Below are 72,089 nucleotides of genomic sequence, written 5' to 3'. Positions count from 1 at the left end.
TTCCAAGGAAAGAAGAACCTGGTGGGCTACAGTCCATGGGATCACAAAGAGTCGGACACAACTGAGTGACTAACATATCATACTTTATGAAATGAAAACCAACAGCATGAATATGTTTTCATCAAGCAGGTAACACACTCACATATTTATGTTTTTAAAAGCTAAAGGATAGAGTACACAATCACTGTGGAAAAGGGTATGGAGATTCCTTTAAAAATTAAGACCAGAACTACCATATCACCCAGCTAGTTTTCTAGGTATTTATCCAAAGGACAAGAAAACATAGATGAGAAAATATATTTTCACTAAAGCATTATTTAAAGTAGCCAAGATATGGAAACAATTGAAATGACCCACAGTGGATAAATGGATGAAGATGTGGGGGGATGTGTGTATGTGTGTGTGCGTGTATATTTATATATATATATATACATATATATATATATATGTGGTATATATATATATGTGGTATATATATATTTATATAACTATATTATATATTGAATTACATATTTATAATTTAATCAAATATATTAAATACCTACTATATATAAATATATTATATAAATATATTATATATTGAATTACATATTTATAATTAAATTTATATATATATATATATACCACATCTACATCTATAATGGAAGACTTGTGTTGTTCAGTTCCTCAGTCATATCCAACTCCGAGACCCCATGGACTGAAGCATGCCAGGCTTCCCTGTTCTTCACTACCTCTCAGAGTTTGCTCAAACTCATGTCCATTAAATCAATGATGCATTTAATCATCTCATCCTTTGTTGCCCCCTTCTCCTCCTGCCCTCAATCTTTCCCAGAATTAGGATCTTTTCCAATGAGTTGGTTCTTTGCATCAGGTGACCAAAGTATTGGAGCTTCAGCTTCAGCATCAGTCCTTTCATTGAATAATGGAATACTAATGAGCCATAAAAAAGAATGAAATCCTGTCATCTGCAACAACATAGATGGATCTTGAGTGAAATAAATCTGTTAAAGGAAGACCAATACCACATGATTTTACTCATATGTGGAATCTAAAAATAAAAACAATAAAAAATAAAACAAAAACAACCTAATAGATATAGAAACCAGATTAGTGTTTACCAGAGTGAAAGGGGAGGAGTGGTGGAAATGGGTGAAGGTCAACTACATGGTAATGGATGGTAACTAGACTTATGGTGGTGATCACTCTTTAGTATATACAGATGTTGACTGCAATGCTATACACCTGAAAATTGTATAATAAAAAAAAAGAATATAGTATATCAAGTTCTAGGTTTATAGTGTTTCACAAGTGAAAAAGCCAAAAGTATTATTATCAGAGGAATTCCAAAAACCTGTGAAAGTCTACCAGAGAAGGCAATGGCAACCCACGTGGTATTCTTGCCTGGAAAATCCCATGGAGGGAGGAGCCTGGTAGGCTGCAGTCCATGGGATTGCTAACAGTTGGACACGACTGAGGGACATCACTTTCACTTTTCACTTTCATGCATTGGAGAAAGAAACGGCAACCACTCCAGTGTTCTTGCCTGGAGAATCCCAGGGACGGGGGAGCCTGGTGGGCTGCAGTCTATGCGGTCACACAGTTGGACACGACTGCAGTGACTTAGCAGCAGCAGCGTGACAGTCTACATGATCAGATTGTATTTTAATAAGTACTACATCACTTTAATATAATGCCATTCATCTCAAATCACTTCATTATACCCAAAAATATTTAGCGCTACTTCATCCCAGTCAGTCAGTTACGGGGGCGGGGGGACGGCTGGTTGGCAGGGGAAGGGAGTGGGCCAGAAATTGCAAAGTGGGACTAAAGAACAATGTGTGTCAAAGAAAGGCTATTTAGAATTCAAACTGCTGGTGAAATTGGAGTTGGCAGTTATAATTGTGGGTGGAATTTCTATGAAAAGAATATAATTATCCAAACTGGATTTAACCAGCACACTAGAGCACTTCAAAATAAATATATTTTTAATACCGTCAGTAAACACCTTCTTTGTCGCATTTCTCAGTGGAAAGATAGCTGTTCCTGGGGAAGACTGAATTCCTGGGTTTTGCTTTAGGTCTGGCTCAGTGGGAAAAGTTCCACCTGCTGAACTGCCAATCTCCTTCCTGTGGAGATCTGTGGTCAAGCTAAGAAAATCATTATTAGGTATTTGATGGTCCTTATTAGCAGTTGATATCTCAGAAATCTGTATTCATATACTTTTCATTAGATAAGTCAAAAGTTTTTTAAGTTCAAAACTATATCAAAGACACAACTAAGGAGCAGTGATGTCAATTGGCCTGGGTTGGGGGTAGCCTGGGAATCAGTTTTCCTCTTGGATCTCATTCAATAAAATATCCCTCCAATTACAAGAAACAGATTAGAATTTCTTCCAGTCACGGCAGCTGGGGCAGAACACTCAAAGGCAGAGTGTTGAGGAACACTGAAATCTAAACAACCGAGTGCCAAGCAGATGTCAGCCATTCCTCACAACACTACATGAAGCAGACAGGTACCATTCCTTAGAGCATTTTGAATGAAACAAAGCTTTCCTCCAGATGTAATTGTTATTTAAACCTGTCGACTGAGCACTTTCATATACAAACTGAAAATGTAGTAATTTAGTAATATGGACTCCAATACCCTAAAGCCACATTTTTATATAAGAGCCTAATATTTAATAAGTAAATTCATAGTCCCTGCTCTGCCCACTATATGGTATTATTATTATTATGAGACTAATTTCCCTCATTTGTTAAATGGAAATATTAATAATAGAAGCCATTCAGTAGGGTTGTTGTGAGCATCAAGCAAATTAACTTCAAACAACACTGGTCTCATGGGAAACACATTATACATTTGCTTTATTATTACCTCAGAAAGGAATAATCTTTTCCAAGAAGTTTAATGTATGCTCAGGAAAGGATTAACAAAAATTGCAGTCCACAAGAAGAAAAGTTCATACCTGAGAGAAAAGAAATAATTGCATTGGTCAAACCTAGAGAAAACTTTATCAATTCTCTAATGATGTTGAAGTCAAAATAAAAATTTTCAAAGTGTGTAATTCTTTTTTTCAATTTTGAGATACAATGACATATAACACTACTATTCAATAGTTTAAGGGTATACAGCATAGTGATTGCAATTATTATATGCATATATGTCTGCAAATGAGCACCACAATAAATTTAGTTAACATATATCACCTTACACATTTTTTTTCATGTGATGAGAACTTTTAAGATCTACTCTCTTAGCAACTTTCAAATATACAATATGGCATTAACAATAGTCACAATGCTATATATTACATCCCCAGAACTCATTTATCTCATAACTGGAAATTTATACCTTTTGACCACCTTCATCCATTTTCCCTACCCTCAAATTTTCTTCATCATCAACCATCAATCTGTGTGGTTTTTTAGATGCCACACATAAATGAAATCATACAAAATTTGTCTTTCTCTAACTTATTTCACTAAGCATAATGCCCTCAAGATCTATCCCTGTCATTACAAACAGCAGGATACCCTTATTTTTAATGGCTAAATAATATGTCATTTATATATACACCACATTTTCCTTATCCATTCATCTGTCAATTGTTACTAAAGTTGTACTCATGTCTTGGCTATTGTAGATAAGACTACAATGAACATGGGGGTGCAAATATCTCTTTAAGATAGTAGTTCTGTTTCCTTCAAATAAATACCCAGCAGTGAAATTGCTAGATCATGTGGTAGTTCTACTTTTAATTTTTTGAGGAACTTCCATATTATTTTCCATAGTGACTGCACCAATTTATATTTGTACCAGCAGTTCATAGAAGTTTCCTTTTTCCAATATCCCTGCCAACACGTTATCTCTTGTCTTTTTTATCCCAGTCATTCTAACAGTGAGTGAGGTAGTATTTCATTGTGGTTTTGAGGTATTCCCCTAACGGTTTTGTGTATTTCCCTAACGGTTAGTGAGCCCTGAAGAATTGATGCTTTTGAACCGTGGTGTTGGAGGAGACTCATGAGAGTCCCTTGGACTGCAAGAAGATCAAACCAGTCCCTCCTAAAGGAAATCAGTCCTGAATATTCATTGGAAGGACTGATGCTGAAGCAGAAACTTTGGCCACCTGATGCGAAGAACTGACTCATTGGAAAAGACCCTGATGCTGAGAAAGATTGAAGGCAGGAGGAGAAGGGGATGACAGAGGATGAGATGGTTGGATGACATCACCAACTCGATGGACATGAGTTTGAACAAGCTCCAGAAGTTGGTGATGGACAGGGAAGCCTGGCGTGCTGCTGTCCATGGGGTTGCAAAGAGTCAGATGTGACTGAGTGACTAAACTGAACTGAAGAGTTAGTGACATTGAATACCTCTTCCTATACTTTTCAGCCTTTTGAATATTGTCTTTGGAAAATGTCTATACATTTTCCTCAGTCTATGTTTTATTTAGAATGTTTGTATTTGCTGTTGAGTTGTGTGAGTTCTTTAAATACATGGGCATTAACTCCTTATCAGATATATAATTTGCAAATATTTTCTCACACTCAGTAGCTTGTCTTTTCATTTTGTTGACTTCCTTTGCTATGCAAAGGCTTCTTAATTTGATGCAGTCCCACTTGTTTATTGTTGCTTTTGTTCCTTTGCAGTTGATGTCAAATCGAAAAATTCAGTGTCAAGACTAATGTCATGGAGCTTCTGCTTTATGTTTTGTTATAGGAGATTTATAGTTTGAAATCTTACATTTAAGTCTTTAATCCATTTTGAGTTGATTTTTGCATATGACAAGGGACTAATTTTATCATTTTGTATGTAGCAATCTAATTTTTCTAGCACTGTCTATTGAAGACATTATTCTTTCTCCACTGTGTATTCTTGACACCCATGTCAAAGATCAGTTGACAATATGCATGAGTTGATTTCTGATTTAATATTCTGTTGTATTGTTCTATATGCTTGTCTTAATGCCAATATCATGCTGTTTTGATTATTATAACTTTGCAATATATCTTGAAATCAGGAAGTGTAATGACTTGATTCTTCCTTCTTAAGATTGTTTTGGCTTCTTAAGATTGTCCTTTTTGGATTCATATAAATTTTAAGACTTTTTGTAAAAAAAAAATAAAAATAAATAAAAACACTTTTTGTATTTCTATCTTTTTAAATGCCATTGGGATTTTGATGGATGTGGATTTCATTGAATCTATAGATCACTATGGGTAGTGAGGATGTTTAAACAATATTGTCTCTAATTTATGAACATGGATGCCCTTCTATTTATTTGTGTATTCTTTAATTTCCTTCTTCGGTGTTTTTTAGTTTTCAGTGTACAAGTCTTTCACCTCCTTGGTTAAGTTAATTCTTAAGTAATCTTGAGAAACTCTCAAAATTTCATATTAGTTCAAGCCACTGTCTTTGTTCTTAGTGGCACCCAGTTACCTACAGTATGCTGGGTCCCATCAGCACTCTACAACAGGTGCAGCAGAAAATCAGTCCCTCAGGTAGCCTCCAGAAAAGCTAGGATCCCACTCAGGATACCCACATTACATCTAGCTGTCATGTCTCCTTAGGCTGCTTTTGGCTGTGACAGTTTTCAGATTTTCCTTATTTTTTTATAATCTCGACAGTTTTGAGGAATACTCAGGTATTTTATAACCATCCTTCAAATGAGATTTGTTTGATATTTTTCTCATGATTAACTGGGGTTATGAATTTTTTGAAGAAAAAACAGGTAAAGTGCCATTGTCATGAAATAATATCAAAAGTACATACAATTAACATGACATTATTGTTGATTCCAACATTGATCACTTTGCAGAGTTAATAGTTGTCAGAGATCTCCAGAATGAAATTAATCTTTCTGCCCCTTCCCATACTGTATTCTCTGAAAAGAAATCACTTTCCATAGCTCATATTTATAGAGTGGGAACTTATGTTCCATGCCCTTCAGGGCACAATACATAAATTATGTGGAATTCTTTTCAATGGGAGATTTGACTGTTATCTCCACTTATTTTGCTATTCTATTTATGTTAGTATAAACTCATGAATTTTTATACATTGGACTATAATCCAATATTACTTTATTTTGTTACTCTAATTGTTGTAAGTTTGACAACTGGGAACTCTTTCAGTTGACTCCTTCCTTTTAACATATCACTATGGGGTTGATTTTAGTTTGGAGAAAATGTTTTTTATCATCACAGCCGCTGTGTCAGGACCCAGTTCACTTACCAGCAGATCAGCACAAGCCCCAGCACCCCTAGGCCCCAGTCCTGCAGACCAACAGGCCAACACCCATCTGAGACCCTTTGGGCTCCTCAGTCAGCCACCCCAGGATACAGTTACACCTGCCAGTGGGATCTCTGAACCTTGCCCTCAACTTACCAGAGTGTTGGCAGCAGAGTGGCAGGGCTCCAAGAACCCGAAACCCTGCAGCCAGAGAACTTAGGACCTGACTCTACCCACTAGTGGCTCAGCACTTGCCTCAGGACTTGTCTAACATACCAGTCATCAGGCACCTGCCCTGAGATCATCTGGACCCAGTGCCTGATCACCCTCAGGCCAGCATCAGGTTGGGGACACCTTGAACCCCTCAACCAGTAGCCCCAGGCTCTAACTCCACTCATCAGTGGACCAGTATCAACTCTGGGACACCCCAGAGCTCACAGTCACTCACGTCAGGTTTCAGTCCCACCCAACAACAGGACCCCTCAGGGCTCCAAAGCCAGTTGCCTCAAGACACAACTCCACCAGCCAGCAGCTGCCAGCAGTCTCCACACAAAGCAGGCACAGGCAACCAACCAACCAGCGGCCAGCCACACCTAATACACCACCCACAGTGGTCAAACAACCACAACAGAAGAACCCACAAAGCCCACATAAGGGGGCACCCTTAGAGCACAGAGCTCTGGTGACCAGAAGGGAGTGTGTTCCTGGGATGCATAGGACATCTCTTATAAAATGCCACTTCTACAAAGTTGGGAAACATAACAAAAGTAGAAAATACATAGAAATAAAAATAGCAAATTGGGCAAAACGAGATGACAGAGAAACATATTTCAAACAACGGAACAAGGTAAGACCCCAGAAGAAGAAATAAGTAAAGGGAGACAGGCAACCTACCCAAAAGAGTTACAGGGTTATGGTTGTAAAGATGATCAAAGAACTGGGGAGAAAATTGAATGAACAGAAGAAAATACTAGAAGTTGTTATCAAAGAGAAAATATAAAGGACAATCAAAAAAAGATGAAAACTCCAATACCCTAAAATTTGATATGGAACCACAAAAGATCCTGAATTGACAAAGCAATCTTAAGAAAAAAAGAAGAAAGATGGAGGCATAACCCTCCCAACAAACTACCAGAAAGAGACATTAAGAAAATAATCTCATTTACAATATCATCAAAAAGGATAAAATATCTAGGAATAAATCTAACTAAGGCAGTAATAAACTTGTACTCAGAAAACTGTAAGACACTAGTGAAGAAATCAAAGGTGACATAAATAGATGGAAAGATATACCAAGTTTATGGATTAGAAGAAATCAGCATTGTTAAACTGTGCATACCACACAAAGCAATCTACAGGTCTAATGCAATCCCTATAGAAATACCCATGACATTTTTCACAACTAGGTCAAGCAATTCTAAAATCTATGTGGAAATATGAAAGACTCTTCAGCCAAAGAAATCTTGAGAAAAAAGAACAAAGCTGGAGGTATCACTCTTGTTGACTTCAGACTGTACCGCAAAGCTACAGCCATCAAAACAACATTGTACGGGCACAAAAACAGATACATAAATCAATGGAACAAAACAGAGACCACAGAAATAAACCCATGCACTTACGGTCAATTAATCTACAACAAAGAAGGCAAGAATACAATGAAGAAAAGACAGTCTCTTCAGTAAGTGGTGCTGTCAAAACTGAAAAGCTATATGTCAAAGAATACGTTTAGAACTTATCTCATATACAAAAGTAAGTTCAGAATGGATTAAAAATCTAAATATAGAATCAAAACCCAAAAATCTACAGAAGAAAATATAGGCAGAACACTCTGTGACATAAACCTAGGCACTATTTTCATGATTCTGTCTCCTAAAACAAAGGAAACAAAAGCAAAAATAAGCAAATAGGACCTAATTAAACTTAAAAGCTTTTGCATGGCAGAGTAAATTACTGACAAAACAAAAGACAATCTATAGAACGGGAGAAAATATTTGCAAATGATATGACTGATGGGCTAAAATCCAAAATGTATATAAACAGCTTATGCAACTCAATATTAAAAAAAAATCCTATCAAAAATGGGCAGAAGACCTGAAAAGACATTTTTCCAAAGAAGACATACAGATGGCCAATACACCAATGAAAAGATGCTCAACATTGCAATCATCAGACAAATGCAAATCAAAACCATAATGAGATATCACCTTATGACTGTCTGAACTGCTATCATTAAAAGGACCACAAATAACAAATGCTGGCAAGAATGTGAAAAAAAGTGAACCTCTGTGGGAATGTAAATCAGTACAGGCACTATGGAAAACACTATGGAGGCTCCTTAAAAGACTAAAAATAGAACTACCATATTATTCAGCAATTCCACTCCTGGGTATATATCAAAAAAAAAAAAAAAAAACACTAATTTGAAAAGATATGGGCAACCTAATATTTACAGCAGCATTATATACAATAGTCAAGATATGGAAGCAACCTAAGTGTCCATTAACATAAGAATGGACAAAGTTGCTGTGATGTATATATACAATGGAATATTGTTGTTCATTGTCCAGTTGCTAAGTCGTGTCTGACTATTTGTGACCCCATGGACTGCAGCATGCCAGGCTTCTCTGTCCTTCACCATCTCCCAGAACTTGCTCAAACTCATGTCCATTGATTCAGCGACACCATTCAACCATCTCATCCTCTGCTGCCCTCTTCTCTCCTGCCCTCAATCTTTCTCAGCATCAAGGTCTTTTCCAATGAGTAGGCTCTTCATATCAGGTGGCCAAAGTATTGGAGCTTTAGCATCAGTCCTTCCAATGAATATTCAGGACTGATTTCCTTTAGGATTGACTGGTTTGATTTCCTTGCTGTCCAAGGGACTCTCAAGAATCTTCTCCAACACTACAGTTCAAAAGCATCAGTTCTTCAGTGTTCAGCCTTCTTTATGGTCCAACTCTCACATCTGTACATGACTATTGGAAAAACCATAGCTTAGACTCTATGGACCTTTTTTGGCAAAGTGACATCTCTGCTTTTTAATATTACAATGGAATATTACTCAGCTGCAAAAAAAGAATGAAATTTTGTCTTTTGCAACAATATGAATAGTCAGAGATATTATGCTTCGTGAAATAAGTAAGACCGAGAAAGACAAATGCTGTATGTCATCGCTGGTATATGGAATCTTAAAAAAGTAGCACAAATGAATGAATATAACAAAAGAGAACTAGATTTATGGAAGAAACTAGTGATTACCAGTGGGTAGAGGGATAGAGGAGGGACAAGATAAGGGTAGGGAATTAATAGGTACAAACTTGTGTGTGTGAAATAAATAAGCTATGAGGATATATGTACAGCATATATGCTGTACTGCATATACAGCATATGTAGGGAATATAGCCTACACCTTATAATAACTTGTATAATATTTTATAATAACTTTATAAAGTTTATATTATAATTTTATATATATTATTTACATATTTTATATATATGTTATTTATAATAACTTTAAGTGAGTATAACTATAAAAATACTGAATCGCTACAGTGTACACATGAAACTAATATAATCAAAAATTCTCAGTTTTATTTATGACTTGTATTGTCACTTCAAAGACTTGAGATGGACATGGACAGAAAAAATTGGGGACAGCAAATTCCATATTAATGTATTTCCCTTTCTAGGGGAGAAAAGAATATTAAAAATGGAAAAACTTGAGGACTCTTGGCCCTCATTTTAATTGCCTTGAGTGCAGTCTAGCTAAAAACATCATGCAATACAGGTTGTATATTTACTTCTATTAGATTTTTAGTGTTGTTTTCTAGTGCCATATCCAAAGAAAGATAAAAATGACAGAAACAAACTGGGCACTAGAGTCTCCCAATGATTTCTTTTTTGTGTTGACAGCTTATTTCTCATTATTACATCTTCAAATAGTAATTTTTTCTAATTGGTAGTGAGGCATTCAAAAGTCCTAAATAATAAAGTTCAATTGGGCTGTGATTTTCTGTTTGAGAGGGAATAAATCTCAAGAGGCACATTACATCAATCTTTTTCTACAAAACATTTCCTTGGAAAGAGCTGAAATTCTTCTTGTCTTCTTTTTAATGGAATGAAAATGTGCAAGAATAGAAATCTGGCACTGGTGTCGGAACTAAAGGAAATCTCTATAACAAAAACAGATAAGTTCAAAAGCCTACTTAAAATGTTCAGTGTTTTATAATGATTGCGGTTCTCAAACATTTTGATACCTTGTGCTTAAAGAAATGTTTTAGCAGTTTAAACACTGTGAAACTTTACTGAAGCCACTGTAAGTGAATTTTACAACTCCCATGAAGAAAAACTCACTTCACAATTCCTCCCACAGTTTTATTAGACAGGTTTTTCAAATATACAATGGAACATGCAACATAGAGTATGCCATGCATTTGATTTCAAATCACTGTTTGGCAACAATGCTGTTAAAGATGCCTGGAAGTCACAGTACATATGCATAAGTATTTAGAAGAGTATAGTCCTAAACTGCTTTTTCCAACAATGTCAATATCGTTTCTTTTTTCCCCTTCTATAAAAACTGTCTTCTACCTTTTTTTAGCCTCATGGTTTCCTTTTGTGTCCATACAGAAAGACTGGATGCCAAGAGTAGAATTGACACCAAACCTCATGTCTTTCATAGCATTTGAGAATAGCTTACTATTAAAAAGAAATGACAGCTCTCCCAAATACATTTTTAGAGATGTATTGCCTGACACTTCAGATGTGTTCAGTTATAGAATGATTCTGTCTGTAATCTGTTCATTTTTCTTTTACTTCTTTTTTTCCTGTGAAGTGTTTTACTCTCTTTCCAACATTTCCCTCTGGTTTCATTTAAGCATTTTCTCTTGAGTTGTCACCTTTACCCCTCTTTCCAGTTTTTTATGTTATGGCTTTTCTATTATTCTCTGTTGGAATTCTACCTAGTCACCCTTTGGCTGCATGTATGTGAACTTGGAAAACTAAATTTGACAAAAATCTGTGAATTGTTCATCATGGAACCTTTTGGACACACACCAAGCATCAAGCAATCTAGGGAATGAAGTTTTTTGCATGTTAGTATGGAGAATATGGAATGTTATCTTTGAAGGTTAGTGATTCTACTGTTTTAATTTTACCACTTGTCTAAGATACCTATTTAAGGCAAATTCCATAAACTTCAAATGAAATCTCCAGGTCTTCTGTAATGAAGGCAAGATAGAAACAAGTAAGAAATAGTTTTGTATACATGTAAGGTTTTAACTAGATAGCATATTAAAAAGCAGAGACATTACTTTGCCAGCAAAGGTCCATCTAGTAAAGGCTATGGTTTTTCCAGTGATCATGTATGGATGTGAGAGCTGGCCTGTGAAGAAAGCTGAGCACCGAAAAATTGATGCTTTTGAGCTGTGGTGTTGGAGAAGACTCTTGAGAGTCCCTTGGACTGCAAGGAGATCCAACCAGTCCATCCTAAAGATCAGTCCTGGGTGTTCGTTGGAAGGACTGGTGCTGAAGCTGAAACTCAAATACTTAAGCCACCTTATGCGAAGAGTTGATTCATTGGAAAAGACCCTGATGCTGGAAGGGATTGGGGGCAGGAAGAGAAGGGGACGACAGAGGATGAGATGGCTGGATGGCATCACCGACTCGATGGACATGAGTTTGAGTAAACTCCAGGAGTTTGTGATGGACAGGGAGGCCTGGTGTGCTGCGATTCATGGGGTTGCAAAGTGGCAGACATGACTGACTGACTGAACTGAACTGAACTGAACTGAAGATTTGAAAGATGATAATATATTGATAGATATACATAAATACCACATATATAGTGATGGGTGATGAATTGAAAAAGTTATACTTATGGAAATGGTATATAAAAAGGAAGAAAAGCATAGTCATTCAACATGGTCAGAGTAGAGCATAAAATAACTATAGAGATTTGCAAATCCTGAAAGAGGTAGTGAAATGAGACCTGAATCACAATAACAGAATTGGAATGGAAATTTCAATCATATGTATCAATAGCAGGTTAAATTTTATTTGGGGGCTACTCAAATCAACAGAAAATTTCTTCTTGGGTTTCTGTAACTAGAACCTCTTAGTCATGAAGTCTATTTTACTAGTTATGTCAGGGAATCCAAGTACAAAGTATACTAAAACAAGATGAAAATACTTACTAGTACATAAATATGACTTCTCCAGCATCTTGACATCTGAAATGTATGACTTCAGAATGAATACCACTTGGAATTTTCCTTACCTATTCATCTACCTAACTCTCTGCTATCTGTTTTAGTAAGTGAAAGAAGTAGGCAAGTGAGTAAGAAGAATAAGGATAACAAAAATACATTTAAAATTAGAATTTAAGTAGCTTTGTAGAGTATATAAAGCAACCCACAGAACAGTGAATATAGCTTTTAATGTATTAACCTTTCTTTAGAGTGAAGTTTTATGCTGAATGCTCAACTCAACTGGAGTTCTTTTTCAAGGTTAATTTAAAAATACCAAGTTGATTGACCAAAACATAACACTGAAACATCAAGTCAGTATTCTTATTAACATTTCATTCATTGTTGGTGGGAAAGAAATCAACCTGTCCTGGTCAATATGTGTATAGCACCATGACACACTCACACAGAAGAATCTACTCTTTACATCTAAGCAGGCATAGTCCACGCAGTAGAGAAACGTATTAGGCAATTGTTTTCTAAGTCACTAAAGCAGTGCGTTCTTTAGTACACCTATGACTAAGATTTCTGGATACTTTAGAAGTGAACTATTCTCAGTGTACATGAGCCTGATACCACCTTGAATATTCACCATTCACAAACTGGCACTTTTGCCAAAGGAACTCACACATGTGACTTATTTCCACGGCAACCCCCAAATTACAGATTCCAAAATCAGCTGCAAGAAAAAAGGAAGAAAAAAATGGACCCTCACCCAAGTTCTTGGCAGAGTTATCCTGAGCATCTTTGAAGTCTTTTTGGTTTGGTTTCAAAACCATCTCTGTCATAAGAGAAAAAGTTAGATCGTGCTTTATCCTGCAGATTGGCAATTAGAACCAAGTGGTCTTCTCATGAGAATCTAAAACTACGTTTGGGGAGTAAAGAAAGCATCTTCATAAGTCATGTTCCAGATAAGGGTTTCTTCAAGAGTATCTTGCTGCTATCTTTTAAAAAATTTATATTGATGAAATCCAATTGTTTTGAGGAAGGCAGAAGCATCAAAATTCCAACTTTCTAATGAATAACTGGGCTTCCCTGGTATTTCAGAGGTAAAGAATCTGCTTGCCAATGCTGGAGACATGGGTTCAATCCCTGGGTTGGGAAGATCCCCTGGGGAAGAAAATGTCAACCCACTCCAATATTCTTGCCTGGGAAATCCCATGGACAAACAAGACTGATGGGTTACAGTCTATGAGAATGCAAAAGAGTTGGATATGACTTAGCAACTAAACAATAATGAAAAACAAATACCAACATAATTAGTATTTGAATATTCAGACAAATTCCAATATTCATACTTAGAATCATCTTTATTTTTGGATTAACACATGTGTTTCTCAGCAAGACTGTCTTTTTGGCAGCAGCCAGGTGTTGACACCAATTTATGCGTGACCTCCTGTAGGCAGGGCAATGGGGAGCATTCATGAACTGAGTGTATCCTCACATTGTCAGTTTTAAACTTCATACCAATTCTAGAGGAAGGGCAAGTTTCATTTCCATTTTCCAGTTTAGGAAACTGAGCCTCAGAACTGATAAGTAACTTGTTCAGATCATCCAGCTAATAAGTAGAAGAATCAAGATTCAAAGTGGAAGAATCAGCTTGAATGAGTTCACTCAATCTATAATCATCATCTTTAAATATGGAATTCAGAGGGAAAAGTACCATTCCCTCACTTTTTAAAAACGTCTCTTTCCAAGTTAATTTCTATATTGAGATTTCCTCTACAATACACACCTTGCAATAAAAGGTAACATGAGTAGATTAATGCATCAAACTGTTCAGCTTATTCATGGTTTTACTAATTTTTCTAAAAAACGGAAAGGAAATAAACACAAACATTTGGATTATAACAAGTCAGCATGCTTTGCACATCAACTGAGTTTCTGTGCATGTAGTTCAGGGACATCATAGGGCCTAGTATAGGAGTTCTTCTTGGTTTATGCTTTATTTCCTATAAAACAACACAGTACAGTATTCCTTTTGTTTCAGATAAAAATAAGTTTGTACACTGACCTCCACCTGATGCTAACAATTTTTACAGATTTGCTTCAAATTTATACAGATTTTTAATTTATCAGTTCAGTTCAGTTGCTCAGTCGTGTCCAACTCTCTGCGACCCCATGGACTGCAGCACTCCAGACCTTCCTGTCCATCACCAACCCCCGGAGTTTACTCAAATTCATGTCCATTGAGTCAGTGATGCCATCCAACCATTTCATCCTCTGTCATCCCCTTCTCCTCCAGCCTTCAATCCTTCCCAGAATCAGGATCTTTTCAAATGAGTCAGTTTGTCACATCAGGTGGCCAAAGTATTGGAGTTTCAGCTTCATCAGTCCTTCCAATGAATATTCAGGACTGATTTCCTTTATCATCGAGTATGAAAAGCCTGGCTATGACAGTTATTGTGTCATACTGGGTTTGTTTGGATCTTGTGTTGACATTGACCCTAAGTAATCATGAAAGTGGTTCTTCTGCAGATGTATTTGAGCTGTTCTCTGTTCTTAATTCATTCTTAATTCTTAAATGTCAATGAGCTGAGAATGTGCTGAAAATTGTGCAATCAGCAAGCTTTAGCTTTTTGTCCTTTCAGGGTACTTTTCTAAATTAAATTGTATCTTACTTTAATTTTATATAGATGACTATATCCAGTTACCACAGAAAAATTTAATTATATTTTGTTCCTGCTCAATTATTGACTTGAGGCAATCTTTAATACTAATGACTATATACTATTAACGTTGTTGTTGTCAGTCACTAAGTTGTGTCCGACTCTTTGTGACCCTGTGGACAGTAGCAAGCCAGGCTTCCCTGTCCTTCACTACCTCCCAGAGTTTGCTCAAACTCATGTCCATGGAGTCGATTATACCATCCAACCATCTCATCCTCAGTCATGCCCTTCTCCTCCTGCCCTCAATCTTTCTCAGCATCAGGGTCTTTTCCAATGAGTCAGCTCTTCGCATCAGGTAGCCAAAATATTGCTACTAATGTTAACAAAAGAAATTCTTTAAAAAATTGCTTTCCTCTTGGTATATGATGGACTGTTCTTTTCCTCTTGCTTAAAATGTTTCTTTCAATTCCTACTGCATATACATAAAATTCAAATTCTCATTGCAAACAAGAAGGTAGACCTCCCTTTCCCTTCCACTCTTCAATGAATCACAGGCTAAAGCTTTAAAAAGTCTATTAAATCTGAATCCAAATCCTGTCTCTGCCACCTTCTGCCAATGTAAACTTGAGATATTTGGAGGTTTAGTTTTACTTTATCTGAGCTAAGGTTTCTCTTGTGGAAAATAGGGGTAATAATACTTGACTCAAAATTTTTGTAAAGAGTAAATGTTAGAAAACATATACAACATTGAAAACAATGACTGGTCATTCCTGCCAGCACAGCAACCCTTCTAGCTGTTCCCCACCCCCAGTTCTTCCCAGACTCCCCTCTATTCATCCTGTTCTCTAACCACACTGAGCAACCCTCTTTCCCTGAAGAATAAATGCTTTCTTGCTCTCTGCCCTCAGACATGCCATTCACACTGGAATAACCTTCACTCCCTTCTCATTACACTGCTCCTTCAGTCATCTGAGTGGCATCTTCTTTACGATGACTTACTTCCTTGACCTCTTTCCACATGAGTTCAGTGTTTTTACCTTTATTCTGAATTTATGCAGCATCTTTAAAGACCTCTGGTATAGCTATGATATGGTACTGATACGATGGTAGGTTTACCTTTAGGCCTTTCCTAGTCATCTGAGCCCCTTGAAGGCAGAGTTGCCATAAATCACGTGTCCCTAGTACCTAGTGTTCAATATTTTTTGAATGAAAAAATCCTGTGCTTAATAAATTCATGAGCACTATATCCCATTTTCTTTTCAATTCTTCTCTATCCACAGCTAAGACAAAACTGTTCTTTTGCCCTGGGGGCTTGTGTTTAGTAGGCACAGGACAAATGTCTGTCCATTTTATATAGTGGGAATAATAATGAGTGTTTTAGGAGCAGGGAGATTGAGAATGAAGGAAAGGAGAATTAAATGGACTTGAAAAGAGAAGGGAACATAAGAACACCACCTTCATTTATCATCTCTGTTGTAATCTCACTTTTGAAAACTTGACAAGTATGTAGTACCAAATGTATGCTATGTCCTGCAGAAGACAAACTTCTTTTTCCCCTTTCGTTTTAAAATCACACACTAGGAGGTGAAAAGACAATTGAGAGAGAAGGTTTTATGTTTAAAGTATGAGCCAGCCATCTATGGGGTCGCACACAGTCAGACATGACTGAAGCGACTTAGCAGCAGCAGATAGTTAAAAAAAAACAAAAAACAAAAAAAAACTTGATGATGAAAAACAGCATAGGAAAAGGTAGACAACTTTCTTGAGATATAAGAACATCAATCTTTCTTCCTAAAAAAAAAAAAAATGGAGTCCAAGATTAAGATTAGTACGCATTCTGGAGGGAGAGCTATATCATGAAATGTGTTTCCATGTCAAAAATCTCTTCTAGTCCACTGACCCTGGCAGATGCTCAGATTGATTGACTCCTTCTCTATTACCAGTAGGGGGGATGGCAGTGGTGACTGATGACTTTCTCAATATCCATCTTTTTTTATTTAAAGAAATAAGAAAGATTCCACGAGACAAATGTTGAAGTAGGTATCATCTGTCTTTTTGGCCTGATATAACGTTCATGGCTTATTAAGAATGTGAAGCCAAGGGGACAGAAAAAAAGCAGAACAAGTGTTCTTGAAAAACATTAATTTTTTTGCTAAATTCTACAAATTTTGGCATCTTGAAATTTCCTTAAATATATACAAAAGATAATAGTAGCTAAGATAGGAAAAATTATGTAGACACATTAATGTGTAAGTGTGCTCAGAATTATTTCTACTACCAGCCACAGGCAGTATATTTGTCAGTCAGTTTACGAGATCTAATACATGTTTTCTTAAAATTTAATCTACAGAATGTAGTCCAACCTTAAAAATCATACGCAAACACTTCTAGTTCAATTTTTCAGATTTTTTTCTCAGTCTTCAACTTCTTATATGAACTTCAGAAAAACCTGACTAGGCACTATGTTTTTGTGTCTTGGAGAACTCAGTTCTCTTAATACTCTCAGCTGCCAATTTTCTTTTCTGCTCATTGACTTTTTAAAAATCTTCTGTAATTGTCTCTATTTAAAACAGTTTAGTTACACAATTATTAAATTAATTCACTATTACACAGAATTCAAATAATTTAGGAGATGGTAAAGTCCCCCTGGATTTCTCTTCCAAACCCCATTCCCATAGGAGCAATCAATATTAACATACCTCTTTATATATATTGACATACATACATATAAGATATATAAATACATACACACATATATATGACTTTGTTTTGTGTATTTTGGTGTTTATTTTACATAAATAGGATCATGCCCAAATCATTTTAACTCTTTTCTTTACCCATTTTCTTATGTCAGTAATAGGGATCTGCTATAATATTCCAAGTGTGATATGTCATGTTTTATTTAACAAACCACCCACCATGAATATTTGGATTATTTGGATTATCTCCTTTTATTTTTGTTTTGTTTTTTTCTCTCCTATTTTTTTTAAGACTTTATTTTTTAGAGAAGTTTAAGGTTCACAGCAACATGGAACAGCAGGTACAGTGTCATCCCACAAGCTCACTGCCCAACACGTGCATATCCTCCCCCATTATCAACATTCCACACCAGAGTGCTACATGTGTTATAACTGATGACCTTCTATTGACACATAATTATTACCCAAAATCTGTATTCTATAGTAGATTTTACTCTTGGTGTTGTACATTCTATGGGTTTGGACAAATGTATAATGACATGTATCTCCATTATAGCTTCATATAGAATACTTTCACTGACATAAAAATCCTATGTGGTCCATCTATTTATCCCTTTCACCTGTTCTACATTTTTGCCATTGAAAAAAATAGTAAAAACAAACCAAAAAGAAACCTCAAGGAGCATGATTGTGCACTATTTTCTTTCTAGGATGTTGTATTAGTTAGCTCAGATTACCATAACAAAATACCATAGACTTAAATAAAATTATTTCAATCAGAGTTCAAGAAGCTGAATGCCTGAGATCAGGGTATCAGCTTAGGTTCTCATAAGAGTGCTCTTCTTGGCTTGCAGAGTTTTTACATGACTTCTTTTAATCCTAAATTGCCATCTCCAAATTCTATCCATCACACTGGGAGTTAGAAATCCAACATACGAATTTTGAAGATACACAAACATTCAGACCATGGCAAATATATACCAAGGAAAAGAGCTGCAGGATGGAAGGTTCTGCCAGGTTGTCTCACAAAAGGATTGTACCAACTTACTGGAGCACCAAAATGCTTGAAACTACCCACTGCCCAACACTATTACTATCACTGGATTTATCAATCTTTGATATTTGTTCTCCATTTTTTAAGGGAAAAAAAATGCTATCTAACTGTTTTAATTTAATTTATATCCTCCACTTACTACTTAAGTTTTAAAAGATTTCAAAAGTTCATTGGCTCTATGTACTTTCCTTTTGAATTACCTACACATCTCCTTTGTTCATTGGGTTTTTGTTTTGTTTGAAGGAGTTCTTCTTATATTCTGAATGCTAATCCACTATGTGGATTGTGATGCCAATGGCCTTTATCTGTTTTTCTCACTAGATTCCTATATCCAAAAATGATACCTGGAACATAATTTGTACTCAATAAATGTTTATTGGAAATATGAATAAGAAAGTGAATGAATAAACATTTTCCAGTATACTGCCTGTCTGGAATTTATAGGGTCCAATTTAAACAAAAGTTTTAAATTTTTTTAATCATATTTATCAATCACTTTTACTAAGTATGTTAAATTTCATGTCTTATAACCATTTCAAGTAAAGTTTATAAACAGATTCTCAAATATTCCCCTCTAATTCTACACTCCTTTTACCGACTCTATTACTTTTACTCAATTTAATTCACTTTCTTTACTTATGATATCTGTAATCTGAATAAAAATGGTAAGTGTATTAATACAAATATTAAGAAATTGATTGGAAGGACTGATGTTGAAGCTGAAACTCCAATACTTTGGCCACCTCATGCAAACAGTTGACTCGTTGGAAAAGACCCTGACGCTGGGAGGGATTGGGGGCAGGAAGAGAAGGGGACGACAGAGGATGAGATGGCTGGATGGCATCACCGACTCGATGGGCATGAGTGTAAATAAACTCTGGGAGTTTGTGATGGACAGGGAGGCCTGACGTGCTGCGATTCATGGGGTCGCAAAGAGTCGGACATGACTGAGCGACTGAACTGAACTGAACTGAACTGAACATCATAGGATGAGACTTTACAGAAAATCACATTACAGACATACTGAAATTTTGTTTTACTGCTGATGGACTTAAAATTTGATTCTTTTTCTTCAGGAAGTTATTATTGTCCTGAAACACATTCAAATATGGAATAGTACACAAGGTTCCCTGGAGAAGGAAATGGCAACCCACTCCAGTATTCTTGCCTGGAAAATTCCATGGACTGAGGAGCCTGGAGGGCTACAGCCCTTGGGGTTGTAAAGAGGCAGCCATGAAAGAGCAACTGAGCGCAGCACACACAAGGTTACATTTCTGTAATGGGGACCATTGATAGTCACATCAGTCTCCAAAAAAGGCTCTATGAAGTGTGTTTCAGAAGACAGCACACTATTTCCATTTGTATTCAATCTGTTATTTAAAATTAAACTACACCATACATGGGCCCTCAATAAAATACTGTAAATAAGACAGAGAATGTCAGCACCACTATTTCTTTGCATGCATGCTAAGCAAAACTCACAGAAGCAAAACCCTAGGACATGTTGTCAACCAAAGCCTTCAGAAACATGGTAGCAGTATACATTTGGAAAATAAGAAGTAAGATGTGCACACCAAAGTTATCTCGGTAGCTAAAACAGAAAGTCTCCTAGGAGTGTTCCTTATCACAGCAATAGTATCTGGAAAGGATGGATGGTCATATCTGTCTTTCTGACCATGTTCCCACTCCTGAGTAGTAGCACTGTCAACACATAATATGAAAACTATCAATACATGCTGACAGTGTTTGTACTTCAGGTGGTGAGAAGCCCTGTGAGCTGAGGAAGGAAAAACAAAGAACAGGGACTAATATCTTGGACTAAGGTGAGATGTATTACAAACCATGGAAGAAAGGAGCTGGAAATATAAGATGATCCAAATCAGGCAGAAGAGAGAACTGATCATTTAAGGAATCAAGGCAGTACTTTCATGTTCATTTAAATAAGAGCAAAAGCATCTGTTAATTTATTTATCACTGGCTTTGCATACTAGCATGGTTGTTGCAGCTTATATTACTCATGTATAGTCATCCACTGAAAAGTTCAGCACACGACTAAGAAACTTTCTCTTGGCGACTAATTATTCATTTAGTACTTACCTTTTATGAGCAAAAATTATTAATACTAATCAATATAACCTGCTTAATTCTGAGCTATAATTGTGGGAAAGAGGTTAGCAGAAGAAATCACTTCACAGAGCAATAACTATGACACAGGGATGTAAAATAACTTCTCCAAAAAACACTACACCCACAAATCATGCCTATGTTGTATTGTAGATTTAGAAAATGAAGCAAACCTTCTGCCCCTCACAGATTTAACACTGACTAGTGACCCATTATCCATACAGAGATGACAGACACACACACCAAATCAAATAAGCAGAGATAGTATGTGCTTAAGAAGGTGAGTTAACCAACAAAATGTTAGTTCCACCAGTTTTTAAATCAAATCAGTCTCCAACTCAACTTTATAAATTAAAGGTATGTAATTTGCAGTAATCTCCAATTGCTATAAAAACTTTAAAAACACACAAAAGTGCTATTTTGAAAAATGGAGAAATGAAATTCAATGAGTATTATTGAGCAACTACTGTGTGCTAGGAGCCACATATAAAAAGAAAATAGGAAAATGATCCATATTCCTAAAGTGCTTTCAATCTAATGGCCTATTTGGAGGGGTTTTGTAGGGCTCAAGACACAGAAGGCCACAAAAGGACATTAAATTCTACCTGAAAAGCAGAGGCACCCAAAAAAAACAAAAGGAGCAACACATGGAAGACTCAGGATATGAACAGCATTTGAGTAACAGGTCTAAATGGTACTACATCACAAGCAGAAGGGCAGGAGATGAAAACTAGGATGTTAGTCAAGGGCTTTATGTGTTGTGTAGGCAAATTCAGTGTCTATGGAACTGTCCCTGGTCTATTTTCTTTGTGAAGCAAAAAGGAGCCCCTTTAACATCCCATCTCCATCCACAATCTTATCTAACTTTCATTGTCCTGGATAACTAAACACTTTGAGCTCATGATCAGATCTTCTATCGTTATCTCCCTGGCCTTCATGGCTTACCTCTCTTTCTTTGGCTTCAGCTTTATTGATATATTCCTCAAAGACTATAAATACAATTCCATCCTTAAAAATATAAACAAACAAAACTCCCACCACCTGGGGGCTGCCTCTCCTCTCTCCTCTTCATGACCAAGCATATCAAGCTCCTGAAAAGAAACTTCTATCAATACACACAGTTTCTGTTCTCACACCTCCACTGACATATTTGATTTCTCTTCTGCATTTGACTTTACTGATCGCTCCTCTGAAGTTCTCCTGGCCATTATGTCCATGCCCATTCCAAATACCTCGGTGCTTTCTCCACATCTTCTTCAACTGTTCCATTTAAGTGTCCTTTGCTACTGTAGTTCCTTGAAGTACTACCATGCTCCATTCTCTTACTAAAAGATCTTCAGTAAAACATTCTTCCTTAGTAATAATATTTCTACCTTAAATTATGATTTTCTTTTATCGCCAAACTTCATTCTTATCAGACTAATCTATATTTGCCCACACTTATTTTTCTGAATCTCTCTTTACTTCATGTATCAGTCTGAAACCACAACATTGGAGTCATCTGTTCTTTGAAGAGTCATAGATGTCCATCTAGCCAGGAAGTTCAATCATTTCTTCTCAGCAATTGTTTTGCTCAACCACTCTTCAGCAGCCAAGGCTTTGTTCTTTCCTAATACTTTCTCATTATTTGGATCCATGACACTCAGGATATCTCCTGATTCTCCCCTAACCACTTGGATTAATGCTTTTCTTCAATCTTTACCAGAAGTTTACATGTTCTCCTATGTTCAGATCTCTTGCCTATCTCCCTGGATAACTGAGTATGATACTTTACAAACATTCTTCTGGACCAGGATACCAATCTATAAATGTCAGCCAACCACTCCTTTATGAACTGGAATCCTGGGGAATGTTTGTAAGGTATCATACTAAGTTATCCAGGGAGACAGGCAAGAGATCTCAACCACACCTATTAATTGGGCTTCCCTTGTGGCTCAGCAGGTAAAGAATCTGCCTGCAATGCGGGAGACCTGGGTTTGATCCCTGGGTTGGGAAGATCCCCTAGAGAAGGGAAAGGCTATCCACTCCAGTATTCTGGCCTGGAGAATTCCATGGACTGTATAGTCCATGGGGTCACAAAGAGTCAGACACGACTAAGAGACTTTCACTACACCTGTTAATTGACTTTTATTGATGCTAGCTATCTAGCTCTCTGCCAAGGGAAACAAGCAATGCCCATGACATCCCATAATTTATTTCCCATTACACAACAAAGTTTAAACCCTTGGCCAAGCAATAGAAACCCTCCACTCTGGAACCCTAATATCTACATCCTACTGTAGCTCCTTGCTATCCATTCACCAGAAAGACAGATTATAATCAATATAATTATTAAGAATTGAATGATGAAGAAGAAAAAAAGGACAGATTTGGCCTCAGTTCAAATGCAGCCTCTATCAATGGACATGTTAATTGACTTGATTACAGTAATGATTTAACAATGTGTATGTATATTAAACCATCAGTTTGTATACCTTAAACATATTTTAACTTTCAATCATACTTCAATTTTTTAAAATGTAGCCTGTATCTCTTTAGCAAATTAATTTTTCTTAATTCTTAGCCTGTCAAAAGAATCAGAATTCTCTAATAGAATGACCAGTATAAAATACAAATATTCATAATAACATCTAACATTTATGTCTATAACTACAGTAATATTTATTACTATGGCCAGGTACTATACGTATGCTAGCTCATTTAATCCTCTCAGAAACCCTTTGAGGTAAGTAGTCTTTATCACCTCCATTTTACCATTTTCCATTTGATGAGGAAGCAAAGGCAAAGAGGTTAAGTAACCCAAGATACACAAGCAGAGGGGCAGGAGACGAAAACTAATTTTATAATTTCTATTTTTCTAATAAAAAGTTAGAAAGTTGCTATACCCGTGCATTGGCCTTCCTGATGATTCAGACAGTAAAGAATCTGCCTGCAATGCAGAAGACCCAGATTCGATCCCTGGGTGGGGAAGATCCCCTGGTGAAGGGAATGGCTACCAACTTCAGTATTCTTGCCTGGAGAATCCCATAGACAGAGGAGCCTGGTGGGCTGCAGTCCATGAGGTCACACAGAGTGGGACAGGACTGAGTGCCTAACGCTTTCACTTTTCTTTTTTTTTTTTTTTAATTTTTCTTTTTTTTTTTTTTTATTTTATTAGTTGGAGGCCAATTACTTCACAACATTTCAGTGGGTTTTGTCATACATTAACATGAATCAGCCATAGAGTTATACGTATTCCCCATCCCGATCCCCCCTCCCACCCCCCCTCCACCCGACTCCTCTGGGTCCTCCCAGTGCACCAGGCCTGAGCACTCGTCTCATGCATCTCACCCGGGCTAGTGATCTGTTTCACCATAGATAATATACATGCTGTTCTTTTGAAACATCCCACCCTCACCTTCTCCCAAGATGGTAATGATAACCCTATACGCTTTCACTTTTCAAACCCCATGAGCCGCAACTACTGAGCTCATGCTCTAGAGACCATGAGCTACAACTTCTAAGCCTGCAGTCTGAAGCTACTGAGCCTGCATGCCTAGAGCCTGTGTTCTGCAATAAAAGAAGTCACCACAATGAGAAGCCCATGCACCACAACTAGAGAGTAGACCCTTGTTAGGGAAATTAAATGAATAGTCTTGTTCAGGCTTCAGAGACAAAGCAGAGTAGGCCTCTGACCTTGCTTCTATCCTGCCTGGACACTGCCCTGATTGGGAGTGACTGTCAGTGACTGCCTGATGTCAGTGCAAGCCTTGTAGCACCACAGATAAGATGGGGGAGAAATCTTGAGATTGTTGAGCCCCTCGAGGGGGAGTCTAGCCAACCAAGCCCCAGGCTTGACTACATCCCAAGTTTTACACAACAAAATAAACAGCATTAACATGAAATCAGAGCTGCAATTTGGTCACAGATTGACGATGCTATCAGTTTGCGACCTCCTGGTATTATAAACAGGAACCCCGAAACCCCAAACTACAATCTTTGAAGTCTCACCCATGGAGCAGACAAGCTGCCTGGGACCTTTTTCCAGTTGAGACTCCAGATGAACTGTAACACGGGACTTCCCAGCACTGATTAAGTCTGGATGCTGGTGAAAACCCAATTTGGTGATGTATACTCTGCTATTCTCTTTTCTTTTAATGTTAGCATATTGAAAGTAAGCTCTATAATTCTCTAATAAATATTTGTATTATGTATTTGTATATAAAAAGTGGTTTATTTTGTTAACAAATCCTTTGACCCTAAGACAAAAGTGAAAACTTTTGGCAAAACACCTCTGCTTACCACAACTAGAGAAAGCCCACACAAAAGCAACGAAGACCCCGCACAGCCAAAAAAAAGAAACTTTGACTAAAAAAAAAATTGGAAAGTTGTGATTGGCTAAATATTTGTTTGTGTCTGCCCAAAATTCATATTTTAAAGCCTAATCCTCAGTTTAGTTCTGTTGCTCAGTCATGTCCGACCGTTTGTGACCCCGTGGACCGCAGCACGCCAACATGCCTAATCCTCGATGTATTTCAAGTTGAGGCCTTTGGGAGGTAATTAGGTCATAAAGGAGAGCCCTCATGTATGAAATTAGTGTCCTCATAAGAAAAGATATGAGAGACCTTGCTTCCTCTCGCTCAGCTCACCATCATGTGAAGAGAAAATGAGAAGGTGCCCACCTGCTAACCAGGAAATAGGTCCTCACCACACACTGGATCTGCTGACACCTTAATCGCAGACACTCCAGCCTCCAGAACTGTGAGACGTCCATGTTAATTGTTTAAGCTGCTCAGTCCATAGTATACCTGTTACAGAAACCTGAACTAAGACAATAGTGGTATCCAGTCATGCTTTAGAGCACCTAACAGAGAGCACAGAACAGTCCCTGAATGAATTATTAAACACAAAAAGAATACCATTCTCTATACTTCACTCATACAGTTCCCTTATTGGAAATTCTATTTTGTCTCATTCTCACTTCATATTCAGCTGAAAGCCCGCCCTCCTTTCATAGTCTATCTCAAACCTACCTCCACCCTCCTCCTGTACTCCAATAACTTCTTACTAGTAATTTGTCTATGACTTATGAAACTAATCTGTATGCTCTGATCTGAATGTTGGTATCACTCCTTCCCCCCAAATTCATATATTAAAATCATAATTGCTAGAGATGATGGCATTAGGATGTGGGTTTAGGAGAGGTGATCAAGTCATAAAAGTGGAGTCCTCATGAGCAGGATTTTGTTGCTATTTAGTCTCTAAGTCGTGTCCAACTTTTTTGCTACCCTATGGACTATATAGCCCGCCAGGCTCCTCTGTCCATGGGATCTCCCAGGCAAGGATGCTGGAGTGGGTTGCCATTTCCTTCTCCAGGGGGCCTTCCTGATCCAGGGATCAAATCCACACCTCAGGCATGGCAGGTGGATTCTTTACCACTAAGCCACCTGGGAAGTTCCATAAGTAGGATTAAAATCTCATAAAAGAGGTTTTGGAGAGATTTCTAGCTCCTTCTACCATGAGAGAATACAATGAGATGTCTGTGACCTAGAAGAGAGCCCTCACTCAACCATACTGGCACCCTAATCTCAGGCTTCCAGCCTCCAAAAATCTGCAAAATAAATTTCTGTTGTTTAAACTACTCCATCAGTGATATTTTGTTACAATGGCCTGAATGGGTTAAGACATTTGTATCTCATGTATTTATGCATATGTCTAAACAGATGTGAGAAGATGAAGGTTTTGTTGTTTTTGTTTTCAATCCTGAACCCTCCAAAACAATCTGGCACAAGACATTGCCTCAAACAAGTGTTTGGTAAGTCTTTGTTGATTTAAATTTTAAGATTATCAGAATAAAGCTACTAGGTTTCTATACTTTGCAAGTGGGAGAATGAGCCTGGAGCTTCATAATGTGACTTTGGTAGTGTCTTCTTCCCTGGTCAAAAAGAGTATTCCATCAGAGTTTATTTTCCATGTGAAGGCATTAATTGAATGCAGACCTCCAAAAGGACTGGCTGAACCACGCTGGGCTTCAGTCATGCACAAAGAAGTAACTACTTACTGTAAAACTTAGTTTCCCAGTACATATATGGGCTTCCCTTGTGGCTCAGCTGGTAAAGAATCCTCCTGGGTTTGATCCCTGGGTTGGGAAGCTCCCCTGGAGAAGGAAAAGGCTACCCACTCCAGCATCCTGGCCTAGAGAACTCCATGGACTGTATAGTCCATGGGGTTACAAAGAGTCAGACACGACTGAGCAACTCTCACTGCACTTCACTTCACTTCACTTCCAGTACCTATAAACCTTTCCATTGTGCACAAAGAACCAAAAGCTGCTGAGCATAAAAACGTTCTTCATCCAAGCAACACCAGTGCCATCTGCAGGAAAAGCTCAAACAGCAGTTGTCTTTTTACTCACGTATTTCTCTTTAGCACCATCAGAAGGCTTTGCCATAGTCTTACTTGATGAAAAACACTACAGGGCTCACTTCCTATCAAAGGTTTCCATCCATTCTCCTTACTAGATGAAACTAGTACTTTTAAAATATAAGAAACTATACCACAGCTGAACTAGATAAATTTTAGTGTGCAGAAAGGTCACTGGAATATGATTTAAGAAATAAACAAAAGCTGGCAAGTAGATGGAAGCCCTTTCTTATGCTAGTCTGAAGAGTGCTAGTGTTCTTTATCAGAAATTTCTGAATCTTTATTAGAAATCTCAATGTAGCTTTATTAGATTGAAAGATCCAAAAGCAAGTGATCTGAGAAAATGCTATTTCTCTTATAACTATTTTTTAAAAGAGCTTTTTATTCTATAAGTTTGTTCTAACCTAAATTTGCATGGGATTTCTGGTATACACAATAATCTTTTAGCCTTCTATTTGCTTATATCTTTCCAAGCTCCAGCTACCCAAATTCTGGGTCCTGTATAACACTTACAAAAAAAAAAAAGAAAATCCATTAACACTTACTTCTGGATATAACTACTTCTAATCCTTGACAGTTTTTATAACAGATCAAGAAAGTCAATATCTCATTCACAATATCTCAATTCTGTAATTATAGTTAACTAGAAAAAAAATATTGGAACAGGAAAAGCAGTATTATAGCACAGATAGCAGTGGTCAGGGAAACCACTTAACTAATAAATATTTTGGCACAAGACTTTGTAGGTTATAAACTCTCTTCTTCAGTCAGCTCCCCAAATGACAGTGGGAATGAACCAATATTCTCAAAGAGTGATAAGCAAAAGGAGCAAAATTACTGTCTAAAACAAAATTGATGACATTGAAAAAATGAAAGCATTAGAATCATCAGAAGGTAGACCCTGAATTCACAGAGAAGAAAAAAAATTTCACTGAGATAACACAGATTTCTAAAGGTAAACATGATTTTCCAAAGCATGAATTAAAATACTGAACTAACAATTTATCATGAATAACACGTCATTTTACTTGCTTAAATAAACTGGGCTTCCAAGCTTGCTATAAACTAAATAACAACTAGTGATCATCTCTAGCTACATGTCATTCTAATAGAATCTCCTTATGATAGCAAAGCTTTCTAAGTGACTCAGTGGTAAAGAATCCCACCTGCAAAAGCAGGAGATACTAGAGACATGGGTTCCATCCCTAGGTTGGGAAGATCCCCTGAAGAAAGGAATGGCAAGCCAGTCCAGTATTCTTGCCTGGAAAATCCCATGAACAAAGGAACCTGGTGGGCTACACCCGTGGGGTCGCAAAGAGTCGGACACGACTGAGCGACTAAGCAAACACACACATACACACAAAATAATAAAGCAAATCGTCGACCTTTATCCAGAAATGATCCAGTAATATCACGTTTCATTTCCTTTACAGTCTTTGTTTTGTTTTACAATGGATAATCACAACTGTGTGTCTCGGTCAAATGGTGTCCTCAAACTGTGACCTTTAAGGGGAAAATTAGTCAAGTTTTATTGTGTGCAAGGCTTATCAAATCCCCAACTGGGTGCAAGATTAGCACTCTTTCCCACTTTTTCTTCCTCATATTTTCTGCCACTGTTCTTAACGCAGTCTCTCAACTGGGCTTATACATTATGAATTATTACCACTGAACACAGAATAGAAAATTATTTCTAAGTGTTATTGATAGATGCTGAAAAATTCTATCTTTCCAACAAGTCTCTCTCATCAGTCTGCCTAAAAATCTAACCAGAGAACAGATGTCTGACAATTACCATGAGAAAATAATTTTAAAGATCTGAAATGCTACTTAACAATCAGTATGTTAGCATAGCTATGAAGCTATGCACAGTCTTGAAAACCAACAAGATTGAACTGAAATGAACATCAAGCCTAAATATATAATATAGGACAGTAATCATGATCATTCAGGTACTACTGATAACTGTTAGTATAAGCCTATATATTTCAGATGTAATGATAAGAGGAGTCACCCTATTGTATTTTTTCTCTTTTTTTTTCTGAGTTACTCTATTTTAATGAAAAGATTCATTAGGTTGGTAAAAGGTAAGTGCAGTCAAAATAAATTAATGAAGATAACATTTTGGTAGAAATTTGGGAAGAAAGAAATAAAAAGTATTGCGATGATAATGTAATATTCTTGAGTCAATTCTAAAATGTGCTACTGAGATAGTTTGCAAAATAGGCATAGTCATGATAAAGAACTTTTCTCTCATTTAGTTAAAAAAAACATAAAGTCTTCATAGTTTGGACACTGAGAAGATCAAGGAAACACCTAGGAACTTAAGACCAGAAAAAGAATTGGTTAGTAAAGCAAGAGTGCTTAAAATCAGGATTCATGCATCCTTTCACTAAAGGCTTACAACAACCAACAGGGAAACAGTTGAGCTAGATGATTTGATATAAGTCTAAACTATAGTAAGACAAGAACTTGAAAGTTTGGAGAAAATGCTCATGATTCTATGGCACACAATTCTAAAAGGGAAAGTAGAGGTCAAAGGGACTAGAGCCTCCACAAGACATAATTCTATTTATCCAATTACACATTATCTTCATGAGGAGAAAAGAGCACGGAGGAGCAAAATGAAGAAACAAGATTGTTGCTGCTATTGTTGTTGTCGCTGCCCAGTCACTCGGTCGTGTCTGACTCTTTGCAACCCCATGGACTGCAACACGCCAGGCTTCCCTGTCCTTCACTATCTCCTGGAGCTTGCTCAAACTCATATCCATTAAGTCTGTGATGGTGATGCCATCTGACCGTCTCGTCCTCTATCGTCCCCTTCTCCTCTTGCCTTCAATCTCTGCCAGCATCAGGGTCTTTTCTACTGAGTTGGCTCTTCGTATCAAGTGGTCAAAGTATTGGAGCTTCAGTTTCAGCATCAGTCCTTCTAATGAATATTCAGAACTGATTCCCTTTAGGATTGACTGGTTTGATCTTCTTGCAGTAAAGGGACTCTCAAGAGTCTTCTCCAACACCACAGTTCAAAAGCATCAATTCTTCAGCACTCAGCCTTCCTTATGGTCCAGCTCTCATATTCATACCCGACTAATGGTTAAACCATAGCTTTAACTAGATGAATATTTGTCAGCAAAGTAATGTCTCTGCTTTTTAATATGCTGTCTAGGTTGGTCATAAACTTTCTTCCAAGAAGCAAACATCTTTTAATTTCATGGTTGCAGTCACCATCTGCAGTAGCCCAAGAAAATAAAGTCTGTCACTGTTTCCATAGTTTCCCCACCCATTTGCCATGAAGTGATGGTCTTTTTCACTCTCCTCTTTCACCTTCATCAAGAGGTTCTTTAGTTCCTCTTCACTTTCTGCCACAGGGGTGGTGTAATCTGCATATCTGAGGTTATTGATATTTCTCCCAGCAATCCTGATTCCAGCTTGTACTTCACCCAGTAAAGCATTTCCTATGAAGTACTCTGCATGTAAGTTAAATAATCAGGATTACAGTATACAGCCTTGACGTACTCCTCTCCCAATTTTGAACCAGTTCGTTGTTCCATGTCCAGTTCTAACTGTTGCTTCTTGACCTGCATACAGGTTTCACAGGAGGCAGGTAAGGTGATCTGTTATTCCCATCTCTTTAAGAATTTTCCACAGTTTGTTGTGATCCATGGCTTTAGCATTTTGTACAGTATGAAAAGACAAAAAGAAACACAATTGTCCAAGCAGTTCATAGACTAGCTAAGACAATGGCATCAAGTTTTAAAGACAATGTGCTAAAAATGTAAAGATTGTGCCAGAAATGGCAAGAAACACATAACCACCATAGGTGAATACGAGAGTTGTAGAGTGCTTTGTTTAATATAAAGACTAGGAAAAGCCCAAATTATAAAAGATGTAAATAAACCCTGGCTGGAAAGAGTATGAGAGCCCCAAAACCCTATTCATTTCTTTCACCAGGTGCGTGAAAATGCTCTTGGAGCACTGTGTGAAAATGTACACCTCAATCAATGTCCAAGTTGCAAAAGCATCTTTTTGCACTCCCTGTCTATCTTTTAGCTCCATCTCTCACTTCCTACCACACATACATGAAACATACACACATATCATCATCACACTATCAAGCTGATTTTTTGCTTTTATGCAAGCTGTTAAAGTGAAAGTGTGAGTCACATAGTTGTGTCCAGCTGTTTGCAATCGTTATGGACTGTAGCCCACCAACCTCCTCTGTCCATGGAATTCTCTGAGCAAGAATACTAGAGTGAGTAGCAATTCCTTTCTTCAGGGGATCTTCCCCTCTGTCCCAAATATTTTTCCCCAAAGAACTTATTGAAGACCCAACTCTGCTGTCATGCACTCAGCAAACGTTCCCTATCCATTCTCCTCCAGGAGAGGTGAGAGAGATTTAAAAGGTACAGGTCCACTGCCATTGCTTCTCACTGTCCTATCACAGCACAGCTACAAAAGACAGTTAGACCCAATCCAAAAGAAGCTGACCACTCCTCCAGAGATGCCTTTTTCAACTGGATTCCTACCAAAGCCCCATAATGTCTCACTTGTTAGCATCAGCACTCTGGGTTCACAGGATCCTACACAAAGCTTAACTGTATGCAGGGGGCAATGATTTTCAAAGTGTAGTCTCTGAACCATCAGCAGCAGCATCACACAGAAACTGATTGAAAATGAAAACTCAGATATCACCCTAAACCTACTGGGGGCCCAAAACATATATGTTTACTTCAGGAGTTTCGGATGCATGCCAAAGTTTGAGAACCACTATGCTCGAGTAACTGGTTACGGTCACAAACACACTATATGCAACCAGTCCTCTTTCATATAGATATTTAGTCCTTCATGTTAGGCCTGACTCAAGGCCATTTCTTCAGCTCAACGTCCTGTCCTTACCACTGGACACTGACTGAAGCTATTCTGATAGTCTCCAATTCTAAATTCTGTGGAGAAGGGATGAGAAAAGTTTCTAATGCAAACTATTCCATCTTATTCCCTGGGACCATTCATTCTTCTCAAACCTGGGATTACAGAGAAAAGCACCTTGGTGAACACCCTCCCTCCCCCGAAATTTATTGCAGTCTAATCCTAGGACAGGGACTGCAGATGACCTCTACCTTGCATAGATGGCCAGGCGAGCCATGAAAATTCAGGCAAAATTATACCCTCAAACAAATTTTCCTGTTGCAGTGGAAATACATGATTCCTGCTTATCCCCTAACTCTAAGGAAACTTTGAATCGAGTTAAAAACAGACAAGTCCAGTAGTCTGAGTCTATACAAAAACTCTCCTTTTCCTACACATACTCCCACAAATACTATCAGCAACAAGTTAGTGATAATGGTATTATTTAATCTTGTCAAACAAATATGTAAATATTTACATATTTTCCTCTTTCCCTTGTGTTTCCAAAAACATGAATGTTCTATACACATTGAATAATCAATTTATTGTATAATTTCCTAATAGTAGTAACATAGTCAATATAATACCCATAAATGAAACTAAAAAATACCTTACTTAAATGTAAAGAAAGAAAAATCACAAGGACTTGATCATTACTTTCTCCAGATCTCCTTAGCTGGAAAGATATACAAAATAGAAATAACAAGATACATTTGTTTTTTTCAAATTTTCCATAGAAGATAGCTGATAAGAGTATACATTTTATAACTACCAAAATAGTTAATGTTGTTTGACCTTCATGTAAAATTTAGCAAGTGATAAATTTATTTAATAAGTAACTTTAAAGTATTAATATATTGCATGATGTTAGTAATTGCTAATGGTGATAAAACCTTAAGGCTAAGGTTTTTAAAGATTAACTGTATACATAGCTAGGCTGTCCATCAAAGGAACCAATATACTGTTCAGTTGAGACCCTACTGCACTAAGCTCTTCCAGAACCATCCTACTATTTTATAGCTATACCTCTTCAAAGTTACAAATGAAGCTGGTTGCTTTAAGGATTTACTTTGTTTATGTAACCATTGCTGCTGCTGCTGCTAAGTCGCTTCGACTCTGTGCGACCCCATTGACGGCAGCCCACCAGGCTCCACCATCCATGGGAATCTCCAGGCAAGAGTACTGGAGTGAGTTGCCATTGCCTTCTCTGATGTGACCATTAGGGTAATTATGAACTAAAATATAAGTTAGTGTTCTTATTTGTAAAAACAATACTGTATTCACTTGTTAAATGAGAGTAATTAAGAGATTTTTTTCAAACTAAAGTCAATTCAAGAAATCAAGGGAATGAAAAATGGTAACGTACCATTAAATGAAATTGAAAAATAATAAACAAAGTTCATTCTAATCAGTAATTTCCATTTCCTTCTTCATCAAAAGTTTTGCCAAGGCAGTTAGTAATGAACAAAATTAATTAACTGTGTTCTTTCTTCTGGCATATATGAAACGATCAAAAGGTAGAAGCAGGAAAGAGAAAGGTGGGATCTAAAAACTTTAAACCAGACCATAATCAGTGATTCAGAGTTGTTCACAAGTGGAACTTGAGTTTTCATTATCACTGAAGTTCTATAAAACAGATCCTGGTTTAAAATATCCCATAGCAGAGTATTTTTTGTCACAGAGTAATAAACTAAAGACCATGCACTTTGGAGACAGACAGATCTATAAATAAATTCCCACTATGTGACCTTAGGCAATTCACTCAGTGCCTCTGAACATCATCCTATTTACAAACTGTGCTCTACCTCACACAAACTGGTGCAAGGAAGACATTAATTGAGACAAGAAACACATCTCATGTGACATCTGGCACCTAATAGGCATTCCATAAATGATAAGTGCTTATATAATTTTGAATAAAAGATTTAAACGATCCTTTCCATTCATACCTACTCTTTCATACTTCACGCCCAATCATACTTGCAAATAAAAAGATCTGAAGCTCTTTCATCTCTGTAATCTAGATTAATTGTAAAACAAAAGACCAAAAGTCATCCACAGAAGCTAACGCATGCTGTGTCATCAAGTAGGAGTAACTGGGATAATGACTTTACTAGTCTTACCTTCTTATTTTCCTTATAATTTTACTAATGGCTTCTTAATAGTTATTAGAAATTTTCAAAAGACAGATTTTAACAGTGAGGCAGATTCTGTTCAAATAGGCCTAGCCATTCAGAATAATTAATTTTTTATAGCAGCCTGGTTACAGCTGGATGCCTCTGCCAAGCTACCTGAAAACTGGCCAGGAAGTTAGCAGGTAAGTGCTCCTTTGAGGTCACCAGTTAATATAGGTGTTTTGAGTTTCTGGAAGCTTTGTTCTCAGAGGAAAAAACATTTCAGTGAATCTGAGAAAGCATCGGGGCAGCCGTAATGAGTCTGAAACCAGATGCCAGTCATAATTTTAGGCCAGCTGTTACCTCCTCTCAGTTTTGAACAAAGACCTACCCCTGAGAACACAGCTCTCCGCTGACCTCAGGACTGCTATCCTAGAGATCTGTGCCAAGCAGGATTTAAACATCATACTGGACTGCAGCATAGCTGTGGTGGGATGAGTCTTAAATGAGATGAGAATTTGTCAAAATTGTGTGTGAAGAAGATAGGTCTAAAAGGTATAGCTGGTCGATGATAAAGTATTAAGTTTAGAGACATAGTAGTTTCAAATAAGACTCTCAGAACTTCATTTAAGTTTTATCCCCAGCTGACAGCATGCTGGAATATACCCAAGCTTCAAAATCAACCAAGTAAGTTTGAGGCTATACACTCTCTAGGTGATCTTGGGGAATTTATGTGACCCTTCTAAATTTCATGTTCCTTATCTATTAACTTAGTGGAAATAACAGAACCTATTTAATAAGATAGCTGTGATGATTAACTGAGCTAATAATATAAGTTCTTAGCACCATGCCTAAAATGTAATAGGGCTCAATAAATGGTAGCTGCCATTATCATACAGCAGTTATACTGGCATAAACAGAACACCTAAATTAACTGTGACCTAAATAAGAAAAATAATTTATTTTTCATTCACATAAAAGACGCCTGGAAATAGGAAGTCCAGGGCCCTTCCTACTTTTTGTTCTATCATCCTAGCAATTACTGTCCATCCTCAAGGGCACTTAATGGTCCAAAGTGACTGATGAAGTTCCAGCCATCATAATATTTCCAACTTCCTGGAGATAAAAATAGAGGAAAGGGGGGAGGGAATTTATCCTAGCTGTCTGATCACTTTTGAGGCTCCTTTTCATTTTGTCAAAAATTTCCATCCAACTTCTACTTTCATCTCACTGGAAAGAACTGAGTCAAACCTTGTTACATAGGGAGAAGAAGAAATACAGTATTTCAGTCATACAATTACATTTTGTATATATGCAGTGGAAATGTGGATTTGGGTGGGAAATCAGAAGATTCTGCCACAACATGCAACACTACTTCTCATCTATCACTCTACTAAATCTATAATCTCTCTCTTCTACATGGAAAATGTCTGTACTAAAGTCTTAAAGTACAGACATGTTTTTTTTCCCTCCTCCAAGAGTCCCTGTATTTAGTCATCATTTCTACAAGGGATAGCTCAAAAATTTCTAGACTTGCTCTAAGTCAGAAGTCAGCTGAAAGTTTCAAATCTTTTGAAACTAAATGATTTGTTCAAATCTTTAATCCACTGTTAAGATAAAAAGCTTTTTCCAAGACTTTTGCCAACCACCGTGGTTTTCATTCTCCTGATTATGTTTGATTTTAAACTCCTATTACCATGAATATCCTGTGTTCTATATGCCAACCCAGTTGTAATACAGAGTTTTTCTTGAATTAAAAAAAGATGATAGAGACACATTCCCACAATACATTGTGAGTAAAATAGGATTGATTTTAAATACAAAGCAGAAACATAAACATGGCAACAATTTCAAAGGTAATATTTGACATTCACCTTCTTAAAATGTCCCTTATTCACTTCACAATGGAAAACCTTCATCAGTTATGTCTCCATACAGCCCATTTCCTTATAACTTTTGTTTCTACTCTCTTTTCTCCTCACACCTCTGCCCCTTTCATCTAAGGAGAAAAATTGACTCTTCCCATTTTCTCACTTGAATTGTTGCCATAGCCCACCCCCCAGCTGGTCTCTCTACTTCTGCTTTGCACCCCTGCTATCCATTTTCAACATAGCAGCCAGAGGGATCCTTTGAAAATGGGTCATTTTTTGCCACTCCCCTGCTCAGAAGCTTTCAATAAGTTTGCATCATACTCAGTGGAAAAGCCAAAAGTCCTTATGATGTGTCCTGTATCATCTGGTCCCCCTAGTAACTCTCAGACCTTTCTCCTACCAAGACCCGCTTTCTTTACCAGCTCCTCCCACAAAAACCTCCTTGCTGTTACAGAACACTCCTGCCTCAGAGCCTTTTATCATTCTGCCTAGAACATCCTTCTAGTTATCTACATGGCTCACTCCCATTCCCATTTAGCTCAGTGAAAACGTCCCAGACCCCATTTTTATAATAGTAAGCCATCACTTCTGAATTACTCACCGACCTTTCCAGAGCTATTTTCTCTCCATAGCACTATAACTTGCTCATTTGTTTAATATCTTTCTCTACCCACTAGAATGCAAACCTCATGACGGCAAGAATGCTGTCTGTTTTGATTGCTGCTCTATCTTCACAATATCTGATATAAGTGCTCAGTAAATATCTGTTGTTGTTTAGTCCCTAAGTCATGTCCAACTCTTTTGCAACTCCACGGACTGTAGCCCACCAGACTCTTCTGTCCATGGGATTTCTTAGGCAAGGATACTGGAGGGGTTGCCCTTTCCTTTTCCAGGGGATCTTCCCAGCCCAGGGATCAAACCCATGTCTCCTGCACTCCAGGCAGATTCTTCACCCCTGAGCCACCGGGGAAGTTCTAAAGCAAGGATGGAGGTACTGGGGATTGAACCTAGCACCACACTCTACCACTAACTTCTAAATTTTTGTTGAAAGTGAAAGTGTTAGTCACTCAGTCGTGTCCAACTCTTTGCGACCCCATGGACTGTAGCCTGCCAGGCTCCTCCATCCATGGAATTCTCTAGACAAGAATACTGGAGTGGGTTGCTGTTCCCTTCTCCAGGGGATCTTCCCAACCCAGGGATCAAACCTGTGTCTCCTGCACTGCAGACAGATTCTTTGCTATCTGAGCGACCAGGGAAGCCCAATATTTGTTGAGTAAATAACCAAAAAAAAAAATTTTCTTCATCAGAGCATCTTAGCTATACTTTATAACTGCTTAGGTTTCTACAGTCATCCTTCCACATATAAATTGGCTCATTATTCTTCCAAATTAAAATATTTCCTTCCTGAAAGGAATGCTTTGCCAACCATTAAGAAAACAACCTTCCCACATCTTTAAATGAAGTTCCATGTCTCTGTGGCAGCCATGGAGAAGAGTTGCTCAGATTTCCCTTCAAGTAAGAACCTGCTACAGGGAGTACAGTTGGCTGATAACCTCCATCTTCAGAATCCACCGCAGCATTCACACCCACACCAAGGCCATATCTCACTGGCTGTACCCTGTCAATGACCCTACACAGAAGGCACACTGGAGCCCCCAGTGGCCCGCCAACACCTGCTCAGAACTTCATTATCGTCTGAGTCGCTCCTTACCCAACTCTCCTCCTTTCCCCATCTCTTTTCACAGGTGTCACACCTGCATCTGTAGGTTCCCTGTGGATTCCTAATCCCACTTTCTTTATCTTTTACACATTTTTCACTAATGTCGCTTGCACTTCAGGTTCTTTCTTGGCAATTGCTTCTCAGAAAAGCCAGTTAACATATCTTCCAGACATTTTCCCTTGGATATATGGTGGTCAGCTCAAACTCAATGTGCTCAAAACCAAACTCAGGTTCATGCAAAACCTGTCCCAGAACACTGTGGATCGAGTCAGAGTAATCTGGGGACTGAGACGGGTTGTAAGGAAAACCACTGAAAACCACCTCTTGAGACAAGCATAACAGTTCCCCCAGGCCAGAGAATCTCTACCAGGAATGACACACTCCAGTGATTGAAGTGCTCAGGTATGAAGAGCATCTAGGTTTCGTATAAAAGGTTCCAAGTTTTGAACTAGTCATTTTTTTAATATAATGGTTTTAAATAATTTTGACTCTGCAGCTAAGTCACTTCAGTCATGCCTGACTGACTCTGTGCAACCCTACAGACTGCTGCTCTATCTTCACAATACCTGACATGTCATAAACTGAAGTTGCTCAGTCATGTCCTACTCTTTGCGACCCCATGGACTGCAGCCTCCCAGGCTCCTCCATCCATGGGATTTTCCAGGCAAGTGTATTGGAGTGGGTTGCCATTTCCTTCTTCAGGGGCTCTTCCCAACTGGGGGATTGAACCTGGGTCTCCCACATTGCAGGCAGACACTTTACCCTCTAAGCCACCAGGGAAGCAAGGTGGTCAGTAAATATTTGTTGTTGTTTAATGGCTAAGTCATGTCAGACTCTTTTGTGACCCCACGGACTATAGCCCTCCAGGCTCCTCTGTTTATGGGATTCTCCAGGCAAGAATATTGGAATGGACTACCATGCACTCCTCCAGGGGCTCTTCCTGACCCAGGGATCAAACATCATCTCTTATGTCTCCTGCATTGGCAGGCAGGTTCTTTACCACTAGCGCTACCTGGGAAGTCCTAAAAGTAAAGTGTTAATCACTCAGTTGTGTCTGACTCTGCAACCCCTATGGAATGCAGCCCACCAAGCTCCTCTGTCCAAGGGATTTCCCAGGCAAAAAGACTGGAATGGGTTGCCATTCCCTTCTCAAGGGGATCTTCCCAATCCAGAGATTGAACCAGGTCTCTTTTATTGCAGGTGGATTCTTTCCTGTCTGAGCCACCGGAGGAGCCCTCCTGGATTCAGGGTGGGTCCTAAATCCAATACGAGTGTCAGTTATAAGAGGTAGAAATGGAGAAGACACAGAGACAGAGGGGAGAAAGCCATGAGAAGATTAAGGCAGAGAGTGGAGTTAGGTGCCTACTAACTAAGGAGGGCAAAGAACTGCCAGCAGTCACCAGAAGCTAGGAGACAGGCATGGAGCAGATCTTCCCTCAGAGACTCCAAAAGGAACTGAAACCTTGCCAACATCTTGATTTCAGAATTTTGGCATACAGAACAGTCAGAGAATAAAGTTTTGTTGCTTTAAAGCCACCCAGTTTGTGGTGATTTCTTAAAGCAGCCCTAGAAAATAAATACAGATTCAAATAAAATATATGAAAAACAGGCATATCAACTGCTGATAGCAGTCACTCAGTTTTTTACTAAAATTTATTTTAATCTCTTTTGAAAGAGATATAATAATGAAATTTGTGCTTTTGCTAGTGACGGGGGGTCAGGCATTTTCCATTGCATCTTATATAAAGAGTGCAACCACTTCAGGAACATCATTTAGTTGCAAGCAACAGAATCAACTCAGGCTAATGCAAACAAAATGGTAAAAAAAAAAAAAAAAAAAAAAAAAAAAAAAACTATTAAATTAGAGGCTGGAAAGGTTTTTTAATGTTTCAATACAATTTGGACACTAAAATTTGAATTTCACATAATTTTTATGTCACAAAATAGTCTGATTTTCTTCTTTTTTTGAATTTTTTGATTGACATGTAGTTGATTTGCAATATTAGTTTAGGTGTACAACATAGAGATTCAATATTATTATAGATTATACTCCATTTAATGTTATTTCAATACAACAGCTATATTTCCCTGTGCTGGGCAATATATCCCTGTTCTTATTTATGTTATGCATAGTAGTTTGTATACCTTAATCCCATATCCCTATCTTGCCCCTCCCCCTTTCCTTTTCCCCACTGGTAACCACTAGTTTGTTCTGTATATCTGTAAATCTGTTTTGTTATATATATTTGTTTGTTTTATTTTTTAGTAGAGGGTGGGAGTTTTGAAGGGAGGATACAAGAGTATCTCTGAGACTCAAAGGAAGGGTTGAATAATAAGGATTCAAACTCATTAGCAGGTGTTCCTGGATTTTAACCACCAAATCAGAAGGTATTTGGTGCTTTATCCTGGACTGAAACATACTGTTTGGTAGTATTTTCCTTTTTAGAAAAACTGACAACTGAAGTCCAAATAATCAACCTCTAGGGAAAACAATCTCAACTGTCAGGGTTATCCGAAAGAACTCAAAGCTTTCCTGGAAATAATAACTTGACACTTACAGAGATTTGTAACTCTTGATTTAAATAGATCAAGAAACAGTCCCTTCATCCCAAACCCTTAAAAATGAGCACATTGTTGCTGTTGTGTTTCCTTTTCACCTCCATTGAAAAGAGAAGCATGATTTGAATGTTTAGACTTCTTTAAATGAAAACACAACCATGATTTTTGAACTCTAAGACACACCTAACTGGCTGCAATCTTAGGATAAACTACTGACTTTAAATTGCTTGTTTGAGGAAATTATCACATTTAACTTACTTTGAGATGCAGCCAGAAACAGGACATTTTTCAACAATATATTCTATTTGCCTTTGCAATTTGCTTTCTGCTCCATTCAAAACTCTTACTCAGGGATGAATTTGTGCAACTGGTAGGTTTCCTGCTCTAGAGATTTAAGTGAAAATAAAACTTAGACCACAAGTGAAATCAATTTGATGGATTCCTTCAGACTATAGCTAAACCTAACCATCTTTATTTCGAAAACATTGGCCTATGGAGGAATAAAAAACTAAGCTTACAAATATAGGCTGGGAAATAAGACGTTTACTGAAAACTGAAAATATATAAGGGTAAAAAAGATTCATTCTATAAGGTTTTGAAAACTTGCTTAAATAGAAGAGCTTTTTAATATGATACAGATGTATTTCTTATAATACCCTAGAAATAGAATCATTACTATTTAAATTTTTACAGCCGGAAGTTAATAGGTATATAGACATATACAGAAGCAAAATGACCTCTATACTCTAGATGCTATTGTCATAAATTAGCACAACACACCCCTCAAATATAGTCATCTTCCTTTACCCAGTTTCTAACACAAAACTATTGTCTTTGGATGTTAATGATACCATATATTTTTTTTTTTTCAGTTGCAAATAACAGAGACTCAACTCAAACTGGCCTAAATCTTTTCCTCTTCCAGTGCTCTTTTATATTGGCTTCATTGTTATGAACACTATCCCTCCACATGAAAGCAAGGATAGCTCCCAAATAACCTTGGATTATATAATTTTAGAAGAGGGTGCTTCCTTTCCAACAGTGCTAGAAAAATACCAAGAGGAGACATTATTCTGGTCCTGAGCCCATGGATAAACCAATAACTCAAGCTAAAGGGATGAATACCTTGGCAAGTTTGAGTCATAGGTCAATTCCCAGAACATGGGTGAGATCAGCTCCATGAGCTATACATGGGAAAAAGGTGTTTTTGAAAGGAAAGAAAGGGCTTTACATCCAAGGAAAAGACAGAAGAATGGCTGTTGGATTTTATCAGTCCCAAAAAGAAACAAATGGAACACTCAATTTAGGATAATCTGAGAAAATTTATTTTTGAAGGGACAAATGAGAAAGGTATAAATGGGGTATAGAAGAGCCACAAGAGATAGTCTAGTAACTTAGAAGAGCAGTCCAAAGGGAATAAAGAAAAGGAGCAGTTACTAAAAACAAAAACTAAAAAGTCCTGTAAGAAAAAGTAAACCTTCTCTCCCTCCAATCACTTCCCAGGACTCCCCACTGACTAAACCAAAAACAGAGGAAATGGGAGTCCACTGATGTAAGCCTTAAAAGACATCCCAAGGCAGAGAGCAGGGTAGGTAACGGCAGAGAATGGATTTGCAGTAGCAAATGGAAATTATGTAACACACTGAGCAAGAGAGTGAATGTACATTATACACCACAATCTCTGGATGCTCATCCTTTCATTAAACAAACAATAGTTGAGTTCCTCTATTTCATATAAACATAGTCACAATAAAGGACAGAAATGGTATGGACCTAACAGAAGCAGAAGATGTTAAGATGTGGCAAGAATACACAGAAGAACTATACAAAAAAGAACTTAATGACCCAGATAACCACAATGGTGTGATCACTCACCTAGAGTCACACATTCTCAAATGCAAAATCCAGTGGGCCTTAGGAATCATCACTATGAAAAAATTCTCCAAGCTAGGCTTCAGTAATATGTGAACCAAGAACTTTTAGATGTTCAAGCTGAATTTAGAAGAGGCAGAGGAACCAGAGATCAAGTTGTCAACATCTGCTGAATCATAGAAAAAGCAAGAAAATTCCAGAAAAACATCTACTTATGCTTTATTGGCTATCCCAAAGCCTTTGATTATGTGGATCACAACAAACTGTGGAAAATCCTTAAAGAGAAGGGAATACCAGATCACCTTACCAGCCTCCTGAGAAATCTGTATGCATGTCAGGAAGCAACAGTTAGAACTGGACATGGAACAACAGACTGGTTCCAAATTGGGAAAGGAGTATGTCAAGGCTGTATATTCTCACCCTGCTTATTTAACATATATGCAGAGTACATCATGAGAAATGTTAGGCTAGAGGAAGCATAAGCAGGAATCAGGATTGCTGGGAGAAATATCAATAACCTCAGATATGCAGATGACACCACCCTTTTGGCAGAAAGAGAAGAGGAACTAAAGAGTCTCTTGATGAAGTTGAAAGAGGAAAGTGAAAAAGCTGGCTTAAAACTCAACATTCAGAAATCTAAGATCATGGCATCTGGTCCTATCACTTCATGGCAAATAGATGGGGAAACAATGGAAACAGTGACAGACTTTATTTTCTTGGGCTCCAAAATCACTGCATATGGTAACTGCAGCCTTGAAATTAAAAGACACTTGCTCCTTGGAAGAAAAGCTACAATCAACCTAGACAGCATATTAAAAAACAGAGACATGACTTTGCCAACAAAGGTCCACCTAGTCAAAGCTATGGTTTTTCCAGTAGTCATATACAAATGTGAGAGTTGGACCATAAAGAACGCTGAGCGCCAAAGAATTGATGCTTTTGAACTGTGGAGTTGGAGAAGACTCTTGAGAGTCCCTTGGACTGCAAGGAAATCAAACCAGTCAATCCTAGAGGTGATTAGTCCTGAATATTCATTGGAAGGACTGATGCTGAAGCTGAAACTCCAAAACTTTGGCCACCTGATGTGAAGAACTGACTCATTAGAAAAGACCCTGATGCTGGGAAAGATTGAAGGCAAGAGGAGAAGGGGAAGACAGAGAATAAGATGGTTGGATGGCATCACCAACTCTATGGACATGAGTTTGAGCAAGCTCCAGGAGTTGGTGATGGACAGGAAGCCTGGTGTGCTGCAGTCCATGGGGTCGCAAAGAGTTGGATGCTACTGAGCATCCAGTTGGTCACAAAGAGTTGAACTGAACTGGTGTATAAGACACATTTCTAAGCAGGGTAAGCACAAAAAGGAATGAGACACAGTTCCTGCTCTTGAAAAGTTCACAGTCAAGAAAAAGGAGATTTCTACTTTTTTTAAGTGTGATAAACACATTATACCTCCAATAATTTAATTCTGGAACAGTTTCTCAACAATTTTTTTTTTTATATTCTTCCTATGGATTTTGACAAGTAAATGTTTTTCCATATACGAAATTACCTACACTCACCCATGTTCACAGACACAGAGCTCTGATTTTGTTGCTGATGATGATTTTTAGGGCAAACAGGTTTTCCCTAGGTCTAAGAAAATGTACAAGTACACAGTACAGAAGGAGCACAGAGAAAAGAACTATTTTTAATGGTGTAATAAGGGAAGGAGGTACTAGGGAGGACTGCCATTAGAAGAAGTGATCCTGAAATTGAATCTTTACAGATAAGTAAGCAAACAAACAGGTAAATCAAGAGAGAAAGGGAGGAGTAATATTCTGGACAGAGAAAAAAACATTATAAAGAAAGGCATGAAGTTTTCTATCATATACTATATTACAGTATCTGTACAAAACCCAATATCACTAGAAATTGTATGGACTATTGGGGCTACTACTTGATGAATGAAAAAGTCAAAAAATGCTCCTCTGTTGTGTGTGTGCACATCAATTTTTAAAATTGAGAATGGATAGCGTACCTTACATTTATTTTCTATACCTTCACATAGTCCAGGGTTGTGAATAATGGTGCTTAATAAAAACTGATAGGTTAAATTTATGTTTTCTTTTCTTCATCAATAAGTAAATATTCTTGATTGGCTGATTTTTAATACAATTCAAATTGATATTATTTTTAATATAAGAGATTTAAATCAAGCAGACATTTAAGAAAAACAGAATTATGTTTACTTCCAGTATTTAGAACAGACTAGCCAACTAGATAATAAATTGTTCTAAAATAAAACTTCCTAACTATAACACTGAAATCATAATATTTGAGAGATTATTTACAAATAAAGGAAATATACCAAAAGACTGAAGATTCACAGTGAAATAAGTTTTTTTTTCTTTTAGGAAGAAGTTTAAAAGAATAGTTTCTGCAAAATGAGTCATAGTCACCATTTATAGCAAAGAAAAAATTTAAACCTCAATTTACAGTATAAGTATAATAAAATGAATAATGAAATATGTAGACTTTTTATAGCATTCCAGTTTAAATGAAGACTAAATAATATTGACACTTTGGTTATAAAAATTTACCTTGCCTATTAACCACACTGAAAAAGAATTTTTAATGATAAGAACAGAATTAAGCAATCTTGAGTGCTCATCTCCCTCCTATCTGCCTGTCTCTCAGGTTAAATTCAAAAATTTATTTAACTATCTGTAGAAACTCCAAGGGACGTGAAGGAAAGGTATAGTGAAAAGTTTGCTGCAGATGGGTAAAGAAGCAATGGAATCTAATTTTAGTGGCTGAATACTGTGGTCCCACGAAACCAGTTACCAGAATATTCTGACAAGCTTGCCATTGAGACTTTAGGCAGCAGTACAGTTTTAAATGTACAAAAACCGTACTAGAGGTATGATATTAGTAACTGAGTACACTGTTAGACATCTGTGATACAAAAAGGAATAAAATACAGCCTTTGAAAATATGAGGTAGTTTCTAAGTTTATTTGATTAATTAACTGTATTTTCTGAATAAGCATGCTGATAGGTTTGGAATATCCACATGAATTTCTGGTATCTTTGTTAAACTACAAGAAATGTTACTACAAGCAATTCCATTAAGACAGCATTATCTAAAAAAAAAAAAAAAAAAAGTGGTAGAACTCAGAATACCTGGAGCCTAATTTTAGGTCTGTCATCAACTCAGTTTCCTTGAATAAGTCCCTCAACTTTGAACAAATATCTCAAACTTGATAAGATTAAATATATCTTTACCTCTAACAGGAGGGTGTTAAATCAAACTATCTCTAATTTTCTTTCCAAAGCCTTCTGTTTATATGACTGATTATTCTCCTCAACACCTGAATTAAACTCCCTTACCATTTCACCAAGAGCACAAGTTATCTCTGAGTTTTGAAGTCCTCAAAATCCTGATCTCTGCTGCAATAAAAACCTAGGTCATTTTAATTAAAAGTTTAAAAAAAAAACTGGCTTAGTCCTCCTATCTGGAGTGCCCCAGTCTTCTGCGTGGAAGCCTCCTGTGGCTCTCATGAAAGCAAATGAACTCACACTTGAACAATACTCTGAGGCTATCTCAAGACAGAAACAGAAATGAAAAACCTAATACTAAAGAAAAAACTCTAAAACCAGCCTTGAAACCAGCACTTAGTACAAAGTAGAGGTTTGAAATTACTGAATATTAGAACTTATTATTTGCCATATGGTTGCTAGGGGGGAAGAAAAGTCATTAGGATCATATTAATATAAAAACCAGCCCTCACTACACATCCCTAGTTATTATACTTCATCCTTAGAAAAGTCAAGAATCAGACTGAACAAGAAAACTATTTGGGAGCTATCTCCATACTGTTTTCCATATTGGCTGCACCAACTTACAGTCCTATCAACAGCAAGCACTTTTATTGTTTGTTGGCTTTTTGATAATAGCCATTCTGACAGGTATGAGGTTATATTCCACTGTGATTTTGATGTGTGTTTCCCTGATGATTAGTGTTGTTCAGCATCTTTTCAGGCACTTGTTGGTCATTTGTATGTCTTTGGAAAAATATGAATTCAGGTCCTCTACCCATTTTTTATTTGGGTCGTTTATATTTTTGATGCTGAGTTATATGCATTCTTTGTATATTTTGAATATTAATTCCTTGTCAGATACATTGTTTGCAAATATTTTCTCCCATTCAGTAGATGATCTTTTTGTTTTGTTGATAGCTTCCTTCACTGCCGAACGGTTTTTAGTTTGATGCAGTCACATTTGTTTATTTTCACCTTTGTTCCCTTTTGCTGTTTCCCTTTCTTAAAGAAACAGTACAGACATTTCTCAAAAAATTAAAAAAAGAACCACGATACAACCCAGCAATTTTACTCCTGGGTATCTAATCCAAAGAAAACAAAAATACTAAATCAAAAAGTTATATGTACCCTTATGTTCATAGCATTATTTACAATAGCCAAGATATATAAAGCAACCTAAGTGCCCTTCAACAGATAAATGGATAAAGAAGATGTGATACATACATACCTACATTGAAATATCACTCAGTCATATAAAAAAAAGAAATCTTGTGACATTTGCAACAATATGAACAGAACTACAGGGTATTGTGCTAAAGTGAAATAAGCCAGACAAAGACAAGTACATTATTTCACTTGTATATGGAATCTAAAAAAAAAAGAACAAACGTAACTGAACAGAAACAGAGATATAGATACCAAAGATACAAGTGGTTGCCAGAGGGAAGAGGGGTGGTAGGAGGAAGGAAATATATAAGGGAGATTAAGAGATATAAACTTTCAAAATAAATGAGTCACAGATATGAAATGTACAGGGTGGGGAATAGAATTAATCATTTTATACTATATTTTATGGTGACAGATGACAACTAGACTTAGGGTGATTGTTTTGAAATGTATAGAAATAGTGAATCACTATGTTGCCAACCAAGATCTAACATAGTGTTGTAGGTCAATTATACTTCAAAAACAAACAAATGAACTCACAGAAAGAGATTAGATCCACCGCTACCAGAGGCAAGGAGTTGGGGGAAGGGGAACTGGATGAAGGTTGTCAAAAGGTACAAACTCCTGGTTATAAGATAAATAAGTACTCAGGATGTAATGTATGACATGACAAACATAATTAATATTACTGTACATTACATAAGAAAGTTATTAAGTGAGTAAATCCTAAGAGGTTTCATTCCAAGGGAAAGAATTTGTATTTTCTACTTTTAAACTATTGATCATCTATGTGAAATGATGAATGGTCACTAAACTTATTGTGGTAGTCATTTCATGATGGTGGTGGTGGTGGTTTAGTCACTAACTCATTTCCAACTCTTGTGACCCATGGAGTGTAGCCTACCAGCCTTCTCTGCCCATGGGATTTTCCAGGCAAGAATACTGGAGTGAATTGCCATTTCCTTCCCCAGGGAATCTTCCTGACCCAGGGATCAAACCCATGTCTCCAACACTGCAGGCGGGTTCTTTACCAACTGAGCCGCCATGTATACTTTAAACTTAAACAGTGGTCTATGTCAATTATATCTCAATAAAACTGAAAGAAAAATTTTAAAAAACACAAGAGTTAACATCAGCAGCCTCCACCTTATACATTCCAGAACTACTGACTCGAGGGGAGTCATTACAATTTGATATTTATTTTAAAACCTTTATATATGAAACAAACAGAACTCATATGAAATTAAAGCAAATACTAGATTTAAGCAGGATAAAAATAGATCAAATGAAAAGTAAAGATGAAGACACTTGGTACTAAGTAACATAGGATCCTCAAATTGGTGCTTCTCACATTTTTCTTCAGATAATGATAGTGGACAGTGAATGTGTTCCCTAAGCCCTTCAGAAAGAAGAACTCTCTTTGAAATTATTATTTCTCTTAAAATAAATTTTTGTAAATTTTATACTTTACAATAAAATACTCTGAGAAAACAAGGCATGTGTGTCCTGTGCCCTGGTGTCCCTATGGTGGTTACACAGGTGTAAAAAGAACAGAACTAAAACACACAAATTAGAATTATGAAAAAAATATGATAAAATAGAAAACACAAAAGAGTCAATCCATAATTAACGTGTCAGATTCAAACAATATGGCTGATCTCTAAGTCACGGTCGGTAGGGATATCATAATGTCCCTAGGAGACTTGCCCTCATCTCTAGATTAAGATAGAAAATGCTGTGGTATATTATGATAAATCCCAATAATTACCTTGTCATAAAACTCATCACACTTACTATAACTTATGTGATTTTCTCCCTTCTCCATGAGTAGGCTTTATAAGGCCAGGCAAGTCTATCTTATTTACCACTGTACCCCCAGTGTCTTAAGCAATGACTGTAAACAACCGTTTTCCATGAAATGCAAAGCCATTGCTAGCCTACACTGAATGTCTGATTGCCAGTGCTAGGACTTAAGAAAATGTATCAAAAAGGAAATAATCCATAATATTTACATTAGGGACAATAAGAATGATTTTTTTTTCTTTGCCCTAATATTACAGTTTTCGAGGGGGGGTTAAGCTTAAAGAAAAATTTACAAAAATTTGAAAGGGATAAGATTGATATGACAGAAGAGTAAAAAGCAAGACAGTTTTTCCTCCTCTTTCTTGGTTCTTGTCTCATCGCAACAAAAATTTGGAACCATGGACAAAAGTGAAACAACAGACAAATTACAACTAAGTTTGGCTGAAGCAGACAGATCTTTAATTAGACAGACACTCTCAAGACATGGGAGAAAGCCAACTCCAAAGGAGTCATCCTCCTCCTAATGATCCCTCCTGGCTTTCCCCTTTTTATATGTCCCGTCTCTTCCTTTTGGTTGTGCCCTGTGTAAAACAGGGCTTGTGCCAACCACCAGTCAAAGAAAGGGAATGCAAATGGGCAAAAGCTCAAGGCCAATTGACAACTGCAAGCTATAGAGCAGCGGGCCTTGTTGTGTATGTCTTCCCATAATTCAGTCTGTTATAATCAGATGTATATATGTAGGCCTCAGTTCAGTTCAGTTCAGTCACTCAGTCATGTCCAACTCTTTGCAACCCCGTGAATCACACCATGCCAGGCCTCCCTGTCCATCACAAACTCCCGGAGTTTACTCAAACTCATGCCCATCGAGTCGGTGATGCCATCCATCCATCTCATCCTCTACCGTCCCCTTCTCCTCTTGCCCCCAATCCCTCCCAGCATCAGGGTCTTTTTCAATGAGTCAACTCTTCACATGAGGTGCCCAAAGTACTGGAGTTTCAGCTTCAGCATCAGTCCTTCCAATGAACACCTAGGACTGATCTCCTTTAGGATGGACTAGTTGGATCTCCTTGCAGTCCAAGGGACTCTCAAGAGTCTTCTCCAACACCACAGTTCAAAAGCATCAATTTTTCAGCACTCAGCTTTCTTGACAGTCCAACTCTCACATCCATACATGACCACTGGAAAAACCATAGCCTTGACCAGGCCTAAGGTTACGCAAAGAGACAGACACGACTGAGCTACTGAACTGAACTGACTGAAGGTTACTTGAGGAAGTTCCATATGTTAGTTTGTATCCACTGTGTGCATAGGGCCCATGTGCAGGAGTTGGAAAAGCCTCTGTGGTTATTTTGTAGCCTATCTGTGAGATCTCCTGGGTGTGTCTGGGATGGGGTTTAGAGGTCAGCTTGCACTCTTTTCAGTTAGGCCACCTCTCATTGTTCATGCCTAACTTCCTATCTAACAGAAACAAAAGAAGACTATTTCAAAACCTGGAACAGTTTTTCAGCAAAATCATTAAGAATATAATGATCAAGACAAGAAGCCATTGGAGTTAGAAGATGAAAAATATTTTTAAAAGATAAATAAATTTGAAAATGAAGAACACTAAAGGTAAACATTGCTTTATTAGATGACACAGCTTTGCTTATATGAGATTTGAACACTGAATTTCAGATGGATTTCAAACCATCAAGAAAAAACAATGAAGAAAAGAAAGGGGATTGGAAATGGAAATCCAAGTAATTATTCTTTCTTGATCTTCTTGAAAGAGTATGTTATGTGCTTGGTGACAATATAAAATATGAAATACTTTGAAGTATACTTACTGAAGTAGTTATCTGGAAGTATATCAAGGGTAATATTAGAAATTTATGGCATTTCTGAGCAACTGAGCAAGGTGACAAAAACATAGATTTTCTCTCCCCCTCAAAAGGAAATAATATTAATAAACATTTCATTTTTTAAAAACTAGAAAAACAGGAAGAATGCCAGAGAAAGCAATAAGGGATTCCTGGATAATATGTAATAGATGAGAGTAAACTGATGAGGAAATTCAACACTTCCAGAAACCCACAACCACACAAAAGATACAAGAAGAATCTTCCAAACAAGGAATTCTCCAGAAAACCATAGAGATGATGTAAAGGTCAGAGATATGAGGGTCTGGGGATATGGGAAAGGAAAGAGCTATGGGGATTCTACCAGGTAACTACTGTAAAGAAGCATCAGTTCAGTTCACTTCAGTCACTCAGTCATATCTGACTCTGCGACCCCATGGAATCCAGTGCACCAGGCCTTCCTGTCCGTTACCAACTCCCGGAATTTACCCAAACTCAAGTCCATTGAGTCAGTGATGCCATCCAACCATCTCATCCTCTGTCATCCCCTTCTCCTCCTGCCCTCAATCTTTCCCAGAATCAGGGTCTTTTCAAATGAGTCAGCTCTTTGTATCCGGTGGCCAAAGTAATGGGGTTTCAACTTCATCATCAGTCCTTTCAATGAATGCTCAGGACTGATGTCCTTTAGGATGGACTGGTTGGATCTCCTTGCAGTCCAAGGGACTCTCAGGAGTCTTCTCCAACACCACAGTTCAAAAGCATCAATTATTTGGCGCTCAGCTTTCCTTACAGTTCAACTCTAACATCCATACATGACTACTGGAAAAACAATAGCTTTGACTAGGCAGATCTTTTTTAGCAACGTAATGTCTCTGCTTTCTAATATGCTGCCAAGATTGGTCATAACATTCCTTCCAAGGAGTAAGCATCTTTTAATTTCATGGCTGCAATCACCATCTGCAGTGATTTTGGAGTCCCCAAAAATAAAGTCTGCTACTGTTTTCACTGTTTCACCATCTATTCCCCATGAAGTGATGGGACCAGATGCCATGATCTTAGTTTTCTGAATGTTGAGCTTTAAGCCAACTTTTCACTCTCCTCTTTCAATTTCATTAAGAGGCTCTTTTGTTCTTCTTCACTTTCTGCCATAAGGGTGGTATCATATGCATATCTGAGGTTATTGATATTTTTCCCGGCAATCTTGATGCCAGCTTGTGCTTCCTCCAATCCAGCATTTCTCATGATGTACTCTGCATAGAAGTTAAATAAGCAGGGTGACAATATACAGCCTTGGCGTACTCCTTTTCCTATTTGGAACCAGTGTGTTGTTCCATGTCCAGTTCTAACTGTTGCTTCCTGACTGCATACAGATTTCTCAAGAGGCAGGTCAGCTGGTCTGATATTCCCTTCTCTTTCAGAATTTTCCACAGTGTATTGTGATCCACACAGTCAAAGGATTTGGCATAGTCAATAAAGCAGAAATAGATGTTCTTCTGGAATTCTCTTGCTTTTTCAATGATCCAGCGGATGTTGACAATTTGATCTCTGGTTCCTTGGCCTTTTCTAAAACCAGCTTGAACATCTGGAAGTTCACAGTTCACGTATTGTTGAAGCCTAGCTTGGAGAATTTTGAGCATTACTTTACTAGTGTGTGAGATGAGTGCAATTGTGCAGTAGTTTGAACATTCTTTGGGATTGCCTTTCTTAGGGATTGGAACAAAAATTGAACTTTTCCAGTCCTGTGGCCACTGCTGCGTTTCCAAATTTGCTGGCATATTGAGTGCAGCACTTTCACAACATCATCTTTTAGGATTGAAAGAGCTCAACTGCAATTCTATCACCTCCACTAGCTTTGTTTGTGGTGATGCTTCCTAAGGCCCACTTTACTTCCTATTCCAGGATGTCTGGCTCTAGGTGAGTGATTACACCATCGTGATTATCTGGGTCGTATAAAGGAGAATACTTGCATCTAATTCAATTTGTGTACAAAATAATGTTCTAAATAAACTTTAAGATGGGAATTCTAACTAAAGATACATTTTGATTGGGCAGTGGGACCAGAAAAGTGGCCAGTAACATTACAGCTGCTAAAATGAAAAGGAAGCTTTCATGTTGCAAGAAAAAAGAGTTACTTGCCCAAACCACCTGTCCACATCCCCTGCCACCCACACATCAGAGATACAGCTCTATAATGAAGACACAATTCACTGTCTTACCAACATATTTTTTAGGAACTCCTTGCCAGGATAACAGGACTAAAGAAACATAACTCATAGAACAATTGGAACTCTCCTGCAATAGTAATGGCAGTGTCAATTAGCACATCCACTTTGGAACCAATTTGGTGAGAACTATACGTCCCTTCTTTCCTCTGATATGTCCTTCACACCTCTTTATGAATTATATAAAGCAATTATCCTTCAATTGAAAATATATAAAAATTTTTAAAAGAAGTTAATTTAAAAGATCACAATATGCAGCTCAATTCCAGAAAAATAAATGACCCAATCAAAAAATGGGCCAAAGAATTAAAGAGACATTTCCCCAAAGAAGACATACAGATGGCTAACAAACACATGAAAAGATGCTCCACATCACTCATTCTCAGAGAAATGCAAATCAAAACCACAATGAGGTACCACTACACGCCAGTCAGGATGGCTGCTATCCAAAAGTCTACAAGCAATAAATGCTGGAGAGGGTGTGGAGAAAAGGGAACCCTCTTACACTGTTGGTGGGAATGCAAACTAGTACAGCCACTATGGAAAACAGTGTGGAGATTTCTTTAAAAACTGGAAATAGAACTGCCATATGACCCAGCAATCCCACTCCTGGGCATACACACTGAGGAAACCAGATCTGAAAGAGACACGTGCACCCCAATGTTCATCGCAGCACTGTTTATAATAGCCAGGACATGGAAGCAACCTAGATGCCCATCAGCAGATGAATGGATAAGGAAGCTGTGGTACATATACACCATGGAATATTACTCAGCCATTAAAAAGAATTCATTTGAATCAGTTCTAATGAGATGGATGAAACTGGAGCCCATTATACAGAGTGAAGTAAGCCAGAAAGATAAAGATCATTACAGCATACTAACACATATATATGGAATTTAGAAAGATGGTAATGATAACCCTATATGCAAAACAGAAAAAGAGACACAGATATACAGAACAGACTTTTGGACTCTGTGGGAGAAGGCGAGGGTGGGATGTTTCGAGAGAACAGCATGTATATTATCTATGGTGAAATAGATCACCGGCCCAGGTGGGATGCATGAGACAGGTGCTCGGGCCAGGTGCACTGGGAGGACCCAGGGGAATCGGGTGGGGGGGGGGGGGGAGGTGGGAGGGGGGACCGGGATGGGGAATACGTGTAACTCCATGGCTGATTCATGTCAATGTATGACAAAACTCACTGCAATGTTGTGAAGTAATTAGCCTCCAACTAATAAAAATAACTGAAAAAATAAAAATTAAAAAAAAATTAAACTGATAAAGACAGATTAAAAAAAAAAAGATCACAATATGAAAGAAAAAAGTTTTAGAAAAGAAAGGAAAACTGAACTTTCATGTCTAGTAATGGCAGATGAATCAGACCAAATCTCTCGTTTAGGCCAATTAGAAAATTTTGCCAAAATATAAAATGTATAAAATTATCTATTGAATGCATGGGCGTATTAACATTACAGCGAAGAATTACATAGTCAAAATCTATGACAGACATATCCAGAAATGATTTTTGCCATTTTGTGGGCATTTGCCATTTCCAGAGAACATAGATGAGAGGTTAAGCAGCACTTCTGAAAAGCTCAAGTTTGAAGACAGGATTTCAAGAAGGATTAGAGCCCTAATAAAGCCCCCACAGTTTCCTTTAGAAGCTGCAAAGGGAATGAAGTGAAATAGAAGTAATAAAATTCTTGCACAGAATGTAGTCCAGCATTCAGTCATTTGCATGGCCCCAACAAAAATTACCAAATATTCAAATTGCTACTTCCCCAAGGCACTTCGTCAGAAAGTCTTTTGTGAAGGCAAATATCATCATATAGGCCTTAAATTTTTTACAGACAATTTTTCAATACAATGGCAAACATTAAAAATAAACTGGCAAATGAGAAGATCAAGACAGCATAGACAAGAAGAAGTAGAATCAACAGACCATAAAAGCAGGATCACTAAAACTATAAATATTTAAATAGTCAGATATAGATTTTAAAATAACTGTTCTTATCAAATAAATAAATTATTAAATTCAAACTTTAAGCAAAGAATAAATAAGAATAAAACAGAAAAATGGCATAATCTTGAAAGAAAATCAAGTAGAAACTTTAACATTAAAAAATACAACAACTGAAATTAAAAACTTTGTGAATGGATTTAAAAGCAGATTTCACACTGGTAAAGTGAGAATATATTAATGGAAGATATACCAAATATCCATAATTAAGCACAGAGACAAAATATGAAAAATATTAAATGAGGAGTAATAAGAGACAAGTTATATATTATAATTAATTGTAGGACCATGAGAAAAAGATAAAGAAAATAGAGTAGAACCAATGTTTGAAAGATGAAGGCTAAGAACTTCCTAAGACTGTTAAATATATCAAATACGCAGATACAAAAATCCATATAAGCCCAATTGAGTTGCCAATAATCCTCCTGTCAATGCAGGAGACACAAGAGACACGGGTTTGATCCCTGGGTTGAGAAGATACTATGGAGTAGGAAATGGCAACCCATTCCAGTATTCTTGCCTGGAAAATTCCATGAACAGAGAAGTATGGTGGGCTGCAGTCCATGGGGTCACAAAGACTCGGACACAACTGGCATGCATGCCACAGAGACATTAAAATGGAACTATACAGTGGGAGTAGATCTTCAAGGACCTTCACACAGAGAATGTGACTGGCCAGAAAATCTGTCAGAGAAGGAAATCTAATTGGGTGAAGCACTCATTGTCAAAGACTCTTGATATAACTTTAGGTAAAAGGGGGGAAAAAGAAAGATTCAATTACAGTATTTTTTGATTCTCCTCTTCAAGATTAAGAGTCTTTGAAGCTCAGGCAAATCTCAGTCTAGGATTTACATGGTGTTAAAGAGGTTATGAAGCAAGAAGTTTAGGAAAAGCCAGAGGAGCTTCTAAGATTTACATTGGGAAGAACTGATAGAAGCCAGCAGAAGAAAGAAAAAAAAAGAAAACAAAACAAAAACTAGAATGGGTCCTGAAAGTGAGAGATGAGACATGAAAAATTCAAGACTCTGAGAAAATTAGTTTGAGAAAGAGTTGTATCAAGGAGATGTTTAGAGAAAATGAATTTGAGACATTTTCATAAAAGTAGTCAAAAAGGTAAGATAAAATATTAATTGCTGAAGATATATAATCTTCCTATTAATATGTGCCAGGCACACTTCTAAGGACTTATATTTATTAAAATTTTTAGTCACTATAACAAGACTATGAGCAAGGTACAATTAATTTACACAGAGGGTTTAAATTCCATCTCATAAGTATATAAAAAGAGAGATGGGGAAAGCAGAATCTAAGAAGTTTATAAAGGACATTTACTTGGGTGTTATTTTTTAAACTGTTAAATATTTAAATTTTCCTGTGAAAGAAGTTTCTTGCAAGGCTGCTAAAAGTGAGCCACACAACAGCTGTTACCTACACATTACATCAATGGTTCTCAAACTTTGGCATCTTATCAGAATCACCAGGAGGGCTTCCCTGGTGGCTCAGAGGTAAAGAATCTGCCTGCCAATGCAGGAGACATGGGTTCGACTCCTGGTCCAGGAAGATTCCACATGCCTTGGAGCAACAAAGCCCATGTACCACAACTACTGAGCCTGTACTCTACAGCCACCACAACTACTTATCACATGTTCCTAAACTGCTGAAGCTCTCACCCTAGAGCCTGTGCTCTGCAACAAGAAAAGTCACCACAATGCAACTAGCCTGCACACTGCAACTATAGAGTACCCCACTCACTACAACTAGAGGAAAGTCCATGCAGCAACAAAGACCTGGAACAGCCAAAAATAAATAAATAAAGTTATTTAAAAAAAGAGAGAGAGAGAGAGAAGAAGAAGAAGAAGAATCATCTGGAGACACTGGCAAAAATCCAGAGGTCTTGGCCCCATTCCCCTCCAACAAGCCTGGCCCTCCCTATCTTTTATTAGCTCTGTAAGTGATTCCAAGTTACACAAAAGTTTGAGAACCACTGAGCTCCATAACATTTGCTGTTGTCACTTACACAACTTCCTGTTAACCCCTAGATTATCAGGGGAAGTTCTTATAAAGTCTACTCTATCCTTTAGGTCTCTTCTGTCTAAATGATAAAGCTCAAGCTCATCTGGAGACACAGGACCTGTTAGAGTACAGGCCAGCCTAAGAATCCAGTCTCACTCATAATTCCTACAGTTTTCACTCTCTTCCCCAACCCACTGGAACACATACTGCAGCCTCAATTACTATATTATTGTTCCCAATATTTAGCCCCTGCTATTGGATCTTACTTTGCAAATATGATTCCTTTATCCTGGAAAAAGCTTTCTACTCTGCCTAAAACAAGACTGATCTGAAAATACCTTTCATCTTTCCTAAACTTTTCTATTTCTTTTAAGCTATAGACTGTGAGCAATAATGATGAGTCAATGTCAGTTCATCAATTGTAACAAATGTGTGGGATGTTGATGGTGGAGGAGATTGTGAGTGTGTGGGGACAGGGAGTATATGGAAACTCTACTTTCTGTTCAATGTTGCTGTGAAGCTAAAACTTCTCTAAAAAAGAAAGCCTATAATTACTATGTTAGTATGTTGGATGTATATGTATACAAATAAAATCATCAGATTTTATGGAATGCAAAATAGTACACACAGTGAAATTCACATGCTGTATATAGTTACTTACATATTAAATTAATGTAAAATAAGAAAAATAATTTCAATTAATTGTTTCACTTTTTTTAATTAACAATTAATTTCACTTTTTATATTTTTCTTTACAGTTGCTGAATTTCACAGGAAGAAGGTAAATAAAAGGAAGGAGATAGGACAGAAAGAGGAGAGGAAGATGGAAAGCAATTATGCCATTTTCCTCTATATATGAGAAATTCACATTATAACTCTAAGAACCGCTGTTTAAGGAGCAGCTCTCAACCTCCATATTTCATTGTTATTATGATGATAGGCTTGAAATATACTTTTTGAGAATGTTAGATTATTTTTGTCCATAAAGACTGCTATAGTTTGGGCCTAACTAAAAAAGTCAGCTTTCTCAAGCAAAGAAATACAAACTTCAATATTCATTTCAATCTGCTTACCTCACAGAAAGCACCCATTATCCATTACATGAATACAAGCCAAGAAAATAGTTATAGGCTAGATTGAGTTGGCTCTAAAAATGCAATTGCAAAATTCACAATCTGCTCTGCAGGCCTTCAATTCTACTTATGTAATGATTCTACACACACAGCAGTTTTTCAGTATGTTCAGAGGCAATTAACAGAAATGTTACCAACTTGTATGTTTGATAAATCTGTTTTAAAGACACAAAAAAGCAGATAGTTTAACACTGTAAAGGTGAATCTTATCCAAGTTCAAATCCAGATAAGATGAATGTTAGAAACCAGGAAAATTAATATTTTACACCTTAATTTTCATTAATGTGCCATATTGGTATAAGTCATTTTCATTTTTGGTTTACTTTTTTCTCAAAATAATACATATCTGATCATTAGCATTTTGTAATCAACCATATGTCTCAAAAATCTATATAATACATGGTAGAGGAAGAATCCATGGATCTGTTTATTCCTATTTTCTTTTCCTACTTGGAAGGAATAGGAGAAACTATAATATTTCACAGAGGAATAGTAATATAAATGTGCACATATTTTAGAATAAACAGAAGTAAGCACATACTTCTTAACTTGCACCAAATGAGAGTCACCAGAGTTTAAAACTATCCTTGTGCAGTGCAGAACTGAGGTAAAACAATAAAGATAAGCATTTGCTCTGACTTTTACCATCAGGATTTCTAAACTAACCGTTTGCTTCAAAACACAGACTAGACAAACAGATTGTCAAGCTTTCACTGTCCCTCTATAAGATTCTGGCCAACTATCTCGCTGACCCAGATGACCTCTCAACAAGGACCTTCTTCACTTACAACTCTGCAAGCAAGCTAAAATAATGATAGAAAATGAAGGAAAGTCAAGATTGAAACTTTAAATATACTAGCTCATAAAAATATAAGCCAAAACTAACTCAAAATTGTGAGGCTGCGCCATGACAGACAGCCTAGATTAGGAGTAGGCCTGGTTTTCCAGGGTAACATGATTATCAGGCCACCTGGAACCAGCCAATCAACATGCGCCTAGCAAGAAAAAAGGGAACCTATCGGGGAAAGCTGAAAAGCCCGCAAACGCCCAAGTTTGAAAAAAGCCTGCGAGGGTTTGGGCCAATAAGATTACTTTGCAAACATGTAACCAATCCGCTTAAGCCAGCTACCAACTGCTTATGCACACCCTATAAATTGGGTAACAACTTGGGCTCAGCGCTCTCTGATCCCGTACCACTGTGTTGGACGCGCGGCAGGAGCCCTGACTCAAGTCAGCAATAAACTTCCCATTTTTTGCGAGTTGCATTGTCTTGGAAGCCTTCTCTCTTCCCGCTCAGGGATTTGGATATCAGGCATAACAAAAATCAGTATCTTAAGGATGAAATTTTTAAAATTAGAAATATAAGACAAGTGTTTATTCGCAGAGAAAATAAATCCTGTCGTTTCTTACACTACTCATATATTTAAAAAGAGACACAATGATTTAAGTTAATTATGTGGAAACATGTAGAAATCAATGCCTTTAAAGTACCCGGTCTTAGAAACAGCTGCCTTAAATAACGCCATTTGGGGAATCCTGATGCATGGTCACATGAAGCTCTTTGCTTCCTCTCAAACTCATAACACTTGGCCCCAAATTTCCTCTCTCGGTCTTTCCACCATCAATTCAGTCACTCGGTTGTGTCTGACTCTTTGCAACCCCATGGACTGTAGCACGCCGGGATTCCCTGTCCATCACCAACTCCTGGAGCTTACTCAAACTCATGTCCATCGAGTTGGTGATGCCATCCAACAACCATAGATGGTGATGCCATCCAACTACCATTGATAGCATACTTAATCAACATGTTGATGTTGTATTGACTACCTACAGCTTCCAAGCATGTGCAAAGTGCTGGAAATTCAAAAAGAATAAAATGTGAGCCCTCCCTGAAGATAAATAAAGACGCTTCTGTGTGTAAGGAAATCAGATTCAGACATGCAAGATCATTGACAGAGGAATGTATGTTCTGTTCTCTGCAACAGAAATGACATTTATCTGAACCAGTACAGTGTCAGGAAAGACATGCAACTTGTATATTGACAATTAAACCAATATAAGAAAGCTATTCCTGGTAGAAGGGGCATGAAACAAAACAAAGAATAGCAGGAGAAAGTGTTACTCAGAGAGCCACCTGAGTGACTGGACTACAGGCCTAATCATGGAAATTTTATGAACTGCTCTTCTTCTGAGGTCTTAGTGGGAACTTGAGGCAACCTAAAGGCCACTGCTCAACAGAACAAGCAGGGGAAGGAGAGCCAGGTTACCTCTGGTTTTAGTCTTCTCTGATAACACACCAATATGCACTCTCCATAGGCTTGTCTGACTTTTTCAGTTGAACTCCAGAGTGGTCTTAGCACAAAAAGGTTCAGTGAAGAGAACTGAGAACCTGCAGCTCCAGAGGGCACCAGGCATTGGGTCATAGCAACAGGAAATGGAGCCTCAGTGCCAAACTTGGATGGAGTGAGGCAGCTCAAGGCCTGGAAAGTCAGATGGCAGCACAGTAGGACCCCTGCCAACCAGGGCAAGCAAGACATCATGAAAGGCTTCAGTTCCTGTGATGCAGTATAGCTGGTCTCTGGGAACACATCAGCAGTCAATCAGCAAGGTGAAAATAGATAATGAATTATAAAATAAAGACAGAAAAGACGGTTGCATTTTGGGTAATTTTACCTCCATTCTCTTTTCCTCCCTCTGCCTCTTACTGAAAGAGAGAGAGAAAAGGATAGAAAGAGAGAATCAGATTATACAACCCATTTGGAATTAGAAAATAATAAAACATACATCACTCAAACAAGTAGAAGATTAAACATTTTTATGTCTGGGAAATTCTCAGCTAAATGAGGGTTTGAGGACTCAACAAGTGAAGCCAGATATGTCTATTGCTTCTGTCTTTTAGCACCACATCCACTTGAAGGAGGAAACAGACAGAACAGGCTCCATCTTGGGCTGGACTGTGGACTGAGCTATATGCCCAGTATCTATGGAAACAACATACCAACTGGAAAACCAGGCCCCCTGGATGGAAGAGCCCCAGGGCTCATACCTAGACTCTCTGTTGCCTAAAAGAATACCCTAATTATCTGCGTAACCGAATAGAATCATATATTCTATTATGCTTATTGGGGTATGACCACAGGCCTATTGATAATTGTCCACTGTTAACTACCTAGGCTTAAAGCATACGAATCACGAGTTAACTTTGATTGTATCTTTCTTTTCCTTTGTTCAGACAACAGGGAATTTGGGGAGGTGGGTTTGGGTACGTACACTTAGGGTATATAATGTTTTCAGAAAAACTGGTCGGGGTCCTTGGCTAAGAGGAGACTCTGCCTTGGGCCCGCTGGTGTAATAAACTGCACTTCACTATCTGCATTGACCTTCTGAGTGGGTTTGTTTCCCAGAACAGGTGGCTACAACACACCCTTTGCTACATTTTCCTCTTTTCTTCTCTTCCCCTACTTGCAGCCCAAACCAAACTTTCCCTTTCCTCTCCTCAATACAAAAAAACGAAAGACATGGGCAGAATTCAGAGAAAGAATGATGCATATTAAGATGGAAAGAAAATATGGAGATTCAAGAAGACTGTCTGAGTGGAAGGGAGCAAGGACAAATGGAAAGGTTGAGAGAGGAAGAAAAAGGAGGTGCAGTAAAAGGGAGAAGATGGCAAACAGTGCATCATGGTTTGTTTTATCTTCAAATATTTTAAGATTTTAAGAAAAGAAAGATGAATTGAAGATGTCAGAATGCAATGATCAACAAACCTCATTTTGCCTAAGTCTAAGTTCAAAGAAGTCACATTCTCTTTGAGATCAACAACTATGCCCTTCAATACTAAAGTAAGACCAAAAATGAAGATAGGGTTAAGTCTCCTTTATATATTAATCCTGAACAAAGACATTCTTTGGTTCACTGAATTTGAATTTAAGTCTGTGAAGTTGGCAAGCCATGGTCTGAATTGTTTTTTATTTCTTAAAATGTTCTAAGGGGCCCCTTAACTACAATTTCCACAGGAAAGGAAGCATTAGCAGCACCATCACCCTTTAATTTGATCATTGTTAAGGCTCTGTCACCTCCCCAGGCTACAAGAGGGATCCCTTTCTTCTTTCTGGTTGATCACACTGTATTCCAGCAAGTACTTGAGCAAATACCAGGGAGTGTAAGGTCTTTTTGCAGGGATCTTTCTTCCCAGCCCCGCCCCATGCACTTCTGGGTTCAATATGCAACTTAATTTGATAACTAAAATTTACTTTGTGCAACTCATTTCAGTGCATTAAGTACATTATCTCACTTAACCCTCATCATTGTCCCTTGAGGTAGGTAATAATATTTATCCCTCTTCCATAAAGAGGGATAGGGCAAGGCTGTTGTGTTGTGTGCACTCAGTCGTGTCTGATTCTTTGGACTCTATAGAGGCTTCACAGACTCCATAGAGCCTGTAGCCCTTTAGGCTCCTCTGTCCATGGGATTTTCCAGGCAAGAATACTGGAGTAGGTTGCCATTTCCTTTTCGAAGGGCAAGGCTGTGCATGTGCACAAACACAGGTACACATTCAATTAGCGCACATATACTCATGCACATTCTCTTACTTGACTACTAACTAGGTCAAATGATCACAGATCCCTTAAGACCTTCTTTGCAACTCTATCCATGGCCCTCCCTTCAATCTTCATGCCTTGCACGCTTTCACTTGCGTTTTTCCCACAGACTATTCTCTGCATAGTTTCTAAATCCCCACAGTTTTTCTGCCCTAAGGCTAGAGCAATAAATACACAAATTTCAGAATTGTGCTGCCATTATAACCTCCAGAGAGGAAGCAGGTATTTGACAAGTGATTGCTGCTATTCCACATACAAAGTTCATGAATTTCACTTATAAAATCACCAACTTTCCTTATAATACAAATTTTGCAATTTAAACATGCAAATATTTTTCTTCAGTCCTGTGTCATTTTTGGTTAATAAACCACTGAAGATAAGCATCAACAAAAAATGGGAGTAAACCAAGTAAAAGAAAGATGTGGCATGCAAGAAACAGTGGATCCAACAAAAAAAATGACAAAGCGAAGCACCAAAATTTTGGTTATGCACCAGAGTAGAGAACAACCAGTGTAGATTATGACAAAAGGAAATAGGACTAGGAAGTGGAGATCTGTGGGGAGAAAGGAAAAGAAATTGATAGATTTGATGCATGAGTAACTAAAAAGTTATCAATATAAAAGAAAAATTAATGATAGATAATACAGAGGACAAAGCAAAAAATGCAATTTCATGCATGTGGAAAGCACATTATATGCAAAAGGAAACAATTATGATAAACTTCATGTCTCCGTAGTGAAAAATACTAATATATGTGATGACCAAATATTTGATAAGTTACTAGTCAGAATTAAAATGTACTACAATTACAATATATACACTGGATTTTGAAATCTTAATATGAAAAAATGTATAAATATCTCATTAATCATTTTATATTGATTACATGTTGAAATGATGTGTGTGTGTGTGTATGTGCTTAGTCACTAAGTCTTGTTCAACTCTTTGTAACCCCGAGGACTATAGCCCGCCAGGCTCCTTTGTCCATGGAATTCTCCAGGCAGGAATACTGGAGTGGGTAGCCATTCCCTTCTCCAGGGGATCTTCCCAACCCAGGGATTGAATCTGGGTGTCCTGCAGTGCAGGCAGACTCTTTACCAACTGAGCCAAATATCTCATTAGTTATTTTATATTGATTACATGTTGAAGTGATAATATTCTGCATATATTAGTTTAAATAAGTTATCCTATTACAATTAATTTATCAGGTTTCTTTTCATTTCCTCAATGTGACTGCCAGAAATTTTTAAATTTTATACATTACTCACATTATATTTCTGTTGGATGGTGCTGTTAGATGAGTGTCAGCAGCATGAATTTGTCTTCTTTTCCTGTCACAGGCGAGACATAACTTTGACTGTGAAGACTATTCATAAGAAACCAGATTTCATTAGAGGTGGAAAATTAGAATAACCATTGTGTTCAAAGAGATCAACAGTCTGAACTGCTACTCAATTCTATTAATACAATCAAAACAGCTCTAACACTATTTCTGAGGGCAGCCACCACTGATTATTTCATGGTCAATCATCTTAAACATTTTGTGCCTCAGGAAGGCATGTCTCAGCATATGTTCATTAACGGTAATATTTAATGATGGTAATATTTAAATAGTTAAAGCTGGCTATGACCAAAGCCCAATGAGACTGTCAACATGAGAATTCAGAAGATGTCTGGGTAAAAGGCTATTCAAGGGCCACCACTGAATATTAAATTAAAATATTTAGCCTTCTCATATTTTTTTCATATTTTTATCTGTCAAACTAAAGTCTGTAGACTAACTGGAATCTATACCAAAAAGTAGCAAACTTTTAAAATTCTGGTTAATATAATAAGTCTTCATTGGCTTCCATTTTTAAAATAGTAGATAACCTCCACTACCCCTTGTGCAATTCTTTTTCACTTTTTCTTGGAAAGTTTTTACATTTCGTTCTTGTGCAACAAACCAATTTAAATTCCAGCTCATAATTTTTAGGATATAAGCAAATTCTCAGGATCTTCAGTGTTTGGCAAAAGAGGAGAAAAGGCCATATAAACAATGATTTCTTAGTTATTTTTTCAATCTTTAAGCAAGGCCCATAAAATCTAACCAATAAATTTAATACAGCAGAAAGAATCCCTTCAGGTAGAGCAGGTAATATTTGACCTTTGGTGTGTCTCTCAATTACTGGCTGCTGCCAGTAATAATTATTATCACTTACTATCAATAATTATAATTATTAGTTATAATTAGCAATAATATTTTAGGTCTTTGAATTGATGCCAACTTCCTCCACCTCAAAGCCTTTCCTTGAGGACTCTTCCTCCCACTCAGTCCAACCTTCATCCATAATTATTACAGCTTTTTTTTTTAATGTCATTTACTCAGCAGAAAGTTTTCCTTGGTGCCCTTATTTTCTCTGAACCACTCAAAATAAGGCTGACTTCCTTATTATATGCTCTCATAAGTTTGTCATAACTGTGCATTAAACAACTAGTTTGAAACTAGTTATTTAGTCAGTCTCTGCAAATGGATTAGAAATTCCATGAGCATAAATATCACTCCTATCTTGGTAAGCTCCCAACTGTGTCTAGCGGTCACTACAGCACCTAGCTTATGGTCAGTGTTCTATACAGAGTCCATTATCACCTCTGCGCCTGCATATCTAAATAAGAAATTCTCACAGGAAGTATAAAAAATAGAAAATATTCTATTTGACATTTTACCACATCACCATCATCATTTTAAAAAATATTCCTAATTAAACTCAGTTAAAGGTAATCATAATATCACTAGTTAGGGCTGAGCAGTGCAGGAATTTTTATTTAATATTATTAGTTTGTAAATAAAATGCATACATAATTGCAAGTAATTACAAGTATAGGCATATTGGCTAACTTTGCATCAGAACTTGAGTTAAAAGTTTCAGTGACATGTTTTACTCTTATGACATTTTGATCATCTCCAAGTAAATAAACCCAGTACTCTGGTAGCCAGATCCAGCTTATTTCCCTCAGTTACCACCACTAATGGCAAACTAACTTGAAGTTCAAGGAATGAATCAAACATTTAAGTATTAAATAACTTTTCTAATTATTTTCAAACTCAAAAAATTTCGAGCTTTCAGAATATAATCAACCAAGAGGGAAGAAAATGCTGCATGAAAAGACAAAGCTAATTCAATCATAATGTACAATTGGAAAAGAAAACAAGTATTTCTCACCTTGGAAAAATGATGGTGATAACTAAAATCAATCTATTTCATTATTTAACACATTCCATTATAAGTTCAGTGTGTGTTACATTTACTTCTAAATAGAATAATTGATCTCTCTTGAATTTGAAATATGCTCACTCATTAAGAAAAAAACAGATAATTAACTAGTTTATTGAGCCTGTCGAAAACTTGGCACATTAATATATTTTCCCTTAAAATTCCCTCACTTAATATCTCTCTGTGGTAAAACCTCAGAAGTATAGAATTTTTCATTTAAAATGGCAGCCCATTTAACTTTATTCTTTAAAATATTCAAGCTGTGTTAATTATATATATATATATATTTGTAGTTACTTAATATCCAATTATTAAGTATCATCTGATTATCTTTCTCATGAACCTCTTTTCTGGCCACGTTCACTCTATTTTCCACTCTTAAGCTATGAGTTTCTTAAACATGACATACTCCCTCTTACTTTGAGCCTTTGCCCTCTACTAGAAAGTTCTTCTCCTCTCCGCCTTGTTATTTCCTACTCCTTCTTCAGTCTGAGTTTGTCTCAAGTGTCACTTTGTTTAGGAAGCCATTAGTGCTCTACAACAAATGAAGCTCTTCATTATCCCAGGTTTTGTGCACTTGGGAGTTGCAAGCCGCCTACAAAGTAGACAGGACAGTAAATGTTTAAATAATTATTAATGGTTGTTTTGAAGAAGGAATTCATAGGGCCTGGACTCCATCGTAGGCCTGTTCATGCTGACCATGCTCGGCCACCTCTCCAATGGACTCTGAACTCCGTGTTTAGTGCCTATGGAAAGGACAACAGTAGGATAAGACCCCCTCCAGACAGAGGAACTTTGAAGATTGTATCCAGTTACTATCGCCTAAGAGAACACATACACTAATCACCCCTTCCTCCAGGCAGGCCATAAATTTTCTGTACCTATCGGAGTGTAACCTCAGGCTTATCGATTATCAGCTAATTGTTTAACTGTCTGAGCACATGGCACATGAGTGATGGGGTTATTGGGATTGTATTTACCATTCCTTTGTAAATCTCAAGGAATTTGGGGTGGTGGGTTCGGACACGTACACATGGGGTATAAAAGATTTTCACAAATGCTAGTCGGGTCCGTGGCTAAGAGGAGACTCTGCCTCGGGCCCGCTGGTGTAATAAACTGCACTCCACTATCTGCATTGTCCTTCTGAGTGAGTTTGTCTCCTGGAACGCGTGGCTGCAACAGTTTAGCATCTATCCCTAAAGAATCACTCATGTAAATTTTCTGATAAAGAATCGCTAAGTTTAGATGCCGTCCCTTTTTCTGAAGTCACTTACTCACCCTTAACTTTATGGAGAGGAGGTGCAAGCCACAAAGCCTGTATCAGAATTGAGAATTTCTAGATGAAATGTTTAACATATACGTATAATAACCTACATAATGAAACCTAGCATTTCAAACTCTTTCAGTGCACAGCTAATATAAGACCCTCAAGCAGGTCACCCCCCCAAATTCCCTCAGACCACTGCTACCCTCACCAGGCCTCTGTCTCAACCCTTCTTACTCTCCACCTTATAGCAGACAAAAAGAACGTGCTATCGGTCACCTAATTACCTTCTCAGGAAGGGGATATTCCATCCTGCTTCACAGAGAATTTCCTTCTTTCTCTCCCAAACCTTATTATTTATATGCAAAGAGTATGATGCTGCTCACTTGAAACAAACAACATTCCAACTCATCCTGAGAACAGTCACAGACGGTGATCAAGATCTCATCATGGGACAAATAACAATACCATCCCCCAAATGAAACAGGTCTATTTGCCCAGAGTTACTTTGTCACTGGGTGGGAACCATATAGTGAAAGCAATTCTCAACAGAAATTAGGCCTTAAACACTGGTTCTGATGCCATTAGCTGTGAAACCTCAAATAAACCATTAACCTCCCTTTGCCTCTTCTCTTCTGAAAAGTGTTAATAAAACGGATGAGCTAAATGATGATTTAGGATTTTTCCAGGTTCACAGTTCTACTTTAATTCTTAAAACTAAATACAAACAACTTGGTTCCATAGTCCCTACACATTTAGCAAGTTCTTAAGTAGGCTTGTTGTATCTGCATTATTACATTTAGCTTGTTTTTGGTGGCTTCATTTAACAGTGTAGCTTGTCAGGAGCACTTGCATATTTACATTGTAATGGTCCTTTGGAGCAATTATTATATCAATAGAACTATCATGATTTCAATGCCGCCATAACATCTTACAGACTTAACTAGCTCTAAAGATAAAAGTTTTGTGAGACACACTCAAGCTATTGCACAAAGCAGCAGTTTTTACAAATATTAAACAGTTGAAGCTTTTAAAAACATTTTGGTTTTATAAGACTAAGGAACATTGACAGACACCAGACTCTCGTGTCAGTGTAGGAAGAGAATATCTACTTAAATGTGTCTACAGAAAAAACATAACACATATATCATAGTCTACTTGGCTGCTCTACAACTTCAAGATCATTTAGCCTATTCATGCTTCTGTGGGCCAGAATTATGAAGATCTAAAGAAAAAAATATATATGAAGTCATCATATTCAATGAAATTAATATTAAGTGACTAAAACAATAAATTGATGTTTTAGATTTGTGAATATATTTTCTGAGACTTTGGATATCCTAAAATTTGAGCTCAAATACTCTTTCATAAGTTTTATGTAACAGAAAAAAAGAGGTGTGTGTTCTATCTCTGTGATGTGGTCTTTCTTATATCAAGTCAGAGAAGTGAGTGAGGGGAGAAACAAGGATCTGAAAAGGCAATGTTACTAAAGAAGAGATTATGGAGATATGGAAGGGAGAAATAAAGACTTGAAAAGTTTTATGGCATTTGCAGCAAAGGAGCTCAGAGATTTAGTAAAGAGTCACTTGCCTAGAAATGGGGAAGAGTGAAAAATTTATCTGGGCTTTATTAATGCAATCTCACGTTGGCATGCTTCAAAAGACTAAGGGACTATTTTAAGTTGCTTTTCAGACTATTTACCCATTGGCCTGGTTTTATTTTTGATGGCTAATATCTCAAGGGTAGGCCTTAAGTCTGCTTAGATTTATTAGTTTTATACTTATATTTTACAAAGGAATAAAAACTAGCTACTAAAAGTCTAAGAATTCCACAAAGCAGTAAGTTTTTGGAGGGATGGTATTGTTCATTGTGAGGTAATCTCACCTTACATGCCCCATTTTTAGCCAGAGTAGATGTTCAATAAGTATTTATAGAATAGAAGATGGATGAATGAGTGGTTTCCAGATTAATACATACTAGAAAAGGCAATTATACAGATAATTTAAGCAAAACTCAAAAGAATTTTTCTCTATTATTGTTTTCCCTAGGTATAAATTATTGCAGATAATTTCCTCAGTTCTTTACTTTACTTGTTATGATTTAAGTCAGTGTTTTCATTAAATAATTTATGAGCAAAAATTTTCTTAGATAACAGAATTCATTCTCAAAAAATGACTTCGTTTATCAGCTGGGTCTAAATTCTTCCACTTCTTCGATAGGTTACAAACAGAAAGAATAGGTTAAGCCAAATTAAGCAGTAGGTCTTTGAGAGAATATGAATCTAACAGAACAACTTTGTTTACATCTGATGGTGGTTTGCCCTTGAACCTCAGTTAACTTTCTGCCAAAGGCAGGGGATGTTTTACATCTTTATCATAATTTCAGGAATTGCTCCATAACTTGAAGTTAGTATTAAGCAGTCACTTAAAGGAAAGATATTCACCATGGCAACTATCTAACAAAGCTTAAGTTTGAAAGGTATTAAATAAAAACACATAATTTATCCTACCTTACACCACTTTACCCACATAATCAATATACACACATAGGCAAAATGCAAAGTAAGCAAACTTTACCTGTGATATCCACCCTTGGTCAACCTTACCTTCACCTGTTCTCTTCTTCTACTTCCCCAGAGATTTAGTGCCCTTATTATCTGACTACTTCTCCCCCTTAGATGGCAACTTGAGCAAAAAATATACTGGTATTGATACATTCATCCCAGCTAAGGCCAGTAGCTAAGAGTAGTTTAATACACTTCAAATTATCAGAGGTCATTTGTGCTTTAACTCAGAATACTTATTCACCATGAAGATGATATGTTGGTAGCTGAGGTGCATTTTGATACCTTTAGGTCACTTTATTCCTCATTTACTTATGTCCAGGATATTGTTATATATATCCTATCTCTCTGCTACCAACACAATATGACAAGAAGTTATTAGTTCATTTAAAATATATAAAATATCTCGAGTAATCATATATCTACTACAATGAGGGTAAGAACAATAAAATAAGTGGTTTATTTTCTATTTTATGCTAAGTAATTGAAAGCTTACTAATCTCCAGCATGAATACAAATTTTACTACATCAGGATTGTTCTAACAAAAAACTGAAAATGATTCCTAATCCCACTGATTAATTATACATTAATATATGCCAAAATATTTGGAAACAATCTCATCATTTTACTGTTTATAAATGACTTCCATAAACCTTTATTGATATCATTAATTTTTTTGTTTATTCCAATTTTCACAGATAGTCAAAAAAACAAACTTTGGCCTGGTTTCTGTCTGAATATTCCAAATTTTTTATGCTCAAAATAATCTTGTTAGCAATTAATGTACATTTTTTCCAGAGCAAAGATCATGGCCTAACTTTACTACCATCTTAACAAGAGTCTAAATATCAATTTTTTTAACGCAATCAAACTGAACCACAGCTGCCCCAACTGCCCACTCTAAAAAGAAGTCCAAATGATAATGCAATTTCTAAGGGAACTGCACAGAGTCCAGACAGGGAGATCAGGCTTTAAATAACCTTGCTAAAGTTTCTTTTATTTTCTCCTTGGCTCTGCTTATAGTTGTCAGATTGAGGGGAGGAAAAATAGTTCTATGTTAACTGAATGATTACCAAATTATATGAACTGCCTGATAATTACATGGTTTGACATGTCTTTTCATTTTTTTATTTTGTAATATTACTTCTTATTCTTTTTTTTCCTGAAAAGGCAATACTTTGAGCTGGGATTGGGAATTAGAGTTTTCTTGCCAGACAAGTAACAGAGATATCAGGTTGATTAGGTCTTGACCTAGATGCCTATTTTTGAAACATTATTTCAATAGACTTCTGAGAGAGTGGGTGATGACAGATAGTCAAATCAATTCTTCTAGTCAAATTCCCTTCATAGAGAAGGGATAGCAGAGTCCTCTATCTGCCAGCCCCACCCCTCCCACTATCTTACATTTAGACCTATTGATCTATCCTGTAGCCATGAAGTAAAATTTTATTCAACTTGCAAATAAATTTTCCACTTTGAAAAATAGAAAGTAAACAATACAGTGAGAAGGGTAGCTTTTGGATCCTCTGGCCAGATCCAGGCTTCTCATAATGTCTTAAGATTATAACTCATTGGGCCAACATCTGTACTAGGTGTACTAGGCGCCTGTAAGCACACCTAAAAATTCAATCTTAACATCTTTGCATCATTTGAACTGAACTTAGCTACGCTGTGCTTAGTTGCTCAGTCGTGTCTGACTCTTTGCAACTCCATGGACTGTAGCCTGCCAGGTTCCTCTGTCCATGGGATTCTCCAGCAAGAATACCAGAGTGGGTTTCCATGCCCTCCTCCAGGTGATCTTCCCAATCCAGGGAATGAACCCAGGTATCCCGAATTGCAGGTGGATTCTTAACATCTGAGTCACCAGGGAATCCCTGAACTGGACTATTAACATCAATCAACTATATACATGTCTGTGTGCTTAATAGCTTAGTCGCATCTGACCCTTTGCAACCTTCTCGACTGTAGCCCACGAGGCTCCTCAGTCCATAGGGTTTTCATGCAAGAATACTGGAATAAGTTGCCATTTCCTTCTCCAGGGAATCTTCCTGACCCGGGGAACGAACCCATGTCTCCTATGTCTCCTGCATTGCAGGCAGATTTTTTAGCCCCTGAGCCATCGGGAAACATCCAAAATATATATATAGTGAGCCCTAATGCTGTTTCTGAAGGCCCTGTGAATATTCAGTTCCAGAGCAACGTTCAGAATTAATAGAATCATGTTGATGTATTAAATAAAACTCAAAATGCCAGATGAACTGCATAACTCCTCTTGCTAGTAACTTTTGCTACTCTAGTGAACATCCATAACAGGAAGATAGATGAACAAGTAATGGCCCAGAAACCTAGGAAAAATAGGAGCAAAGAAAATTAACCTAAAGGAAGCAATCTCAAAAGCAAAACATTTATTTGAAGCAATACATTAAAGAAATTATTTTCACTGAAATAAGTTACTAGAAATTAGCTATGATTTCAAGATAAAGTCCTCATTTTTTAAAAAATGAGGTGATTA

The sequence above is a fragment of the Muntiacus reevesi genome, chromosome 7 (assembly GCF_963930625.1).
Source record: "Muntiacus reevesi chromosome 7, mMunRee1.1, whole genome shotgun sequence".
Taxonomy (NCBI): domain Eukaryota; kingdom Metazoa; phylum Chordata; class Mammalia; order Artiodactyla; family Cervidae; genus Muntiacus; species Muntiacus reevesi.
This window is presented reverse-complemented; position numbering follows the sequence as displayed.